At 48.1% G+C, this 58,410-nt stretch overlaps 4 protein-coding genes across 4 annotated transcripts; 2 read left to right on the forward strand and 2 right to left on the reverse strand.

The window, feature by feature from the left end:
- Nucleotides 1-419: 419 nt before the first annotated feature.
- Nucleotides 420-6,701, reverse strand: LOC308483627 (chymotrypsin B-like). Its single transcript, XM_081017682.1, has 7 exons — nt 6,613-6,701; nt 5,127-5,230; nt 4,865-4,944; nt 3,809-3,887; nt 2,605-2,785; nt 1,550-1,683; nt 420-935 (listed from the first exon to the last, which is right to left on the reverse strand). Exons 1-7 carry the CDS (start codon nt 6,662-6,664, stop codon nt 774-776), a joined length of 792 nt encoding a protein of 263 aa, XP_080873808.1. The 5' UTR covers nt 6,665-6,701; the 3' UTR covers nt 420-773.
- Nucleotides 6,702-9,312: 2,611 nt separating this feature from the next.
- Nucleotides 9,313-16,727, forward strand: LOC308482968 (chymotrypsinogen 2-like). The gene is made up of 7 exons (XM_081016494.1): nt 9,313-9,366; nt 9,916-10,019; nt 11,360-11,439; nt 12,286-12,364; nt 12,757-12,937; nt 15,593-15,726; nt 16,522-16,727. Exons 1-7 carry the CDS (start codon nt 9,315-9,317, stop codon nt 16,681-16,683), a joined length of 792 nt encoding a protein of 263 aa, XP_080872620.1. The 5' UTR covers nt 9,313-9,314; the 3' UTR covers nt 16,684-16,727.
- A 1,339-nt stretch (nt 16,728-18,066) lies between these two features.
- LDHD (lactate dehydrogenase D) lies at nt 18,067-27,816 on the forward strand. The gene is made up of 11 exons (XM_081016393.1): nt 18,067-18,246; nt 19,995-20,107; nt 21,136-21,277; nt 21,976-22,117; nt 22,310-22,469; nt 23,174-23,373; nt 24,564-24,692; nt 25,425-25,552; nt 26,085-26,175; nt 26,451-26,562; nt 27,254-27,816. The coding sequence occupies exons 1-11, from the start codon at nt 18,187-18,189 to the stop codon at nt 27,417-27,419; spliced, it is 1,443 nt and encodes a 480-aa protein (XP_080872519.1). The 5' UTR covers nt 18,067-18,186; the 3' UTR covers nt 27,420-27,816.
- A 3,976-nt stretch (nt 27,817-31,792) lies between these two features.
- On the reverse strand, nt 31,793-56,400 carry ZNRF1 (zinc and ring finger 1). The gene is made up of 5 exons (XM_081016394.1): nt 55,827-56,400; nt 38,097-38,192; nt 34,565-34,670; nt 34,199-34,286; nt 31,793-32,960 (listed from the first exon to the last, which is right to left on the reverse strand). Exons 1-4 carry the CDS (start codon nt 56,320-56,322, stop codon nt 34,229-34,231), a joined length of 756 nt encoding a protein of 251 aa, XP_080872520.1. The 5' UTR covers nt 56,323-56,400; the 3' UTR covers nt 31,793-32,960; nt 34,199-34,228.
- Nucleotides 56,401-58,410: the final 2,010 nt, after the last annotated feature.

The raw sequence follows: 58,410 nt of genomic DNA on the forward strand, positions 1-58,410 counted from the left end.
CCTGTCTGCAACACTGGAGACCCACAACCAGAGATAGAGGGGAGCCCCCAATGGTCTTAAGTCCATGTAAGACAGCTTTCTATGTTTCTGAATAGACTTGAGAGGGTGGTAGAACACCTGCACTGGACTGCGCTTCCCCTATATTTTAAGGCCACCCAAGTTGGTGGCCATCACTGCCTCCTGTGTAGAGGAGTTCCACAGTTTAACAATACACTGCATGAAGAAGGACTTCCTTTCATCTGTCCTGAATTTTCCAACATTCAGCTTCATTCAGCATGAGACCTCTTCCTAAACGAGGCTCCACGCATAGCCTTGTATAGCCTTTTCTGGCTTGTCCAAACTCTTGATGGAGCTTTTCTGAGGCAGCTACAGGGCATTTGTAAGGCACGCAGATGGCAAAGCTTTTTCAGCTTGAGGGCCAGACTGAAGATTCGCCACCTCTGTGAGGGCCACATGCCAGCGTGTGCACATTCGCCCAGATAGACCCATCACAGAGCCTGCACGCTTATGCACACGCACAAACACATCAATTTTTCTCTCTGGGGCAACACTGGCATAGGAAGGTCTTGGCATCATATTCCACGGGGGAAGCCATGCTGTTGAGCCACTGCTTGGGGCAGTGTGTGGATGCTGGCATGTGCAAATGGTGTGGCCGTGCCGGCCTGAGATTAGAATGTATTCTGTGCCAGGAGCAATGGAAGAACAGAACATGAGATGAGTCTCAAAGGAGGAACAGCCTTTATTGATCCCCCTCATCCCGTGACACTGGAAGCTCAGTTATTAGCCATGGTTTCGTCAGCCCAGGCACGGAGGCGGCTGACGCGGGCATACACAGCAGGGGTGGTGGTTGAGCAGCGGCTGCTGCCCCAAGACACAATGCCCACCAACTTCCAGACATTGCCTTCCTGGCACACAAGGGGTCCGCCAGAATCACCCTGCAAACAGAAGACAGGCAGTTTAGACTTTGGGCAGGTGGGATGGGGTGGGGAGGGTATCCTAGGCCTTCTGACATAATTCTCCCTCTAACTCTTTTTTAAGGAACCAGGCAATCTTTTGGGGTGTTCACCCCCCACATTCTCTAAACATCGGTTTTGCAGTTTTGTGTTCTCCCACACCCACCTATCACATGCCTTGGAGAAACTACAGATGAGTTGGCAAATATTCTTTTTCCTACCATGTATCCCTTCAGTTTGAGGGAATCTCTGGAATCACAATCCCCTGGGCACTCCCTTTGTTGATTTTCAGTATTTTCTGTGTCTTCCTCCTGCGGGTTCCTCCCCACACCCTGATTTCTGGCTATTCTTGTTTTTGCAATAAAAATAAATTGCCATGCCAACCAGTCCAATGTGAACCGGCAACGTGGTCCTGAAGCTTTTATAAGAGCTACTGTAATTTTAATTATCACATCCCTCCTTGCTACTTCTGCTCCTGCTCCCCGTTCAGTGGAGCTGAGAGATGAGTGACCATTTGCTCCTTAATTAATCGGCTTCCCCTCCCTGTGGTGCTTGGGGGTTTTGTGGGAGTGGGGAGAGGGTCAAGCAGCACTCACCATGCAGGAAGAAGATCCGGCTGCACCAGCGCAGATCATCAGGTCAGAGATGTTGCTGCCCCAGGACTTCTTGCACTCCTCATTGGACAGGAGGGGCAGGGCTGTTTGTTGCAGCTTGTTGGGGGTGGTGAAAGCTGCAGGAAAGAGGCTCAAGTCAGCAATTGCCACTGCTTTGCTGCACCCTGGTAGCTAAGACACCGTTTGCTTATTTATTTAGATGCCAAAGTGGCTTCTAAGCACTTTAAAACTATAAAATCACTGAAAAACCCAAGTCCATGTTACCACACGTCGATAATCAAAACTAACTGGGTTCCATTAGCTGAGCACAGTGAAGAAGAAGATGGTTTTTCGGGTAACCTGGTCCAGAGTTATTTAGAGCTCTGTTTGTAAGCAGCTGCCTTGTCACTAACAGGGAAGCACACATTGGCAAGGAGCACTTTGTCAGTGAGGTACCCCCACAGAGGGATCATCCTTGCATGGCCTAAAACATCCAGCTCCCAACTGCCTCAGAAGTCTTTCTCCCTTCTAACAAGATAGAAAGGCAGGTTTGAAGTAAGCTTGGGTCAAGAACTGGATTTCCCACTGACGTTTGAAATGGCTGCTCACCTCATGGGCAGAGAACTGGCTGCCTTGGGGAGCTGCGCTCAAGCAGGTGTGGTGAGCTTTTGTCAGACAGATAGGGCCACGTTCCCTTCTGGGGGCCACATGATAGTGAAGGGGAGGGCCAAAGGCAAATGTGGAAAAATCAAAGATATAACTTTGGTACAGTGGGCTAATTTACACACACACCTCTGCACTCTATCCAGGCAAGCAGGAGGCCCCCTATATACAGTGGCGTAGCGTGGGTTGTCAGCACCCGGGGCAAGGCAAGTAATTTGTGCCCCCTAACCCGTGGATTTTAGCAGGGGGCAGAGAGCTGCGAGTGCGAGCGCGCCCCCCCAGATGTTGCGCCCGGTGCGGCCGGCCCCCCCTGCACCCCCCACGCTACGCCACTGCCTATATATCCCTCCCTATGCCCTCAAGCACTTCCCCTGTGAGACCCCTGACAGACCCACCATTGTAGCGTGTCTTTCCCCAGCCAGAGGTGGCACAAAGGTCTCCGCTCTTGAAGTGGTCAGCAGTGTCTGTCAGGCACACGGGGGACACAGTGTCGGTCATCTCAGCAGGGGTGGCCAGCTTGATGAGGGCAATGTCGTTGTTGATGGCAACGGGGTCCCACTCTGGGTGGGTGAAGACCTGGGGGGCGAGAGAGGCATTGTGGGTGCTGCAAGCAGGATACAGTGATGCATCTGACCAGAGACTAACAAACATATTGTGGTGTGTGCCTTTGTTGACTACAAGGCTAAACACACACATGGTTTGGGGAGAGGAGTTGTAAACAGTGAGGTCAGTGGAGGGTGACAGGCTGATAACGGCTGGCAGTGATAATTGTGTTAATTAATAAAAACAGTCGATGACACAGACATCCTGGAACTGGCAAGCCAGTTAACACACACAAAGTGCTCAAATCCTTTCACTCTATTTAGAGTGATAGCATTGAACCTCCTGATGTATTGTAACTGATTCTTTACGAACACCCAACCTCCAAGATGGGTAAGGAAAGAAGACAGACATGTCCACAGATTACTGCTTATGTCTTTCTAGCAGGGAGATGCGGAAATCTGGTAGTAACCATTTCCCCACTCCCCAAAAGGTGTCATTTTCCCTCTACCTGACAAACGTGGCTTCTGATTGGCAGGAGTCTGCCTGTTGAACCAATGAATAAGAAGCCCTTGAAGATGGGCTGCGGCCTTCAGGTTTGTTCCCTTTGAAACACACACACACACACACACACACACACACACACACACACCCGCCACCAACCTGCAGCAGATGCCAGAAGGTTCCTCCTCCACTGGTGACCACAGAGTGCCAATTTTCATTGTTAGTATTGGATTAAGTGGAGGATTAGTTGGACCAAGAATCTAGTATGGTGTTTTACTTCAAGTTTGAACTGCATTCTTGCTATTGTTCTCTCTCCCCTGCCACCCTCCTTCTTTCTTACAAGTAACTCCTTTTTCAATAAACTGCTTAACTGGATTTTTGGGCTGTACTGGTTTCTGAACACCCTCAAGGGCTGGTTAACATTTAATTAAGTGCCTGAAAGACTGAACAAAGCCCGACCTCTGTCTAAACCTTGCACAAGTAAATCTGGATGAATACCCAGTAAACATGCTATCTGGAGGAGCCTTGAAGAGGCCTTCCAGCTGCTTCACCCACCTTCTCGACAGCCAACTTCTGTATTTTCTCCGCAGAGGAGCTGCGGTCATGTTCCCCAAGCACCACGACGTTGGAGGTCCTGAGGAAAGCAAGCAAAAGCTGTCAGTTGGCCCCAGCTGAAGGAACAGAGGTTGCATGGCCATCTTGTCAGGGATTCTTGAGCTGCGTTTCCTGCATTGCAGGGGGTTGAACTAGATGACCCTTGGGGGTCCCTTCCAACTCTACAATTCTATAGTTCTATGATTCTGTTGTAAACAAAATCTGCCCTTCTTCCCTTATGGGGTATCCAAGAGCCTGTATAGAGTCCTTAAGTGGGTTCCCTATCGGTAGGGGAAAATAACAGAGGCCAACCAGAGAATATTGAGAAGCAAAGCAGCGAATAAGCCTGATCTTTATTAAAGCTGTTGCAACAGGGTGCTCCCCTCACACGCAGGAGGACAGAGGAGGACCCAGAGCAAAGGTGTGCCTGACCTTATTTTAGACATTTTAAATCCCATCCCTGGAGCTCAAGACCACCCCTGCATACATCATACATACATCACAGATAGGGTGTAACCCAAGACCACCCCCCACAAACATCATACCTACGTCACAGAAAAGGTGGTCTACAACAGAAATTTGAATGATGTTGTTTTTCCTGTCTGCCAGTTTATTTGATAATGCCTTATCTGATTGCCTTTCCTGGTAGTCTGGCCATTCCTTTGAAATTGTGATTACCCAATTCCTGAGACAACAGGAAGGTTCCCTCACCCCCTCCCTCCTTGCAGAGAAAACATTTGGTCAGTTTGGGAGTCAAAATGGTTTCAGGACAGTTTTCCTGTGCTGCTCCAGACATGTGGTCCACATATCTATGTACGTGCTTGGTTGGTACATTTATTATATATATAAGACCTTAAATTACAATTCTCACATATATTTCAGCCCCTTGCTCTGACCACAGGTAGCTAACACATCTGCTAGCCTTTGCTGTGCATATCCTGACCCTGCAACCTCCAAGATTCCTGTTCATCTATTAAAAAAAATATCCCCACATGAAAAGGGAGGCAGGGTACTCACGTCACCCCACAGTGGGCAGCAGTCACCACCCAGCGCTCACTGACGAGGGACCCACCGCAGAAATGCCACCCGCTCTTCTCCTGCAAGGCAAGCCAAGGAAAGCAGGTGGTGAGAGACCCAACAGGAACAGAGCCAGGCAGCAGCGGCAATAGAAAGGGCCTTTGACCATTTTATTCCCAGTTCCAGTTAAGCACTGGTAGGGGAAGTGCAAACCAACAGAGGAAACGAACCAGACTCCCAAGACCTTCCCAAGCATTCTTACCTGCAGGGAGACCTGCCAGGGCCATGATCCGGGCACTGCCTCCTCCCCGTTGACAATGCGGGAGTAGCCAGTGAGGACGGGCTGGATTGAAGGGACGCCGCAACCTGGAAGCAAGGAAAGAGGTGAAGTGAGAGCTTTTCCATGTTCTGTGCTTTGCGCTCAGGACTTCAGGTAAGGACTTCTGGCAAGGAGGCTGAGGGACAGGGAATTGTTAAGGCAGAGACCGCCCAGAGGTCCATCTGTGCACATAACGTAGCGGAGACAAGCTCCTATGTGGTTGGTGTGCCGGTCCTTTGCTTGTCTGTATGTGTGCGGTGATGAGAGCCATCCAAAAGGGCCTACTCGGTGACTTCTCCTAAATGGGAGATGATGCTACATTGGGATTGACCAAGTCCCTGGCCTCCTTCATGGTTCTTTATCTTTAAGCTGGACTTGGACCAGACCATCCTTCAGATATGCTGGACTGTCCCCTGATAGCCCTTCAAACAGAGGACTGTCCTCTATAAACGAGGGGACCAGACCACCTGGTACATCTCCCTGGGCCTGTATCACTTCAAAAGGCACCTGAGGATGGCATCATCTAATGCTTCTTGTAGTAGCCTGTGTGGTGCACTGGTTAGAGTGTTAGACTAGGACCTGGGAAATGAAGGTTTGAATCCCTGCTCAGCTGTAAAGCTTACTTCAGCCAGTCACCTACTCTCAGCCTAACCTACCTCACAGGTCTGCTCTGAGGAGAAAATAGGGAGAAAGGTGTAGGTTATAAATGCAGTAAAAAAATGAGTAATTATTAAAAATGAATTCATCCCTACCTATAGAGAGTTAGCAGGTTAGGAAGACATGTCAGGGACAGAGATCTGAACCCTCACCTTATCCTTGGTGTTTGTTTTTAAGTGTAGGGAGTTTTAATGTGGCATTCAAGCATTTTGTTCATCTACCTATATTCTGGAACAGTATAGTTTCAGGAGGGCTGTGCAATGTGCTGATTCCCCCATGACAGTCTAGCAGCCTTTCTCAACCTGTGGGTCCCCAGATGTTGTTGAACTACAACTCCCATCACCCCTAGCTAGCAAGGCCAGAGCTCAGGGATGATGGGAGTTGTAGTCCAACAACATCTGGGGACCCACTGGTTGAGAACCGCTGGTAGATGAAGACGATAACTTAACACTTTTAAAGTGCCTTAAACTTTATAAGTGCTATACATATATTTTAAAAAACAAGGCTGTCCCTGACTGCATGCTTACAATCTAACAGCCATGATAGAAAAGGAAAAAGGAAGGAGGAGGGCAGAGGAAAGCAAACACCAAAGCAAGTGCTCCTTCGCTGGCCTATGGATGGGGCCAGGTTGGGCTACCCCCTGAATCAGCTCTATTTTCTAGAGAGAAAAGAAAGATGATGATCTAAGCCTGGGTGACACAGAAATAGTTTGCTTCCCCACCCCCACCCCACCCCAAGCGAGGCCCAAGACCACAAGCAGGTGGGTACTTACTCTGTGCGGCACTGACAAGTGCCAGGCAGGACAAAAACCACAAGGCTGCCATAATAAGCTGGTTCTGAGGACAATGGGAACAGCATGTAGCAGCTCAGCCATTTTTATACTGAACGCTCAGACCGAAGGTGGCTGGGAGCCAGCGGCTACGTGTGAACGAGCAAACCTGTCCGTTGATAACACAGTTGATGACTGGCAGGTGAAAGCACGCACTTTGGAAACAGTGGGTATTTTTAGGATATGGCAGCTGGAAGGTTTCTGGGGTGCTCTGTGGAAGGAAGAAGGCCCAGGTGGTATCTTCTATTTTGCCCTGAGGCCTTGCTTCAAGGAGCAATTCTGTGTACAAGAAGCTGGCATAAAGCAAACTGGTGTAATTTAAGCTGGCACGAAATTACACCGGCTCAAACTCCATTCAGGAGTGGAACTCCTGCTGTCTGAGCTGAGCTAAGCCTGGCAGAGCAAAAACAAGCCTTTAAATAGTGTTTGAGTTACCGTACACCTTTCTGCCGGCTGAATTTACACTGGGTTGCTAAATCGTTAGACTGAACTTGACAGGCTTAGGATTTGGCCAAAGTCCCCCTGATTCCAGCCATGGAACACAGCTTCCTGGGGGCTTATGATAACCTGAAATCTACCAGGTTTGGCTCAGCTGCAGTGGAGGGGATATGGTGGTATATCTCTGGCTGAGCCAAAGATGAGGGCATTAATCCATCATAACCTGACTGTGCCAGGAAACAGCTAGAGGGCTTCTGGATTCTAAGCCAATCACCCCAGTTTATGATTTATGTAAAAAATAATAATGCTTGATACTTGGTGTTGAGTTCTGTATATTGTTTTTTCTTTGTTTGTATTTAAAGCTTTAATAAATCTCTCTCTTTATACACACACACACAGATAGAGAGAGAGAGGGGGGGGGGCAACTGCTTTACCTGTTGGCAGAACACAGGTATGGAACCTGCTGGATAGAGTTAGTTGAGGGCCTGTAACCCCACACAGCTGTGCCTCCTCCTCCTCAATGTCATCCCTGCGACACACCTGGCTTCTGTCAGCTTTCCCAGGGAACACCTGGTGCCTGACGCAACTAGTTCTCCTGGCTATCAGACAAACCTGGCTGGAAACCTGGAGGGGCAGCAGCATGGAAACCCTCAGGCACATAGCCCGTCAGAGTGATGCTCAGACAGTGTTTGGGTGGGCACTCCAGCATTACTAAAAATTGCACAGGTTAATTTAGACACATAGAAATAATTACTATCATTTAAACCAATATACAATAGTGGGGAAGACTTTGATCAGTCTGCTGTCCAGGTGCTGGCAGGCAACTTCCAAGACTCCTCCTTAGGCTTCTTTTTCTTAAACTAGCCTTCAGCCAGATTGTGCTTCAAAGAGAGGACTGTCCTCTGACAGCTCTTCAGATAGAGGGAAGGCTGCCCTCTGTAAAACATGATACCCTAAAGCTCTGCTCCAAGGACCTTGGGATTCCTTGGAAGTGGACCAGAGTTTATCAGAAAAACAGTTATTCAGGGCTGTACCTGCAATGGGGCCTGGCCCCATACAGACATTTTACTCCCTGCCAAAATGCCATCCTTAAACCCCCCCCCCCACTAAATTCAATCTCTTGACCTGTTGCTTGCTGAGATACAAAGAAAAACATTCAGGAAGAGATCTATCTAGTGGTTCACGATAATAAATACTTTTCTGCTGTCTTCTACTGTTTTGGCCAACAATTGCAAAGATGTTGAGATAACTGGCAGAGGCAGTCCTCTTTATTTTTCAAATAAATTATTTTTTAATGGGATTTCACGCAATTGCATATGTTTAGGTATATTAGGCTGCATGTCTTTATGTTTGGGGCTGTCCTGCAGTGGTTTCTTGCTCCCATCACCCCTTCACTGCAGCATTGCTGACTAACGTCCTGCATGAATAACAACCTTCATATCAATTTTCTTCCAGTGTGCTGGGAATGTTGGGTATGTTCTGTGACACCCACCTCTCTGTGTTTGTACTGGATACCCAGTTGGACTGACTTCTCTTGTGTGTCAGGCTCTAGAATTATCTGCTGCAGCACCCACCAGAGGTTCCTCAGCAAATAAGAACATGAGAGCCCTCCTGGATCTGGCCAGAGGCCCATCTAGTCCAGCACCCTGCTCTCACGGTGGCCAACCAGGTTCCTGTGGGAAACTAGCAATGCTGAACTGAGCACAAGTACACCCTCCCCTCCTGTGGCTTCCAGCAACTGATAATCAAAAGCATTGCTACCTCCAGTGGTGGAGGCAGAGCATAGCCATTGTGGATAGTAGCTGTTGACAGCCTTCTCCTCCATGCAATTTGTCTAATCCTCTTTTAAAGCTGTCCAAGTTGGTGGCCATCATTGCCTCCTGTAGGAGTGAGTTCCACAGGTTAACCATGCACTGCAGGAAGACGACCAATCATGAGGTCTCCAATCTCGGAGGAACTGCCTTCCCCTCAAACCCTTTTTACTCCACCTCCTCCTTGCCTCAGAGACCAGCTGGCACCTGTCGCTGCCCTTGAGCCAGGTCACCTGGGCCTTTGCCCACAGCCTCCACCAGGCTTATCTTCAAGGTCCTACGATAACAGGAGGCTGGAAAACCAGCTTGGCTTGGCTTTCACCTGTGCCAGCTACCTCACAACTTATATAAGGATTTGCAGCCCTTGCTTCATTCCCAACTCTTTCAAGAAGCAAGATGGCTTCCGTCTGGTTCCTGTTCTGCCTGGCCTTCCTTGGTGCTGCCCATGGTGAGTGCCTTGTAAGAGGCCAAGGAGGAGGAGGAGGCAACTCCAACCCCCCTCCTTTGACATGTTGATAGATCTGCTCCACAGCGCCCCTTTCCATACCTCTACAGGAAGTGCTGCCCGTGTGGCTCACTGCTTCAGGTCAGGGTTCGGCGTCTGTGGGAGGGTCAAGGGATGCAGTTCATCATCCACAGGTCAACTTCACCACTTCCCCAGCACCCATGGGAATGGATGCTGCACCTCCATCTCCAACCACAGAACCACGACTGAAGTTTCTAAAATGCTCAAGTCCTACCTGCCCATCATACACTCTAACTTGGCTGAAGTCCCCTGCCAATATTCTGTGGCAAGCAAGGACCACTCTCTCCTTGTCTTTTGTTACTTCACATGTTGCAGGACTGAGCTGTGGTATTGAAAACACAGTGCAGGGGGCCAGTCCCTGGTGAAACCGGAACTCAGATGAAGCTGTGCACAGATTTAGTTTACATCTAGGGATAGGGAGTCTCTCCTGGGTTAAAAACAAACAAACAAACAAACCTGATTTCTTGCCAGGTTGTGGCACTCCAGCCATCCATCCGGTCTTGAGCGGCTATTCCCGAATTGTCAATGGAGAGGAGGCAGTGCCTGGATCATGGCCCTGGCAGGTATCCTTGCAGGTAAGAAGAGCCCAGCACACTTTGCTTTGGCTGGAGACATGGAATAATAATAATAATAATAATAATAATAATAATAATAATAATAATATTTATACCCTGCCCATCTGTCTGGGTTTCTCCAGCCACTCTGTGTGAACTGAATGAGAAAGGTGGGGGCAACATAAAGTGCTTCTTCATGCAATGCACAATTAATTTGTGGCACTTTCTGCCACAATATGTGGGGATAGCCACTGGCTTAGTCCATGGGTGGGCTCCTCCAGATACAAGTCCAACACCTGCTCTCTCCTTGTGGTACACTGGGGTGGTCAGCAACCTTTTTGGGGCTGAGGGCCACATTGACCCATGGTCAGCCCTCCAGGGGCTGCAAGTCAAAGTGGACATGACAAGCACTCTGGTCCTCAGGGTTACTTTCGAAAAGGCTTCCCCATCAGCTGTTCTGCACAATTTAAAATCAATTTTGAGGCAAAATGCATCTGATCATTACAGTAGGGAACACCTATAGGAGTAGTCAGTATGCTTAATTTTTGTAGAAAATAATAATTATTTTTTTATGGACAGTTTGGGGGAGGGAGTGGGGACCCACCAAAAGCTTTTTGGCATTACAGCAATGAGCAGTTGGTAAAATAATTGAGACAACCCTGGTTAGTGGAACAGGGACAGAGAGAGTATGTGTTCACATCAAGGGAAGTAAGAGTACTGCTCTATTCTGCCTTGGTGAGCCCCCTCACCTGTGGATCTGTGTCTAGTTTAAGAAGGATATTGACAAGCTGTAACATGTATAGAGGAGGGCGACCAGGATTATCAAGGGCCTGGAAACCAAGCCTTTGAGGGGACGGAGTATGTTTAGTTTGGAGAAGAAAAGACTGAGAGGTCATATTGTAACCACCTTCAAATATCTGTCACATGGAAAATGCAGCAAGCTTGCTTCCTGTTTCTCTGGAGCAGGCTTCCTCAAACTCGGCCCTCCAGATGTTTTGAGACTACAATTCCCATCATCCCTGACCGCTGGTCCTGCTAGCTAGGGATCATGGGAGTTGTAGGCCAAAAACATCTGGAGGGCCGAGGTTGGGGAAGCCTGCTCTGGAGGGTAGAACCAATGGCTTCAAGTTACAAGAAAGGAGATTCCAACTAAACATTAGGAAGAACTTTCTGAGAGTAAGAGCCGTTTGACAGTGAAACGGACTACCTTGGAAGATGGGAGACTCCCCTTACTTGGAGGATTTTAAGCAGAGGTTGGGTTGCCATCTGTCAGGGATTACTGAGCTGTGATTCCTGCACTGCATGTCCAAGCACTCGCTGGGTCCTTTCTATCTGCTCACATGTTCCCCTCAATCCCTCAGGACAACACTGGCTTCCATTTCTGTGGAGGTTCTCTGATCAGTGAGAACTGGGTGGTCACCGCAGCCCACTGCAACGTCAGGTAAGGAAGACTGTGTGTACAACCCACTTCTAAGAAGAAATGCTCTGGGGCTCAGGATAAAACCAGGAAGCCAGACTTGCTGAAGCTCTAGCCCTGTAATCCTAGAGGGATGTGTGCATGCCGGTGGTGAGCGAAGTGTACTCTGCACACACTCAGAGGCACACTTTACTTTTCGTAGTGTTTCTCAGAGATTCCGAAGTCAAAATCTATTTCTAAATGCATTCCACCACAATTTTGTTCCGGTGCTCAAAGTGGGAGAAATAAAGAAAGCGGGATTGTCACATTTCCCAGGCAGGATTGCCAATTGACCGGCAGAGGTGGGCACAGACACCAACGCAGAATGCTGCTGTGTCCACAACAGCAGATGGATGTCCAGGAATCAGAAATGGAGGCTTTTCAAAGGAAGCCCATGATAGCAGCTGCTGTCCCTTGACATTGTGTGGCTCAGGTGTATTGCGGGATGTTTAAGTGGCAGCTAGACCCAGCCAGTTATGAAAAAATATATATGAAAGGAGGGTCCAGGGAAGGCATCAGCAAGAGTGCTGGGCTCTGGTAGCTGTCCAAGGATGCCAAGTTCTGACACCGATTCCTAGCCTCAGCTGAGAACTATGAAGGTGCTGGTACAAATCTTACCTTTCCCAAAGGTAAGGGTCGCCTTAGGCAAGCAGTTCTCTCCCTGCTGCTGCTCACCCCGCCCTCCACACACCAGCAACCTGGGGATAACAGTACCTGCCTACCCCACAGGGCTGTTGTAGTGGTTGTTGAGATCGTGTATATGAAGCACTTTGGCTGTATTTCTCAGCATGGTTGACTAACAAATACTATCAACTGCTGCCCCTGCTGCAGGACAAGCCACCTGGTGGTTTTGGGTGAATTTGACCAACGCAATCCTGCTGAAGACGTTCAAGTCATCAAGATTGCCCAGGTAGGTAGCACAGAATTGACCTTCCCAGACCTCAGGTGCTCCTTGCTCTGTGTGTGTGTATCAAAATACCAGGCCACCAGGCCAAAGTGCTGCTAAAATGCGAGTGGATAGCAGTGGAGGTGTACACACAATAATCAGTCTTTAAAGTGGGCATCATTGGCTCAATTAAACTAAACAGTTTTAATTGGATTTTGAATAAACGTGCCATTAACCATTGCTGTTTTTGATTTTAATGTATTATCTTCCTTATTATCTTCCTCTGCAAACCACTATTCTTTTTACAGGGTGGCATGGGGGACACTGGATATGAGTCTATGAAACCAAGGGAGCAGTGCCCCCCCCTAAAATTTGGGAACCACTGGCTTAAACTAAACTGCCTCCTTCTTTGACAGGTTTTCAAGAACCCCAAGTTCAACCTTTTCACAGTGAAGAATGACATCACTTTGTTGAAGCTGGCCACCCCAGCCCAGCTGACAGCTCGCATATCTCCCGTGTGTCTGCCTCAGGCCACAGATGACTTCCCCGGGGGCATGACCTGCGTCACCACTGGATGGGGCCTTACCAAACACACGAGTAATTTTTATTTTTATTTATTTATTGTGGCATTTATATCCCACCTTTCCTTCAAGGATCTCAAGGTGGCATACATACTTCTCCCTCTCTCCATTTTATCCTCACAACAACCCTGTGAGGTAGGTTAGGCTGAGAGAGTCAGCGACTGGTCCAAAGTCACCCAGTGGGCTAAATAGCTGAGAGGAGATTTGAACTGTGGTCTCCCAGGTCCTTGTCCACTACTCCACACTGGTAATATCTGGGCACTGCCTTTACAGTGGTACCTTGGTTCTCATACTTAATCCGTTCCGGAAGTCCGTTCCAAAACCAAAGCATTCCAAAACCAAGGTGTGCTTTCCCATAGAAAGTAATGCAAAATGGATTAATCTGTTCCTGGCTTTAAAAAAACAACCCCTAAAACAGCAATTTAACATGAATTTTACTATCTAATGAGATCATTGATCCATAAAATGAAAGCAGTAAACCATATACTGCAGTCACATAATCAATCATTCAATCAATCAATCAATCAATCAATCAATAAGTAGCTGAACTGGGTTCCACACAGTCACAAAAACAAAAAAAAGAGCTGCAAAAAGGCAAAATAAATAGCAAAAACAGACAGACTTCAGCGTAACACTCAAAGCGGAAGTGTGGCACTCAAATTGGAAGTGTAACTCTCAAAACGGAAGTGTGGCACTCAAATCGGAAGCGTAACATTGAAATCAGAAGGGTAACACTCAAAACGGAGCACGTTCAGCTTCCGAAAAAAGTTCGCAAACTGGAACAATTGCTTCCAGGTTTGCAATGTTTGGGTTCCAAGTTGTTTGAGTACCAAGGCATATATATATATATATATATATATATATATATATATAAAATTGTCCAGTAGCACTTTAGAGACCAACTAAGTTTGTTCTTGGTATGAGCTTTTGTTTGCATGCACACAAAAGCTCATACCAAGAACAAACCTAGTTGGTCTCTTAAGGTGCTACTGGACAATTTTTTTTTTATTTTTATATATATTTCTACTGTGTCAGACCAACACGGCTACCTACCTGAATTGAGTACCAAGGCTTTTGAGAACCAAGTTACCACTGTACTTGAAAATAAGCCATGATGGTCTTGAACCCAGGTTTTTATCAGCCTGCCACATATCCCTTTTGTGGGAACTGGGTGATACAGAGCAGAGGGTGGCTAATTTGTGGTCCTTCAGATGCAACTGGACTACTTCCATCACTCCCGGCCACTGGCCATGCCAGACAGGCATACCCTCCAATGAAAACAGGGACGTCTAGTGCTATGTTTCTAGAAAAAGTGGTTCCGGAACTCACCATGAACACCTCCCTCATTCTCTTAGAATGGCAATGGTGCCCACCTGAGAGGTGCCAGAACTAATTTCAGGTGAGTTTTGCCTGAAAGAAAGCCCTGGGGACGCCTATTCCATACTCTCCAACATTTCTCCGATTAAAAATAGGGATGTCCTAAGGAAACGTGAGACACTGCAGGATCAAATCAGAAACTGGGATGGCTTCTGTAAATCTGGGACTGTCCCTGGAAAATAGGGAAACTTGGAGGGTCTGGGCAGGGCTGAACATATTTTATTTACTTACTTCCTTACAGTATTTATAGCCTGCAATTCATTGAATATTTTCAATCTTGGAGTGAAAACAAACAGAAAGAAACAACAATATGCCAAAACTACAAAACTATTTTTATAATAGGTCCAATAACAACCAATTACGCATTCTATCATAAGGCAAATAAGCAGAACAGCAATGAGGACAAAAACCCTGACATTTCCAATTTAACCAAATTCTGAAGTAAAAGGAAACACAGAACGGTCAAATACATTATTATTATTTTGTTATTTATTTACCGTAATTTCTATACCACCCTATACCTGAACGTCTCAGGGCGGTTCACATAAAATATAAAATACATAAAATCAAAACAAAATCAACAACCCAATAAAAAAGACCCCCAAAGGAATTAGCACATTAACCAGCCTTAGCAACAGTTCCCACCCTATTTTTCACTTGCTTACTCACCCCACCCCATTTCACATACAAAAAGGGCTCCCCTCTGTGCCAACAGACTCTCGCTTTTGAGCAACCTAGCACCTCCCCCCCCCAGCCATTTCATGTGCCCAGTTCTGTGGAATACTCTGTTGACAAGAGATTCGGCAGGCGCCTTCTGTGCCAACTTTTAAACGCCTACTGAAAACTGTTCTATTCCGCACAGCCTACACAGGCATTTGAGTAACATCCTTGCACTGTGGTTAACCAGTGTCTGCTTTTTAACCTTTTTAATGTTTCTTATTGTACGGTTTTATTTATAATTGTTTTAAACCACTCTTGGTATTTTTTAAATGAATATCAGCATATAGATATTTGTATAAATAAACATGTAGGTATGTATATGAAAACTAGGGTTGCCATATTTCAAAATGTAAAAACAAGGACACCCTGAAAGTTGTTGAACTTTTTTTTTTTACAAAAACGCCCCCCAAACCGCAACTTTTCGATTGACATGCCTAAGATCCAGGACAAAGTGCCGCCTTTGGGAAATTCCCCCGGATGTCAATTCCATCTTTCAAATCCCGGCAATGTCCAGGAAAATCTGGACATATGGCAGCCCTAATGAAAACTTCTCCTCTCGTTTGTTCTTTCCTAGACAAGGACACTCCGGATAAACTGCAGCAGGTGGCCCTCCCTCTGCTGACCAATGAGCAGTGCAAGAAATATTGGGGGGCTCGCATCGCTGATGTCATGATCTGTGCTGGTGCCGCAGGGGCTTCCTCTTGTATGGTACGTCCTCCCCTACTACCTGAGCTCCCCTCCCACCTCAAGGTACCCCCTCCCCAAAGCCCACCCACCTTCTCTCAGCCACCACAGCAGTTCCTGTCTGAAATGAGGCACCTGCTATCTCCCCCTTGCATCTTGCTGGCCTCCTATTTCTGTTTTTTCCTGGCCATGGAAGACTGCTTCCTCTTGCCCTGCCTGTCCGACACTTGATTTCTGAGAGGCAAGAATGACCAGAGGTCATTGTCATCTGCCCTGGAAATCCTGAATCCTGGGGCCCAAGTGGTGGCAGTTTCAGTGGCAAGGGGAAGGTGAGCATTAAACTAGTATTCCTATTAAAAGGCAAACCCACCTAATTTCAGAAGCGATTTGTGTACCAAAAACACAGCCGTCCTCCACAGCCATTTGAGAACCAAAACACACTCATCCAAATTTTGCTGCGCCAAGTCAGGTGTACAAAAATGCATGTACTAAAAAGCGAAGTGTGCCTCAGAATGCACATATTAGTGAAAACAGCATACACACCAAACCATTAGATCTGGGAAAATATAAACAGTAGGGGGCACAGGTTTTGCAAAAAAAAAATAAAAAAAAATGTGTATATGAGGAGAAATCCCAACAAAAATGCTGGTGGGGAATGTTCACGAGGACTTTAAAACAATTGCAAACGGATGTGGAAAGGTGGAGAACTGAACTTAAGATTGGAAAACGTGAGAAACCAAAATGGACACATCTGCCAGCTTCTGCCTTCCTTTCCTACAGAACCTCCTTTGACACCCTGCTTTGGTTGTTTCCCTACAGGGTGACTCTGGTGGCCCCCTGGTGTGCCAGAAGGATGGCGCCTGGACCCTCGTCGGGATTGTCTCCTGGGGCAGCGGCACTTGCTCCCCATCCAGCCCAGGGGTCTACGCCCGAGTGACTGAGCTCCTTCCCTTTATTGAGGAAACGCTAGCTAAGAACTAACTTAACTCTCTTTGACTTCAGAACAATAAAACCAGCGTCTGCCACCATTGTTTGTATTTCTTCTATGCTGTTGCGCTCAGGTCCTGGTTGCAGGCTTCGCACAGACACCTGGTTGGCCACTGTGAGAATGGGATGCTGGACTAGATGGGCCTTTGGCCTGACCCAGCAGGAAGGCTCTTACATGCTTGAGCTTCAATGCCACACATAGCATGAGGTGGTAGAATTCTGGCCTGTATCACATTAGCTGCAGGTGTGGCGTGACTCATACACTGAATGCAAACCCATGCCAACAAACAAACCTCTTTGCATGTACAGTGGTACCTTGGGTTACAGACGCTTCAGGTTACAGACTCTGCTAACCCAGAAATAGTACCTGGGGTTAAGAACTTTGCTTCAGGATGAGAACAGAAATTGTGCTCCGGTGGTGCGGCGGCAGCAGGAGGCCCCATTAGCTAAAGTGGTGCTTCAGGTTAAGAACAGTTTCAGGTTAAGAACGAACCTCCAGAACGAATTAAGTTCTTAACCCGAGGTACCACTGTAATCAGTTCTAGGCAGGGGCAGACTTTAGTAATACAACGCCCTGTGCAAGGACAGTATTTGGTGCGCCCCCCCCCCGAAAAATATTTCTTATTTTTACAACAATTCCTTATTTATTATTTTGCACTCCCTCTACCTTGGAAGGTGGTGGACTGTCCTTCACTGGAGGTTTTTAAACGGATGTCAGAGGGCCCCCTTCTCAGGGATTCTTGAGCTGCGATTCCGGCATTGCAGGGGTTTGAACTATTTGATCCTTGAGGGTCACTTCAAGCCTCACAATTCTATGATTCTACAGAGAATTCCACCATCTTATTTCACATAATGTGTAAACTAGTGGTTATAATTTATTTTATGGCAAGTGTGACACTGGGTAGTTAACTGAGTTGTGCATCCCTCTTGCAGAGTATTGTGGCTCTGGTCACACCAATTAATTGATTAATTAATTAGTAAATGCTGTGCTTTACTTGCCCTTGGTTGTGTAACTCTTAATGATAACTGAAGTGAACTGGAGTGGCCGTTTCATCTGTTGACAACACACTCATAAGTGACTACTCAAAATCCAAGATTTCTACTCAATTTTACTTAAGCCTCAATCCTACACACGCTTACAACCCCAATGAGCTTAGTGGGGCTTATTTCTCCCCCTCCCCGCCTACGGGCAGCCCAGAAGGTAAAAAAGACTCCAGTATAAACCTCTCCATGAACCGTTTCGTTTCGCTGAAATGCGTAAAAGTGGTCTAGGGTAGGTGCGAGGAGAAAAAGGGGCGTGCCGTTGAGCACGTGCAGAGTGCTCGCCTCCCATCCCGGGGGCGGAGGCGGCCTTGAGGCATCGCAGGCTGCGCCGCGGCACCTCTCCTGAGAGCAGCGAAGTGGGCTAAGGAGGCGCGCTCCGGATCCGCCGCCGGTCCACCTTAAACCGCACCGAGGCTGCTCCGCCTCCCCAGCCTCCTTCGCCCGTCCTTCGCCATGGCTGCGCGGCGGACGCTGGGCTTCGCGGTCCGGAACTACTCGCAAGCAGCAGCCAAGGTAACCCGCCGACCTTTCGCCTTCGAGCCGCCCCGGAGCTCCCCTGGAAGTGCGCGCGCCCGTGGAACCCGGTGGCTTGCAAAGCCTTGCCTGGACTGTACCACTTCGGGCTGCGGGAGAGGAGAATTGGGGGTCTGGGGACTTCTCCTATGGGACGGAGATTAATTTCCTCCTTCCTACTTAATAGGGGGCCTATACGTATTTCAATAAAATAAAATGCCGGGGTGGTGGTGGAAATAGCAAGACAGGGAGATAGTTGGCTGAACCATGATAATATTTTTTTTTTGGCGGGGGTAAAGCTTAAAAAAAAAATTCATAATGTATATAAAACAGAACAGTTATGACAGCTGGTGGAAATTAAACGATGAAAAACAAAACTATAAAATAGGCACGGAGTACAGTTGCACGTAGGTTAAAAGAACGAAGTCCAAGTAAAGAACACTTAGCGTTATTTGCTCATCAGGTCCAGTTCCTGATCCGCCAAGCTTGTGAGGAGGGTTGTCTTACAAATGCCAATTCATATAAAAGGTGTCCGAAGGTTCTAGTGCTGAACCGGGATAAGAAGCTACCCATATAGGTCTTCTCCCCGGGGGTGGGGCAGGGGGAAGCTTGTCGAGTGGAGTGGCCAAAGTCCAGCTGATTCTGCAGCTGCACGTGTGAAATGGGTTTGTCTCCGTGAAAATTGCTGGTGGGTGAGATCAGGCTCAGCTCTCCAACACCTGGAGCCTCAAAACAAGCTCAGGTTTGCTCCCCCCCCTCCCTCTGAATCTTTCACAGTTGCCACAAGAGGCAGAAATTCAGCCAGTGAAAACTCTTTCTTGGCACAGAGAGGCAGTGGATGGGAGAGGAGGTTCACCTGTTGAATTTCTGCCCATTGTGCAACTGTTTCAACCTATTAATATTTGAGATAATGGTACAGAACTAGAATAGCCATTAAGGTGTAGAGCAAGACAATCCCATGCACATATACTCAGAAGCAAATATGTGTTCAGTGGGTCTTAATCCCAAATAAGGTCACATCCACACCACACATTTAAAGCACATGGCTTCGCCCAAAGTATTCTGAGAACTGTAATATGTTAAGCATGCTGATCATTGTAGCTTCAGGATTCTTTGAGTGAAGACCTGTGCTTTGACTGTGTGGGCAATCACCAACCTGTTGCCCTTGAGATGTTGGATTACAACACCCATGAGTGCTGAGGCTGATGGGAGTAGTAATCCAAAAACATCTGGAGGGCAAAGGCTAATCTACAGTGGTACCTCGGGTTACATACGCTTCAGGTTACATACACTTCAGGTTACAGACTCCGCTAACCCAGAAATAGTATCTTGGGTTAAGAAATTTGCTTCAGGATGAGAACAGAAATCTTGCTCCAGTGGCGCGGCGGCAGCAGGAGGCCCCATTAGCTAAAGTGGTGCTTCAGGTTAAGAACAGTTTCAGGTTAAGAACGGACCTCCAGAACAAATTAAGTACTTAACCTGAGGTACCACTGTATATGGATTGGGGCATGTGGGAAGGAACCTATGGAAGCAGGCGGAGAGTCTATAAGGTTTTATTATGAAATCCTTGTGTCTCTCTTGTTTCTTTATTCCTTGAGCACCCCAAGTCTGCACCCCTTGTTCACTCAGTACCAGTAACGGCTGCGTAGACATCCACTTGCACCCTCTGCACTTCTGGCTGCCCATCTGTCTCCAGCTGTGCTTCCTTGTTTGTCTTGTCAATCCCCAGCCTTATATCTTTCCTGCAGGGCTGGCTGACAGAGGACTTCCTAGATTCCCTGAGAGCAGTGGTGGGGAGCAGCAATGTGTCCACAGCCACCCCAGTTTGTGAGCAACATGGCCATGACGAGTCCATGCACAGGTATGCAGTGGGACTTCCCAGAATTCCTCTTCTGCACATTGACCTTGATTGACTGATGCATGGCCTTGGGCTTCTCAGGTATAAATGATGACTCTGCACATACAGTACGCTGTGACGGAGAATGGACCGTTTCTGGGGAAGGGCTATAGAGCAGTCCCCAGTATCTCTAGGCTTGGTGAGCCTGTCGGTCAGTGCAGACAATACTGCGCTAGATGGACCAATTTTCTGACTCAGCTTCCTGTGTTCCTACTAGCACTATATGCTTGCATGAGATGGCTGTCCTTGGCTCCTGGGTATTGACCAGAGAGCGGAAGAACAAGAGGAGGAAAGTCGACTGGTTGTGCTCAGGCAGAGGGAGAATGCAGGGCCTCCTAGACAGGCTGCTGCTGTGCTCACTAAAGCAGCTGTACCCCCAAGAGGTGTACCCCAACATCCTCCGAGAGATTGCAAAAGAGATTCCTGAGCAGAGTGTCTCCTCTAGCACTTCCACCACCTGAGGTGGGCGCTTCACTTTCTCTGCCTCATGGGCAGCTCTGTTTCAGGAGACAGCCAAAACCTTCATTTCTAATCAGGCCTTTGGCTTTTAATTATCTGTGGCCTTTTAGAGTGGGTGGGATGTTTCAATGTATCTTCTCTTCCTGGTTTTAATGCAGGTTTTTTTTTCTAGGTTCCTTTGAGTTGCCATGGCAAATAAAGCGACAAATAAATTTAATAAATCATCAACAACACCATCATAGTTCTGACGCATAACTGGAAGGAGGAAACAGTGACATTTCCTCACAAAACCAATGAGGAGAATAGTGCTTACACATTTTACCTCATTTCTCTCTACAAATACTAGAAATTGATTCTCATTTTTTTTAAGGAGAACATTTTATTGTTTTTAGGGTTTGTTGAAATGGCTTTAACTTTTCTTTCCCCCACATCTTATTGTACTATGCAGTGCACTCACAGCTTCGGCCAGTGAGGCATTTATACATGTGCAAAATTGATGGATAAATTATGTTGTCCCACCGCCGTCTCTTTAGGTGCCGCCCGCCAGATGCGGTGGTCTGGCCCCAGAACGTGGAGCAGGTCAGCTTGCTGGCGAAGGCCTGTTACAGCCGTGGGGCACCCATCATCCCTTTCGGGACAGGAACGGGCCTAGAAGGGGGCGTGAGTGCCGTGAAGGTAAGGAGGGGAATGGCAAGCGAAATGGGAACGGGGATTGGGGGCAGGGGAAAGGTTGCCGGAGCAGTGAGTGGGGGTGCAGGGTATGGTTTTGGGGGAGGACAGAGTGCCAAGTGAGGCCAGGCCTGAACAGAGGCCACATCCACACTGTACATTTAAAGCACTCTACTCTTGTGCCACTTTAAAGTGTCATCGCTTCCTCAAAGGATCTTGGGAACTGTAGTTTGTTAAGGGTGCTGAGACCCCATTCTGCTCCCAGAGCTACAGTGCTCAGTGGTTTTATGATCAATCCCTCTTCCCAGGGAACTCTAGGAACTGCGGCTCCAGGAGGGGAATAGAGGTCTCCTTGTAACTCTCAGCACTCTTAGGAATTTATATGTTCCAGGATTCTTTTGTGGGTGTCGTGACTGCTTAAAGTGGTATGATACTGCTTTAAACAGATGGTGTGGATGGGGCCTTAGCTTTTGTGTGTGGCAATCGCTCCTTTTCTCCTGCCTGTTTTTGACTATTGTTCGATAAGCCATCACACCAGTAAATGAACAAATTGGCTGCTCTCCAGAGGCAAGGAGATGGATTTTAAAGGCTGGGGAATAGGTGGGACTCCTGCTCCTCCCTGCCCCCCATGCCAGACTCCTCCTCTTTGGGTTCCCTGTGTTCCCCTTTTGGTAACCCTGTGCTTGTCTCTTTCCATGGGACAGGGTGGTGTGTGCTTTAACCTGACCCAAATGAACCAGATCTCTGAGCTGAACGCAGAGGACTTCACTGTGGCTGTAGAACCAGGTGTGACCCGAAAGGCACTAAACAGCTACCTACGGGGCAGTGGACTCTGGTTTCCTGTAGGTACGCTTGCCTTAAGTACAATTCTGGGAGGGGTGCAGTGGAGTTGCATTCTGGGAAATAAAGGAATGTGGTAGCGGACCTGCCTAGTGGCTGGCAAGCCATTGCTGCTTTGATCTTACCTGCATTAGGAGGGGGGTGGCCTGGTTTGCCATTACCTAATTGCTCCCCCGGCTGTGCCTTTTCCTTCTTCAGACCCTGGGGCTGATGCTTCTCTCTGCGGCATGGCGGCCACAAGTGCCTCAGGCACCAATGCTGTGCGCTATGGCACCATGCGCCAAAACGTGCTCAACCTGCAGGTGGTGCTTCCTGACGGGAGGGTCCTCCACACAGCCGGCCAGAGCCGGAGGCCCAGGTACCCAGCTAAGTCACTCTTGCTGTCCTGAAGCTCCTTCTGCGCCTTTCCTCAAATCTTGGTTTTGGCCGCTTCCAGGCTGCTGCTCTTTTGGGATGGGGTTCAGTCATATGCCAGCAAGTTCAGCTTGCTCAGTTAAAATGCATTTGGTTAATTTTCCAAAAGATGAGGCGTTTTGCAGGAAGGGAAGTGAGGGGGAACACACCAGTAAGTATGGGATAATGTTGGTTTGATGCAACGTCATCTAACTCCCGCAGGAGTGAGATGGGCTTTAAAAGAGGATTAGACAAATCCATGGAGGAAATGGCAATCGATGGCTGTCAGCCATGATGGCTAATTTCTGCCTCCACTGTTGCTTCTGAGTCCCATTTGCTGTGTACCACAGGAGCAGAGAGTGCTGTTGTGCTCGGATCCTGCTTGTGGGTTTCCCACAGGCATTTGGTTGGCCAATGTGAGAAGAGGATGCTGGACTACGTGGGCTATTGGCCTGATCCAGCAGGCTCTGCCTATGTTCTTATATTCTTAAGCTGCTAGCCCAACAGAAAAGCGACCATCCTGATGGTTGTGTGACCTTATACAGCATTGAATACATTGCATGTGCTCATTGGGAGGAGGAAGCTGACTGCTTACACCAGGGGAAGAGGCTGATCAGTGCAGGGCCCAGCCTGGTCCCTTGAAACTCACGGACTGCTTTTTGCTTGCAGGAAAAGCGCTGCTGGCTACCACCTAACAGGACTCTTTGTCGGCTCCGAGGGGACGCTGGGCCTCATCACGCAGGCCACACTGCGCCTGCATGGCACCCCAGAGGCCACCGTGGCAGCCGTCTGCGCCTTTCCCAGCGTGCAAGCGGCTGTGGACAGCACTGTGCAGGTTCTTCAAACTGGGATCCCCATCGCCCGTATTGGTAAGCAGGACTACAGGGCACCCCAGGCGGTGGCGGACAAGGCAGAAGAACAGGGTGGGCCAAAAGGCTTCCTTCCAGAGCCTGCAAGATCAGGCCTCGTAATGGTCTCGTCAGCCTGAATCTTCTCTGTGCAGTATATATAGGACTCCTCTCTACCACTGGCTGAGTTGGGATGGCATGGAATGTTCACAAATGGTCTAACTGCTGGGGTGGGTGGGAAGGGGTTAGACATGGAATGCAAAGGTCAGTGCAGGTGCTGTGTAAGGGAAGGAATGGGACAGCTGGGTGGAAGAACCAGGACATAAGAGCAGGAAGAACGGGGAGTGAGGGCAGTTAGAGGGGAATTGGGAAGTAGAGGGGCTAATGGCTGGCATATGTGTGTGTTTGTGCGGGGGGTGGAAGTGAGATAAAGGAGCCTCATGCCATCTAGGAGCAAAAAGGCCTGAAGGCCAGAAGTAAAAGATTTGATGTCCATTTAATTGATTGATTGCATTTATACCCCACCCTTTTCTCCAAGCATCTCAAGGTGAACTACATGGTTCTCCCCCTCCTCATTTAATCCCCACAAGAGGCCTGTGAGTTAGGTTAGGCTGAGAGGAAGTGACCTCATGGCTGAGCAGGGATTTGAACTGTGGTCTCTCTCAGGTCCTAGTCTGACAGTCTAACCATTACACCACCACTGGCTATCAAAATAAACAGTCAAGTCTGTGACCACAAGTGTTACCTTAAAAATTGGATCTCTTCTCCCACAAGGCGAGCCTTGCCTTTGAAACAAATAAATACATTCCATAAACAAATTTATTCAAGTAAGTTTGCGTTCACCTCCTTGCATTGTCCAATACGCACACACACTTTTTCCTTCCTTCGCCTCAAAACTGCTCTGGTGTGGAGGTGGTTTTTTGATGCTGCAGGAAGGCTGCTCCCATTGATTCATACACTAAGTATCCCACGTGAGTCTACTCTGAAGTAAGCTCCATGGTGTTCCAAGAGGCTTCCTCCCAGGTGTGTGTTGCATTGCCCTCTAACTGTGCAGTCCTAACCATGTCAGCTCAGAAGTAAATCCTATTGGTTTCAATGGGGTGTAAGCTGGATGAGGATTGCAGCTGAAGTGGCCTTGCTTGTTCTGGGTTTTCCCTTCTGCTCCTGTGATGTCCCCCTATGGCGAGTGCCCCTCTTCTCTTTGCCACCAGAGTTCCTGGATGATGTCATGGTGGCCGCCTGCAACCGCCACAGTGGCCTGAGCTACGCAGAGCTGCCCACCCTCTTCCTGGAGTTCCACGGCACTGAAAACAGCGTGGAGGAGCAGGTCCAAGCAACAGGTAGGTTCTGCAGAAGCTGGGCCAAGCCTGGCAGCCAGACAAGCCTGGGAATAAGGCTGAGTCGGGATATGTTTGGCACAGCAGCCTGGCACCAGGCTTTGGTGGTGGTAGTGCATAGTTAAACTATGGAGCTCTCTCCCACTGAAGGCAGTGATGGCCACCAACTTGGATGGCTTTAAAAAAGGATGGATTCATGGAGGAGAAGGCGATCAACAGCTACTAGCTTTGATGGCTATGCTCTGCCTCCACCATTGGAGACAGCAGTGCTTCTGAGCACCAGTTGCTGGAAACCACAGGAGGCGAGAGGGCTCTTGGCCTCTGCTCCTGCTCATGGGTTTCCCCACAGGCATCTGGTTGGCCGCTGTGAGAACAGGATGCTGGACTAGATAGGCTATTGGCCTGATGCAGAAGGCTCTTCTTATGGTTGGCAGCAGAGAAGAAGAAGAGGAGTTTGGATTTGATATCCCGCTTTATCACTACCCGAAGGAGTCTCAAAGCGGCTAACATTCTCCTTTCCCTTCCTCCCCCACAACAAACACTCTGTGATGTGAGTGAGGCTGAGAGACTTCAAAGAAGTGTGACTAGCCCAAGGTCACCCAGCAGCTGTATGTGGAGGAGCGGAGACGCGAACCCGGTTCCCCAGATTACGAGTCTACCGCTCTTAACCACTACACCACGCTGGCTCACCAGAGGTGGTAGTGGTGGGGCTCTGACACAAGGCTATTTTCGCAGGGGAGATTGTGCAGTCGAATGGGGGCTCGGACTTTGTGTGGGCACGGGAGCAGGAGGCTCGCAGTCAGCTGTGGGCCGCACGCCACAATGCCTGGTATGCTGCGCTGGCCCTTCGCCCAGGCCGGAAGGTGAGTCAAGAGGGGAGAGGAGCAAGCTCTGGTGGGTGGCTTAGCACTTTAAAAAGAAAGAAAGAAATCTGATCTGCCTTGCAATTTGGCTCCTTTGCTTGAGTTATGAAGAACACTCTCCATTATGCTTCATTTCACCTCTCGCTTACCCTGTTCCGAACGCCACCTCCGTTCACGAGGATCGCTAGGTTGAGTTACAAGCAGGTTCCTGAGTTTGGCTGTCTGGCTACCTTCTTTTCAAGGTTGCTTCTGAGAATGAGTTGTTGATGAAAGAACTCTGCTGCATGTGTAGTGAAACTAGGGTTTGGTGCAACGTGACTAGGCTGCTGTGGAGCCACACAAGGGTAGTAGCCTGGAGGGTTGCAGAGACTGATTAATGTGGGGTGGTATTGATGGGCTGAAGGCTAGGCAAGGGCATTTTGAGGCCTGGTGGTTCTCAAAAAGATGTCAAAAGGCTAGGAAGGGGAGAAAGTTAAGCCTCCTCAAAAGCATTGCCCCACCCTTTCCCTCCTCCCATCTGCATCATCTGCAGGGATACTCGACTGACGTCTGTGTTCCAATCTCCCGCCTCCCTGCAATCCTGCTGGAAACAAAGAAAGATCTACTGGAGTCCAAGCTCACAGGTGGGCAGAATATTGTTTGAGGAGCATTCCAGAAATGGGGGGGCCACCACTGAAAAGGCCTGATTTTGTACTGCCACTTCTGAACCTCTAGTGGAAGGGAGCTAACGAAGGAAGCCTTGGATGATGATGAGCATGTGGGGAGAGGTGGTCCTTGAGCTACTGGGGTCCTGAGCTGTTTTCGTCCAGTTGAAGGGCACCAGATTGAGGGAGGCTGGCCTCATCTTCATCCTGCATCATGGCAAACAATGATCTCTTTACCGCTGCTGGTTTTTCAGGCCCTATTGTTGGCCATGTTGGTGATGGGAATTTCCACTGCCTCTTGATTTTTGATCCGGAAGACGCCGAAGAAAGCAGGAGGGTGGCAGAGTTTTCCCAACGGCTGGTCAGGTAAGGATCTGACTGGAGATCAAGAGTCTGGAAACCAAGCCTTATGAGGAATGGTTGAGGGTTGTTCCAGAGAGAGGGGATATGAGAGCCATCTTCAAACATCTAAAAGGCTATCACATGGAAGATGGAGCAAACTTGTTTGCTACTACTTCAGAGGGGAGGGCCTGAACCTGTGGGTTCTAATGACAAGAAAGGAGATTCCGACGAAACATTTGATAAAAACTTTCTGGCGGTAAGAGCTGTTTGACAGGGTAGTGGACTACCTTGGAAGATAGTCCACCACTCTCCTTCACTGGAGGTTTTTAAGCAGAGGTTGGATGGGCGTCTGTCAGAGATTCTGGAGCTGTCATTCCTTTAAACTAATGATGCTTGGGGTCCCTTCCAACTCGTACCCTGTGATTCTATATTTTGTGGTATGCAGGAATCACTGCTGCTTAAGAGCCTCCAATGAATGAGATGATGGTGATAATAGAAGAGTCTTTCCGCTTCGTAAGTTAACCTTTCAATATGTGGGGGGCTGTCTAAGCCAAGGGGTGAGGCAAAACTCACAGCCCCTTTGTATCCTTGCTGCCCCTTGTTTTAACAAGAGGACCAGAGGCAAATGCTGGCTGGCAAACACTGGGAACTACATACCAGCACAGATGTTCTTATGTTTTGATCCAATGTTTGTGCTTTTATTATTTTCCTCCAGGCGTGCATTGGCGATGGACGGCACCTGCACAGGGGAACATGGCATAGGCCTGGGCAAACGCCAGTTTTTGCGTGAGGAAGTAGACGAGGTGGCGCTGTCCACCATGCAGCAGATCAAGGTGGCGCTGGACCCTAAAAACCTCATGAACCCTGGAAAGGTGCTGTGAGCCTGAGATTGTCTGCGCAGATGTAATAACAGTGCTTTGTAGTGGATTTACATGGAACCGTCCACACACATCAGTCCACTTTATGAATTGTTCTGTGATGGTTCCCCAGTGTTAATTGCATCACTGCCATCTGGAGGGGCACAGTATTGAAAGTGGGATTGTGTATATACTTTCCGCTACCATCATGAGCGCAAACCGTTACGGACACACGATAAGGATGCTTGGAGTGTCCTCCCATGAGGCCCAGCATTTTTTCCCATACAGGGCGAAAGCTCCATCTTTGACTGAAAGCATCTGTTGCGGAGGCTGCACCACATACGCCCTTCCAAAGGGGGCTTGCCTACCATCTCTGGCTCATTTGCACTGCAATCTTAAAAATTAAACAAGTTCAGTTCAACCAGAGCTTTCCATTCTCTCAAGGGATGCAAAGTACTGTAGTTACCCAAAGGGGAATCGGTATAGCGGAGAACTCCTGCTTCACCCAGTGTGCCACTGCTAAGGTTCCTTGATGGAAGCTTTGATTTTGAAGATGCTTTAAATGTGGCAACCTTTTGTTAGGTAGGCATGACCTTGGCTGGAGAGGCAAGCTCAGGTGACTCCACAGCCACCTGTGTTTTAATACGTATTACATACCTGTTTTGCCAAGCGGAGCTGAAATGAGCCACAAATGTGCATTTGTGGAGCAGATGGAGCTGCAGGTGTTTATGCAGGTGTTACAAAAACACATGGGTAGAAGCTGGGATGGGATGTGGGCTCTGAAGAAATGCTTTTCCAGTGGAGAAAATCCTAAAGTTTTGTCCTTTGCCAAAGACCAGGCTTGATGAATCTGCTTTGGGTTTTTTTTACTAGAGCCCCAAGATCTACCAACCAGAGCCAGCTGCAAAGGCACCCAGTTAAAATGAAAGAACAGGGTGGCTTCTAATCACATAAAATCATTTTCAGTACCTGTACTTGTTCTGTCTTTTCCCCACCAAGGCCCACTGCTGATCAGCTTTCTTCGTTTCAGCAGCCTAATCTAGATGGGGGAAAAGTCATTTTGTTATGACATTTCTGAGAGTCAGAAACCCTTGCTGATGTACTTCAAATCAAAGAGGTATCTACCTCTCTTACTCATCCTTCACTCTATAGTTCCAGGAAGCAAAGTTGCAGTTGCATGCTGCCTTCTCAATCCATTTTCCTACCTACACAGGTTGACAGCTGTATGCGTGTCTCTTTTGACTCCTCTCCTCTGCAAATCCTCTGGCATCTGCTTTTTCATTTCTTACTTTCCAATTCACTGGCAGAACTCATGATCAAGGACATGGGTCGGCAAACTAAGGCCTGGGGGCTGGATCTGGCCCAACTGCCTTCTGGATCCGGCCCACGGACGGTCCAGGAATCGCCGTGTGGATCAGTGTGGATCTGATCCTGATCGTTCGGGCTGTGCCATTTCCCCCCCCCACACACACCATGGTGGCGCCTCCTCCCTCCCTTTTCCTGGCTTCTCCCTGCCTTGCGGAAGAAGGGGGCTGGGCTTTGATTGATGCCAGCAGCAGCAGCGTGATCACTTGAGCAGCCGCCATTTAAAGCAGCCCCTCTCTGGAGCCCTTTTGCGTGCTGCTCATCGTCCCACCACTGCCACCGTCTGGCCCCCCACAAGGCCTGAGGGACAGAGGTCCGGCCCCCTGCTGAAAATTTTTGCTGACCCTTGATCAAGGACTTCAAGCTGCCCCCATTACCACCACTATTTAACCAAGATGAAGCAATAGTAAATTGCCTTCACAACAGGTAGGGAAAGTGTGTGTAGGCTTGCCAGTTGCATTAAACAGCTTTTTCCAGCCTATGGACCACCAGCTGTTGGGACTCCCACCTCCCATCAGCTCCTGCCAGCATGGCAAATGCTCAGGGCTGATGGGAGTTGGAATCTGGCAGCAACAGCAGGAGGGCACTGGTTGGGGAATGCTGGCACAGGGGTATTTTACACTACAGGAGAAGCAGTGAGGGTGCAGGATCTGAACGTCACACACGTGACAGATTTCATCTGCATGAGCCAACCCTGGAAATGGGAATTGGGCCTCCTAGCACCAAGGTCAGATTTTGCCTTTCCTGCAAGTGTCTCACAAAATGAAAAACATTACCCCCAATTAATAAGCTGGCAGAGAGGATGCCCAGCCAGAGACCTGATAGGATTGGAGGGTAGCCTTTCCTCCACCTTCTCTGGAGCTATGCAAAACCTGTGTGCTCTTAAGAGAAGACAAAAGCCATTAGAGAAGAGCTTGTACCATCGCTTGGCCTAATAGAACTCTTGTCACTGCATCTTATACCATTTGTTTCAGGGTTTCAAAACACTAATACAAATACAGATGCCTTGGCAGAAAGGTGGCATACAAAGGCAGTCAAATTAATGGCAGTGATTCATCAGTACCGGGGAAAGTGGAGGGGCGCGTCCAACACATCACTTTTGAAATTGAGGCTAGTGCTGTCATCTTTCTGGTCCTCCACTGTTTTATAGAAGGCGGAGGGGGGAGGAAGTATTGCTCCTGCTCTCAACCATGTCACAAGATGCAGCTCCTTTCTTTAATTCCATGGACCAAGAATGGGTGAACCTGCGGCTCTACCTGTGCTATGTTGCTGGACTGCAGTTCCCATCATCCCTGACCACTGGTCAGGCAAGCTAGGGCTGCTGGGAGCTGGAGTCCAACAACTGCTAAAGGGCCACAGGTTCCCCATTCCTGCTATCCAGAGAACCCAGCAGTAGATGGCACCAGAGCCAATGAGTTCTGGTTTTGCCCCCATCCTCCTACCTGTTGAGCTCTACAAGGGACAACACTGAGACAAGCAAGAGGGAGGCTTGGACTGCCTGTTACCTGCAATTCATTTTTATCTGAAGATGCAGCCATTTCTTAAAAAAAGGACCTTAGCATTCAGCCTTTTTACTTGATACGTGATACCACAGCCCCAAGCAAAGATGTGCGTCAGTTGCAATTCTGTGCAGAAAACCTCAAGATTGTGGTTGCAGCAGCACAGCTCAGCTTCCCGAGATCCTCAGCTGTAGCTTAAAAGGAAACGTAACGTGGGTGCAAATGCCAGCGTGAAGATCTGCAGGTAACACCTAGTGAGTCGTCAAAAGCCAGAGGGACGGGGATTCATTGCCCCACATGCCCTTTTACCACCCCCAGCAGTATACACATCACGTGGGAGAATTCTTAACCAGTGTAAATATATGCAGGCTGTGGCAGCCAGGCTTTCCTAAAAATGAGAGAGGAGTCCCAGTTAGGGGAATTGCAGGCCTGAGGCATTCAGCCACCCCAGCAGCTCCACCAATTGGCTACTGAAGCAGCACCAGTGGACATTACAAGACTGCAACCAAAGAACTGGCTTAAAAAAAAACCTTAGCCCCTCCTGCACAGCTTCTTGGCCCTTGTTGCCTTCTCCAGCTTGCCAGCCCACTATGCGGCAGCGACAGGTTTCTTATGCCCTTGGGCTCTTTTCCACCAACAATGAACAGCTCCTCCTGTTCCTGGGCCCTCAGCACAATCTCAGATTTGCAGGTAATGGTCAAAGATCTTTGCTCTGATTCTTCTAGTAGCCTTGCCCCTTGACAGGCTCCCCTGGCACTTTCTACCACTTCCATTCCCTGGCCTGCTGCTCCTCCAGCTCCTAAGCATTCTGACATGTTTTTTTCAGAGCCTTCTCTGTACGTATTCCCAGTTTCCTTCTATTCTGTCTCCTCTTCCTTCATCCACAAATTTCTTCTGTGCCTCGTTTACCCGTGCCCTTCTTTTGGTTTTCTTGCTCCGAGCATCTTTTTTTTAGTTTCTCTTAAATAAGGGCAACCTCTTTCCAGCCCTCAGGCACCCCGGGTGAAGTTTTAATCCCAGCCAAACTTTACAACTTTTTCATCCCTCATGGAACTTGGACAGCAAACTGCCTTGCTCTCTGGACTTCATAGTCCATACCATCAGAGCAATTTAGCCAATCAGTGACAGAAGCTTCCATGTCACACATTTACATACTGCAATACAACTCACACTGACCCCATTTTACAGGTACTGCTAGGCCGATAGTTTAGCAGCAACAAGCAATGAAACAATGGCTTAGCCCCACGTCACACAGCAGCAATGGCAGAAGAATACAGCAGCCACAATCTTTGTTCCGGGATCCCACATGTTGGCTTGTTCACACTAAGCCATGGTTTGGACCACTCGTTTCCATGAAGCCCCTTCCGATATTCTCACTCCAAGCGATCACTTTGCCATTTGGGGATTTCTTACCTTGTAGCAACATTTCTAGCTGAAACAAATGACCAAAAAGAGCTGCGGACTCAAAAGAATTGATAAAAGTGCACACCTACCATATCCCAAGCCCTTACACAACTAAGAATACAACTGAAATAAAATAACAGTGACTATTTTATTGAACATTATTTAATACCATATCAAAACACCTTGACTAATAGGGGAAGCTTCCCTTCCCAAGCTTTGAATATTTTTTTTATTTTTTTATTTTTTTAAATTTTTTACTATATAAATACAGATACCTTTTCCTGCTTGGATGGAGGTCACCGGGGCAGGGGCTTTTTTCCCATGGCTGAGGCGGTCTCCGCTTCGTGCTCAAATGTGGATCAGGGAGGAGTGTGTGTGTGTGTGTCTGTGTGCGCGCATTTGTGTGTGTGTGTGTGTTTTAATAAAAATCGGTTGTTTTTGTTTTCCACACAGGGCTGAGAAAGGTTCAGGCATCTTAGCAGGACACTTGTGAGTGGCAAACAGCCCTTCAGAATATGCCCCTGAAGGTGCCCCAGAGTCAGGAGTTCAAACCAAGACTTACTGAGAGGAGGGAGGGGAGGGAGGAAGGGGAAACCAGGGGACTTTTGGCAATGAAGGTGGGGGGTGTCCCTAGGTGAGGCAGGAGGGAGAAGAGAAGGGTCTCGGGAAATTTGGCTCCTCAACTGCCGGAGCAGCTCGAGTCAGGAGGCCAAGAGGACGCAGTCTTGTAAACATCACCAGGAACACACATCAGTTGACACGAAATGGCTGTTTTGTAAACACTTGAAAGACAAACCTACGACGCCTTCAAAAACGTGACAGAAAATGCCCTTTCCTCCGCAGGATGAGGGTAGGGGGCAGGCGTGGGGGGGGGGTCTGTTGTTTCCTCTTCCTTTTCCAAGGGATGGAGGTGAAAAGGAGAAGGGGAGTGGGGCTGGGAAATCACCTTTTCAGTGCAAAAGTGTGACCCGCGTATGGCAGGAAGGGCCGAGTCCTTGTCAAATGGTGGGTGACTCTCTCATGCTCCGTTTGGCTAGCAACCAGGTCTGGCCCAAACATCATGGCGCCGCTGGGCGACGGCCGCCGGCTCTGGCACCGGGCACTCCTCTCGACCCAGGCTGGCGGCTGCCAAGGTGTAGCCCTGCAAGGGCAGCAGCTTCTCTTGGGGTGGGTTCTTGTCTGCCCTTTTAAGTTGAGAAGTTAACACAAGCCCCTCGTCCCCACTGTCGTCTCAGTGGGGTCCAGAGCCTGCTCAGAGGAGGTTGGGTGGGGGAGGGGAGATGGATGGCGGGACGACCTGTTGAGAGAAATGACAGGATCAATGATTGCCATGTGCACAGAGAAGTGAGCCCAAGTCGAGGAAAGCAAGTTCTTGACAAGACCAACCCAGAGGAAAAACACATTTAACCCCCACAAAATAAGGGAAGTTTAAACTTAACACAAAACCAGAGTATTCTTCCATGTGAGATAAGAAATCCATTATGGGTATTCTTACAAATGTACCCCATGTTCTGAAATGGGTAAAATACCCTTTCAGTGAAAGAAAGAAAAAAGGAAACTTCCATACAGGAGCTTAATATCACAAATAGGTTGTTAGTCAAAAATTATTATTTTTTTGCTTTATGGGATTTTTCCTGGAAATGGAAAATCTGGATTGAATTGAGGTTGCAGGGGATATAGGAGAAGCATCATGTAGATGCTATAAAAATATGCATGCAGAAGATGTGTTTTTAAACACAAAAGTAGTCTAGGAAAATTTGAGAGAACTGTTTCTGTGTGGCAAGGCTTTTTGTAAAATGTGGTTTGTCAACCCACCGAAGAGTGTCACCTTAACTGGTAGACAGTACATCAACATGATACCCTGAGAACATCAAAGGCCCCTCCTCATTGCAAAGAAACGCAACACATACTTGCTTGGGCTTTTTTTCCACATTAATGAAAGTCTGGCTTATTGCAGAAGACCCAATGCTACTTTTAGAAATAATTCTGAAAAGTATACAGTCGACTACAGGTGTCTTGCTTTTTGTTAACAGCACCATAGGCTGACTTAACTAGTAAACAGCTTGCTGATGACATCCCTGAAAGGCTCAGTAGTTTGTAGAAATGTGTTCCATGTTTAAGTAGAGAAATTGACAGAGATTAACACATACAAGCAAATAAAAATCAGGGCATTTATGAGGGCTTGCAGCTTGTGCAGACAAGTCATATTCATCCACTGCAAAACTATTTCTGAATATCCTTTTTACTCATCAATCAGATTTATATTGTTGTTGGGCTGACACCTCTTTTAAGTTCTGTCAGCTTAATATGTTTTGGTTGTTTTAAAATTTCATCTATTGGGTAAAGAATGACTCAGGGATTAGTTCTTATCTTTAAAATATAGTGATGGATAAACTGATAGCGTTTGTTGATTGGTTGCACTCTGCTTGTTTTTTTGTAAACACTGCATGCTAAAACTTGGTAATAAATAGAAGTGTGGGTGGTGTTTTAAGGCCTCCAGATGTTTCAAGAGAAGCTTTCTAAGCAAAGCCTCACCTTGGGAGAGGTCAGCAAGCGTTGCCAGGGTCAATCCGAAGGGTGTTCTGGGCAGGATCTGTTCACTTCAAACCAGGAATCTATACAACTGAAGAAGAAAAGGTGGTTATTAGACTCCACAACAGGGGAATCCTTGAGGCCAAGTACCTGCCCTAACTCCACAAGGGGGGGGGGGGCGTGGATGAGGAGCAGCATGGCCACATGTGCCCAGCAGAAGGGGCTTGAGGAGGAAGAAGTATCCAAGGAATTCTGCGGCCCATATGAAGGTGCCATGGGGCAGGTTTGGCCATTTGCGGGAGCCCTGCTGTCCCACAATGGAACTGTATGGGGAGAGATTGCTGAACCCAGGTCTTCTTCATACTCTACCTCTTATGGTAAATGCACAGGCAGGGCAGCCGGGCTATCGTGTCCCCCTGCAGGAGTTCCTCCAGGCAGATGACACACTCGCCTGCATCCTTTGTTAGGACATCATCTGCAGGGGGGAATGAAGGTCAGAGAAGGCGGATGAGCAATGAGGACCAGGCAGAAATGGGTTTCTACCCTCCTGTGCCACCTTGACAACCAGCCTCAAGAAGGAGATTGTAAGGGCTCATAACAGAGACATAATTTCTCACTCCTGGATTTGTCCATGGGCTAATGCTACAAAGTCCCTCTTCTCATGCAACCTTGGTCTTGCAGAGAGCATGCCTTCCCCTACACTGCAGTTCCACAGGTAGTCATCTTGAGCCCAACAGTGGCCATATTGTAAACAGTCACTTACATTTGTGCAGATAAGAATCGTCTCCAAGCCACCAAGCAGGAGAGATCCCCTCTCTCTTTTAGGGCACCAAATGATTACCACCAGCACATCTAGATAGGTGAGCTGGGGACACGGGCTGGCTTCTTTGTACAGATCTTGAATGTGAGAGCCAACTAATTTGTTCCTGACCGCTCTCGGAGGGAGGACCTTACGAAAAGGCAATGGGATATCTGTCTAGAGACTTGGGACCTAGTCCTCATAGTGATGGTAAGCCTGTGTCTAGGTTCAGACTACAGGTAGAGCTCATGTGGTGGACCATAAACACTTCCTTGAGAAAAGGCATTCCTACCCACAGAGAGTTAGCATGTCAGGGTGGCTTGCTTCTATTCTAGTTTTTATTACTACGTTGCTAGTCTCACAGACCAATCTTGCTCACGCTACAAGAAGCATCCTGCTGAAAGGGAAAGGAAAGCAAAACAGAACTCAGAGGGACCAAAGACGGTGGTGTGTGTCTCCAGACACATCTCTGGAAATTGCTGAGGTTAACAGAAGGTTTGTTTATGATCACGAAATGAGAAAAGGGAATAACCCAACTGCTACCTACAAAACAAACAATGATTGTGCTGTATGCTTTAGGAATAAGACATCCAAGCCAAAGGAAGTCACAGGCAAGTGCTAAGAGAAAAGCCAAAGCAATATTTTCACACTGATTATCATTTCAGCTTATTAGTCACTTTACCCATGTCTTAAAACATCTTGGAAATAGTAGTAAACAAAATAATTAAAAGCAAAACAAGATTATTGTACTATGAAAAACAATCCCTCTGTCCAACCAACCACACAGAGCACCCCCAAGGGGAGGAGACACCCATCAACTGCTGTCAAATGAAAAAAAATAGCACTCAAATGCCTGGGAAATGTCTTTGCCTAGTGCTAAAAAGATACCAGTGTTGATGGCAGGAAAGTTTTCCAGGGAGAACATTCCATATACCCTGGTGGTGGGCGCTATTAAAAAGGCCCATTCCCTCCTCATCACACTCTGGACAGCTTATTATATAGAGAAGTTGCACTGTCTTGAAAATCTGATTAAATGCAATTCAGATATCATGACAAACCATTGTTATGGAAGACTAAGCACAGTTTAGTGTGATGTCTGAATTGGATATCACACTCCTACTGCAATCAGAACATAACATTACAAAGGAGTGTTTATTTTGCAGAACGCATTTTGATTATTCACTCCTCTTTTCAGGAACACTCACTCTGGGAGGCTGCTGCTATTGTGCTCTCCAACCAGATAAGCTGACAAAAACTAAGAGGATCCAGAGCAAAAGCGGTAAAAATCACTGTCTGAAACATTAAGCGGTAACATTTCTCTCTCTTCTTATATGCAGAGTCTGCATGCTAAAATAGAAATTGCCACCTGCGCTTGCCATGCTAAAAGCACCTTTTGTGCCACTGCACTAGTTAAGTGTGCATAAATCTAATCATGTAATTCTTTAGTTCCTTGGAAGCCGGTGAAGATCATTACTCGGTTGACAGCCCTAACAAATAGTGCAATATTCTTCTCCTCTGGAAGCCTCTGAACTAAATGCAGGCCAAAGAGGCTGTTAGGTTGACACTGAGAGGCATCAAAGGAAACCAGCATCCCACTGTCTGATGCCTGGAGGCAGTTCTGTGAAAGCCCTCCTTTGCTTCACAGCTCCAAAAATAGGCAACAAAGGTGAGGACAAGGGGGGAGCACTGGATGAGTTGCTAAGCACTGCAGTTCTGCTGTTTCCACAAATCCCCTGCCAATTTCCCCACCCTCACCCCGCTGCCTGACCTGACACAACCCTGCGTAAGAGCAGTCTGAATGCATGGTAAGGGCTTATTGGGGTAGTGGGGTGGGGTGCTGAAGAACAGGGATCCTCATGGTGGGGAGGGCAGCAGAGAAGGCAGCTCGGATTTAATCTTCCAGCACCACTGCGTAAGGTGCACCATCTCTGGCTATGCTCAATTTGGCAGGCTGAGAAATTTCTGCGTGGGGAGGGAGTGATGGAGCTGCCTTCCCTATCGCAGGCTGCTGTCAGGCAGGCTGGGGAAGGCCCAGCTGTGATGCAGAGCGACCAGCTCCTCCTCCTGACCTGATTTCTAGCTTGCAGCCTCAGGAGCTGCCTGGCGCCGTCTCTGCCAGCACAGCCTGGGCGGATCCTGTGTAGCGTCAGGGACACTGGGGGACTAATGCAGCCTGGCACCGACAGCTTGGAGCAGGTGCCGGTCAAGCCATTGCCCCCCCCCGGTTGCTGGGCAGGCCGGCTCATCACTCCTGGGGGGCGGGAGAGAGCAGCCAGCCCCCTTGCCATGCTGAGAGCCAGCTGAGCTGCAAAGCAGTGACTGCAGCAGCCCTGAGCAAAACCTGCACTGATCTCTGTGTGAGAAGCAGAAAGCAAGGGAGTGCCCTGAGCGAGGGAAGCGGGTCACTGGCTCTGCAAAGGAGGCTGAAGAAATCACCTGGGGTTCTTGGTCTATACCAACCATGCATGCATGCGCACTCACCCACCCACCCACCCAAGCGCTAGACTACTGCCTTTGCTCCAGCAGCAAAAGGAGGGCAGTGCATGCCCACCCCCCACAATGAGCTCGCAATCAACACTATCTAAGAACAGGATTTGATACCCAGTACATAAAAGCCTTCTATTGTAGAGTTTCTAGTCCTTATGGCTGCAGAGTTAATTCAGAAGAATTTAAGCAGGTGTGGGGGAAATCCCAGAAACTCAGTTTGCATCTTTTGAGAGTGCATTGCATAAAAAATGGCTTAGTACTTATTTTTCCAGGCAGCAGTTTTTAATACTTCTCTCTGTATTTTTTAGCACATAAGCCGACACAGTTCTGAGGAGCACAGGTGACGTCACCAAAAGCCCAGGCTGGAAGAACGCGACATGGTGTATCAACGCTTGCTGCTGGACAGCTGACCTCAGGTCTGGGGAATCTGGTGCCTCCAGCTGCTGCTTGCCTGACCATTGGACCATGCTGGCTCGGGTTGGTGGGAGCTGGAGTCCCAACCAAGTCTGGTTGTTCACCCTTGGGCTTGCATGAAAGATGCTGAGAAAGGTGAGCTGGTTAAGAACACAAGGTGGCAACAGGCTAGTCAGATGGGGCTCAAAAGCCCCCACTTACCATTGTAGGAGAGGCGGGGCTTGCTCAGACACATGATAAAGTGCATTTCCATTTCGTCGGAAGCCACGGATTTGGAACAAATGGGGCACTTGAAACCTACAAAGGAGCAAAAGAGAAGGACATGTGGATTAGAGAGGGATGCTGACTCTGACACCATCTTAGGAACACAGGAAGCTGCCTCCTGCCAAGTCAGACCTGACATGAAGTTAAAATCTCACTGAGGTCACATGTACTAAATGTCAGGCACCCCTGTAAGGGAAGGTGCAGCTGAAAGAGTGCCAGATTTGATTTCCATAACCAAACCCTTTCTCAGCCCTATCTGGACACGTCAAGAGTGACCCTGGGACCTTCTGCATACAAGCAACTGCTCTGTAATCATTTTCTTTGTGGATGACTTTGTAACTGTATTCCTAACATGCTCAAAAACGTCTCATGGGCCAGGCCCTCTCCAGCCTGGCATCTTTCTACCACAGAGGGAAAGAACGTGCACCTCCCAAGAAATGCCTCTGCGCTGCCCTTCGGCCGTGTGAGACAGACAGCTGCAGTCAGAGAGGGCACAGGAAGGAAGGACAGGACACGGAAGGAGAGAACTCTGGAATATGCCACAAGGCTTTCCTGAAAAACAAGAAGCAAGCAAGCGCAATCTTTTCATGCTCACGTATGAGCAAAGGCAGCACCTGATCCTGGATGCCCCCTATGAATGTTTCCGGAGAATTAGCCTAAACTAAGGGGTTGCAGCAAAACTAGAGTCTTGAAGCATTTTAAAGACAAACAAGTTTATTGCAGCATTGTATTTAAGGGGTGACAAGATGCTCTGTTGTTTTCTCCCTGAAGAACCAGGACATATGGCTGGCCTTTGCCCATGAAAGAAGTTTAGTGCTCTTAGGAGGAATATTAGCAAGACAGGTAGAAAATAAAGTCACATTACGAGTCTTACAAATATCTCTATTTCTTACCATGAACGTATATACCATAAATCTATATCAGGCCTACACAATTGGTGACGCACCAAGCAATTCCCAGCTTATCAGGGGACCTACAAATCTCCAGTGTTTGCTGTTTTCCTGGACTAGGATCACAGGATAGTTGCCAAATACCTGGTGGGCCACAATACATGACTGATAGGTTGTGTCTGTCTTTATGGGTCATGCAAACTGTGGAGGCGTATTTTTCCCTTTAAGTTTCCCTTAATAAAAATATTTTTGAAAACTCAAATTCATTTCATATAAACCTACAAAAGAGACATGAACTAGAAACACACAAAATAAAACAAAAAGTAAACCTGTAGTGCAGTACTCATTTTTATTGTGAATGCCTCACTTGAGCTGGGTCTAGAGATGAACATTCTTAGTCCAGTCAGAAGCAAAATTAAATGTGCGCTTCCAGGAAAACAACAGCAACCCCCTGCATTCAGTTGGCTACAGAAATTTTATGCTTTTCTATCAAACATGGAACATAGTAGTTCAATGGGTCCAAAAGTTTGCCCCTTGGACACACATCTCTCTCCAAGTGAAAAAAAAAAAAGCTTCAGCCTGTCAAGTCCCCAGGCTAAGAAAGAAATTGCTGGACAGGCTCCCAAATGGGAACTTACTCCTAGTACGGGACCAGAGGAACAAGAGTAGAAAGAGCCAGGGCAGGTTAAGGTTAACACCAAGGACTGTCAATCAACGCAGTACAGTGGTACCTTGGGTTACATACACTTCAGGTTACATACGCTTCAGGTTACAGACGCCGCTAACCCAGAAATAGTACCTCAGGTTAAGAACTTTGCTTCAGGATGAGAACAGAAATTGTGCTTTGGCGGCGCAGCGGCAGCAGGAGGCCCCATTAGCTAAAGTGGTGCTTCAGGTTAAGAACAGTTTCAGGTTAAGAACAGACCTCCGGAACGAATTAAGTACTTAACCCGAGGTACCACTGTACGAATAATGGTTTCTGATGCCAGGTGCCCTGAGTGAGCACAGCAGGAACTGCTCACCTTTATGCCATCTTATGCCTGTCACAAACTGCCAAGGAAACAACTCCCTGCTTCCTTCACCCATGCCCCCCAAGGAAGTGTTCTGCATGGCATACGCCTTTGGAGGCAATGGCTAATGTCACCTGGGAACCTTCAGAGATAACACCCAGCCTCAGCTGAATACCCTCAAGAGCCTTAGAGCTGCAACTCCCATCATGGCCTCAACTGGAGGGCACCAGGTTGGGGAAGGCCACTCTAAATAATGCTAATCCATAAAGCTACCCCTTTCTGCAGCTATGTAGCAAACATGGACCCTCCCCATCAGGAACTTCAGTTTTCAGGAACTCAGAGATGTGGGGCAAGAAAGTGGGGATTTCTATAAACTGAGCCATGGGAGGCTGTTTAAATATATTTGTTACAATTTTGCAAGATCAATAGTTCCTCTAGCTGTGGGATAATGAGGAAGGTCTGTTCCCGTTTTAAAAGCCCTCATTAGGATGTGTGGAAATAAGGGCTGCTAGCCAATTAAAGACTTTTCAGAAGATTAAATGCTCTGTTAAAAAGCAGACAATAACTTTGATTAGAATAATTCTGCATATCATAAAAGCTTTTGCATATTACAAAAGACTATGTTTATAACAGTTGAAAGTGTTTTAAGCTGTAAAAAAACCTTTTAAAGCTTTCAGTTTCTGTACACTTCTCGCAATATCTTTCCCTCTCTTTTTCATTTCACTAATACAGCAAGTTTAAAGTGGTTCCAACAAATAAGCAAACTAGTTGCTTGCAGCTCTATTTATTACAATCTGCACTCCCCAATCAATTAAATCTCTAGTAACTTATCAATTAAAGGGATATGAAAATGAGCCTGATCTAGAATTTTCCATATCATAGTTCCAAGCCCGGTGTGTGTGTGTGTGCGTGTGTGTGTGTGTGTGTGTGTGTGTAAATGCAGTGTTCCCTGCACCCCTTAAAATCCACATTTCAGGATATGAATCTTGCAACAACTGTATGGTATACAGCTGTGGTTGGCAGACCTGCAGCATCAACTGTACTGCACTGTGCTTGATGCGGTATGATTTTTTATGGTATATTTGCAGACATGATAGGGATCACCTGAGCAAAGTTCATGGATCACTCGCAGACCACAGATGCACAAAAAAAGAGGTGAGCTCAAAAGGTGGTGAAGCTGAAGCTACACAGTTTTAATTCTTGAAGAAGCATTATTGGTGAAATACAGCTAACCCAGAAGTTACAACATGGACACCTAAGAGATGCTGAACACTTTCATGGCTGACATTCTAGACACCTAAGTGTCACACTGTACAGACCATTTTGACATGTTAGTGTTGCTGTTGGGGAGATCATTTTCAGGGATGCCACAGCATCACTTGCAGCTACTCTAAAGGAGGCAAACATTTTGTTCCCGGTTCTCACACAGACTTGGAACATCAACAAGCCGGTGTGCCTCGAGACACAAAGTATTTCCATACCCTTTTAGAAGCAGGTTGCAGTCCAGGCTGATGCACACATTATGCCAGCCACGTAGCAACGAAAATGCCATTGAAAACAAACCCAAGCTGACGAGGAAGAGACAACTGACACGTGATATTGGCTTTCACCTGGGCAACCAGGAGCGGCTCGTTTCTGTCACCCAGCAACCATCCCCTATTTTTATAGCTCTGAAGCCTACCTTTTTCCTCCCAGATCCAAATGCAGATGTACACAGCCCTGAAAGCAACACACTTGCCTCAGTCCTTTTATTAATCAAGAAATCAACCAGTATGCAGACACGCAATCTTTTGGCACAAAGGTGGCTGGAGACAGATGCTGGCTGCCTCTGCCCTCAATGTCCTTGCTGCCCAGGCCCGCCAACTCTATGGTGCTGAGGCCTCTATAGCTCCCCCCCCCCCCAATGTCTGCTGGGATGGGACTCAGCCCCCCCGCCCCCAATCTTAGAGGCCAGAGGAGGCTTGGCGGGATGTCACCCCCAATGTTGGGTGCAACTTGGTGCCTGTGCTGCTGCCATCTTGCTTAAAGTTCTGGTAAGGATGGCACTAGCAGCATAGACTTGGGAAGGCAAAATACTTGCTTTGACTTGATGGGCCTACTGGCGAGTCTAATTGCTGACTCAGCCTTATGCTACACTTGTATTATTAGGGCTTGCCAATAGGCGGCCGTGCATACCATACCACTCTTGACATCCTCAAGGCCTCTGAGTCCCTACAAACTCACTGCCCCCTGAGTCATGAGGTGTGTAAGAATGGCTACCCCTTTGTCCCCTGAGAAGTACAAAGATGCTGAAGGAGCAACTTGGAAGACTGACCCTCTTTCCCACTTCAGCTCTATCTGCTTTTCAAGAAACAGATTAATTCTTCTGGTTCCAACTTTTATCCAGATCAATTGGAAAAGTAAAGTCTGTCTCTCGGTGGTGGGCTGATCTGGGATTTTATTTTGATTTTTGGGCGGGGCAGGGAGGGAGAGACATGATCAGAGGGTGGTAGCCACAGCACCTGCAACAAAATCCAAATTTATATTATCCAACTCCTGGTGTACATGCATATTTTGCTAACTGTGCGTTAATTGTGCCCTCAAGCCCTCAACATCCTCAAACGCAGTCTCCAGCCCCTTTTTTGTCTCAGGATTGTTGCTGGACTAATTGCAGAAGTGAAACAGCCGTTGCCAACAAGGTCTGTGAGTTTCAGTTCCCACAGCATAACCAAGTGCAGCTGGAGCATCGGATCTGTGAGAGTGATTTTGGGGTAAGCATGCAGAGTGCATGGCTAACTACCCACCACCACCATTTACCTGTACATTTTACTTCAGGATAAGCTACCTTGACTTGACTCCCACCTCCTGCTTCCTTGGAACACGCAAAGAGGTGTGAGCAGTCCAAGAGCAGGAAAGGAGATTCCCCTCAAAATGGGAGGGAAAGAGCATCCAAGAGGGGAAAGCTCAGCGCTGCTTTCGCCTGAAGTGCAAGTTCAAACAAAGGCTGCTCATTCTGCCACAAACTGGGATCGGGACACAGGATAAAAATAAGGATGCACATACTCTTTTTAAAAAAGCCAACAGCCCATGTCAACAGCATGCTATATTCCCCTAAGGGCAGGGCTAGGACGCTGTTTTGACTGACACCCCCAGGTGATGAGCACAGGCTGGAATGCTGGCCAGTAGCCCAGGGACAAGGTCTTGGCATGCCCAGGCAGAGTTTATTTAGGTTTTGCACAGTGGTGCCATCACAGCCACCACCACGTGCATACAGCCCACAGCAATGCTGACCTTTCTTTGGCCTCTGAGCAGGAAAAAGCCATGGTGCCATGATATGATGGTAAAGGAGTCATCTGCTAAAGGAGTCATCTGGCGATCTCCATGATGGTCTGCACACCATACATTTCTTAAGGGATAATTTAAAAAGCCCCCCTGGATCAGACCAATGGCTTGGCGAGTCCAGCATCCGGTTTCCTACAACGGCCAACCAGATGCCTATGGGAAACCCACAAGCAGGATTAATCATGCTTGTTGACAACCAGATGCACAACACTGGATGGCAGACTTACATTCCAACAAATCATCCCTTTGGCAGTACGTCCCTTGTCACGCTTAGGGACACTTCTGATCATCCTATCTGTTGTCAGCCCTTTACAGCAGAAATACACACACAACCCAGTAGGTACCTTTCTGACTTAGGTAAACAACTACAGGCGAGACCCTGTGTCACAGCTCAGTGTCAAGAGCATACTGTTGTGTCGCAGGAGTGGGTAGAAGATAGATTTGGTTCTGCTATATATTTAATAGATTTATTTCCTGCTTCTCAGCTACAGCCCTCAAAGCAGCTACCAGTATTTACAACTGGCCCACTCCGTGTTGAACTTTCGGTGTCTTACTGATTTTTTATTATTATTATTCCAGCAGGCATTTTAACTGAAGTCTGATTTTAAAGTTTTAACTGATTTTTACCTTTTCCATACTGTATTCGTTGTACGCTGCTTAGAGACGATTGCAGTTAAGCAATATAAAAATCGCTTAAACAAATTAAGGAAAAATCCTTATCCAATATACCAAGAACCACATGCTCATCACTGAAGCAGAAGCCGGCCTCTGACATTCTTTCCCACAAAACTCACAGGGAAGTCATTCTTTCTCAGCCTAACCTAATTCATAGGGTTGTTGTGAGGCTAAAACGGAGAGAGGGAGAACTATGCATGCCACTCTGAATGCCTTGGAAGAAACATGAGATATTATAATAATCATAAATAATCGTGATGATCTGCCCTCCCCTGCTCTATAGCAGACACAACAAATGGATGCAAATGTCAGTGATTGTTGCTGTATTTTTATTGTTTTTATGTAAATGGCTTAGAGTTTTATCATGTATAAAACACTCATTTTAAAGTTATAATTGTATAAAGTGACCTCCAACTAAATAATGATAATTATATGTACTGTATATATCTTCCTATATACATAAAAATGTAAGGTGCTGTCACATTCCATCAATAGGTGGTTATTTTAACTGCAGCATGAAGATTATTATTAAAATGTGTATACTGCCCTGGACCCGCAGGTCTCATGGCGGTTCCCAGGATAATAACACAATATGAAAACACAAAATTAATAATCAAAATAAAAACAAAAACAACCCAATAACACACACACCCTATGCTGAATGTGTGCAGCAACAATACAGCATCACCCATAAGAATTGCAGGCTCAGGCTAACCAGATGCCTGTGTGACAGGGGCTGTGCGCAGACAGGTAATCTGTGATGCAATAAGTGATCAGCTTGTTGGGAAAGAGCAGGCAAAAGAAAGCCTTTTCCAAAGATGTGATGGTGATTAAAGCGGGCCATTTTCTCCACCAACGGGATCTGGTTTATGAGCGAGAGATCTGAGGGAGCTTACGAAGCTCACAATTGTTTTGTTGCTCTGGGACTCCCTGCCTGGGCAGGAGATCTGTGTTGATATTGCAGTGGAAAGCCAGTAAGATCTGTGTGTACTAAAAGGCTTTTGACCTTTTAAAAGCTTGACTGTACTACATAGGCCTTTTTACATCAGTATCACTCCCACAGATCAAATTTACATTTTTTATGCTGGTATTTGGTGGTTTTTAACCTGCTGGCTCCTTATTCTTATTAGTTTTCTTGCATTCTGTGCTTCTCACCTTAACCACCTTGGATTGTAAAAGGAAAAGAACAACAAACAGGGCTGCTGCAACAAGGCACTGAATCTCACCCCATGCCCCTGCTTGCAGTAACTTAAGTCTCATGCCCTTTATGCCCCAGCCCTTCGCCAACACCTTTCTCTCATTCAGTACTAAATCTGGCTGCAAGTCCTTCCAGGTCAGAGATTCATATTGCCTAACAGACCCAGATCTTGTTACAGGCCACTGTCAGCCCATTAGGGACAAAGGTAATTCAGGAAATTATGGACCTGTTCATCTTCTGTAACAAGGAAAATACTAAGCACACAGCAGAGAACAAGTAATTTGTAAACAAGGGGGTTGGGGTATACTGAGCAATCGGCTTCATTTTTTAAAAAATTATGTTTATTTTATAAGAGGTAACTTGATTGACTAAGAAAGGACAAAATATACACAATAATTAACATATTAAAAGAAAGGGGATCTAAGAGGATTGGTGTGGATTTTGTTATTTTTAAGCATAATATTCTGAGTAAGCAATGGGGAGAGGGAGGGCAGAGAAAAGAAGCACCAGCACCCTGTAAAAATAGAATTTATTGATATGCCAGACAGCTCAAGTTCAACTTCAAAGCAAACTGGTTTCCTAGAAGCCTTCATTTCCTGGATTCCCAATTCAAGGCTACAATAACTTTGTCATCAACTTATGGATGTCCCAACACCACCCATCCATCACAATCTTGCCTCCAGATGTTTTGGACTACAACTCCCACTTGTCCCATATGAAGCTTGATCCATACACAGGAAACCTAACCCAATTTCCTGCTGGGGGCTGGCTTTCCTCACCTTCTGCAAGCTCTGTGTAATCCTAGCAAGCTGCTTTTTAAAAGCTGCCGGAGTGTTGGACTAGAACTTGGGAGACCAGGGGACTTCACTGGGTGACCTTGGGCAAGTCACTGCCTCTCAGCCTAACCTGCCTCACAGGGTTGTTGTGGGGATTAAATGAGGAAGGGGAGAACCATGTATGTCACCTTGAGATCCTTGGAGGAAAAGGTGGGATATCTGTGCAGTAAATAAACAGTATGTTAGGATACCTTGCACTCTAAGCACTAAGCAAGGTGGGTCCCCTTGACTCAGGAACACAGCTGTGGTGATGCCCACATCTTTCCCAGAACTTCTCCGCTCCTCCTTACTGCCAAACCAAGCCAAACCTGCACGGACCCCTGCCTCTGTGTGGAGAGGATCACACCTCCAAAAATAGCCAGAACAGCAGGGATCAGCTGTGTTATGCGAGCAGGCATATAATTTACTTCTCCATGGAAATCTTCAGTGCTAAACTGGAATCTTAAGAATGGATTTTTTGTAAAGGCCCTCCTTAGTGTGCAAAAGTGATCCAATGTCATCTGATACATACACACTGGCCATAGCAGATCCATTCATGCACTTTGCATTACCTACACTTGCCCTCAAAACTGCAATGCAAGTTGTGACCACAGTTCAGTGTGGAATTAGGGTTGGCCAACCAGCACATGTGTTTACAACAGCACAGCAATGCAGACAGGAAGTGACCTGTATTTTGTAGGTCCCTAAGTGGCTGACTTCCCAGCCTCCAGGTGCTAAACCAAGCAGCCAAAGCTGTCCATTATAGGCAACCTGACGCCTGCTGCTCTAAACCACTCTAGCAGCACACAGAAACAAGCCAAACATGAAATTGCTTTATCTATTTCAAACTGACAACTTATGGTACTCTTTCTCTATGAGGTAAGCAGCTAGGGAAGCTCACAATAATAAAATTACATTAAAAGAATTTAAAAAGAGGTCTATGCTTTATTTATTATTACATTTTAATCTCACCTTTCCTCCAAGGACCTCAAGGTGGTTGTACATAATTCTCCCCCCTTCCCTTTATCTTCACAACAACCTTGTGAGGAAGGTCAAGCTTAGGGGATAGGGACAGGCGCAAAGTCATGGCTGAGTGGGGATTTGAACTCTGGTCTCCTGGGTCCTAGTCCAACACTCTAACTACTATGCCACACTGGTTCTGCCAGTACAATGTGTTTGCAGGAAGCAGTATCACACCAGGGAAGGGAGGGGAAAGAAAGGTAAGCAAATGAAGGGCATGTCTGGCTGGTGCTCAATAACACTGAGAAATGCACCTGCAAGGTTGTTGGCATTTTGTGGTGGGCGAAGAATGGTTGGTTCAACCTTGTTAAAAGGTTCAAAGCAGTGGCTTGATGACCAAGGAAAAAGAAGATGCAGAATCTTTATCTCCAAAATAAATAAATGCTCCTAGAGAGTCAGGGGATATTTCTCCTCTCATGGAGGAAATGTTCAGCCAGCAGTGATGTGGCAGAAAGGCCACCACTGCCACAAGACAAGGCCACATCCACACCTCTAAACTGCTGAGCCTCTCAGGCTTGCCAATCAGGAGGTCGGCGTTTCGATTCCCCACGACGGGGTGAGCTCCCGTTGCTCGGTCCCTGCTCCTGCCAACCTAGCAGTTCGAAAGCACCCCAAAAAGTGCAAGTAGATAAATAGGTACTGCTTCGGCGGGAAGGTGCGCTGCTCTGGTGTCGGTGTTCCGTTGTGCCAGAAGCGGCTTAGTTATGCTGGCCAGATGACCCGGAACAACTGTCTGTGGAGCGGACAAACGCCAGCTCACTCAGCCTTTAAAGCGAGATGAGCGCCGCAACCCCAGAGTCGTTCGCGACTGGACTTAACTGTCAGGGGTCCTTTACCTTTAATACCACTTTAAACAGTCATGGCTTCCCCCCAAGAATTCTGGGAACTGTAGTTTGTTAAGGGCGCTGAGAGTTGTTAGGAGACCCCATTTGCTGCACAGAACTACAATTCCTGGAGTTCCCTGAAAGAGGGATTGATTGTTAAACTACTCTGCGAATTGTATCTCTGTGAGGGGTCTCCCAATGTGCTCATTTGATTGATGCTGTGCTGTACTCAGCCCATGCAGGGTTCGGGCCTAAATGTTTTACAGCTGTACATTCAAACCGAAAGCTGTACATTTGGATGGAACCAGGCAGCAGTCTTCAATCTTGGTTCAACATTATCTTAGAAAGATGCATCATTTGCAAAGCAGCGGTGCCTGTTTGGAGACACGCATGATGCCGTATTCTGCCCAAATGCAACTTGCCCTCTCCAGGGCAGAAGCTGAACAAACTTCCTGAAGGTTTGCAGCAAAGGTGAGCTGCCGCCAAAACCACTTCAACAGCTACCACTCATGATACCAAGGCCTCTCCGTTGCCAGATATTTGTGTTTAAAAATGAATGTGTACTTCATAAAAGTGGAAAAATACAGCTTTTTGTATGAGCATGTTGCTTTCTGCAAGGCAAGCGGCCCACCTGAAGGTTGGGGAGAAGTGTAGCAAGATTGCCATTAGGCGTGACAAAATGAATGTATTGTCCCACACATAGCAAAGCTGGGCTTTCACTGCAGGAGTCATGTCCCCCTTCCATATTATGTCTACCTTCAGCCTGAAGAGTCCTTGGCCAGAAATGATGTGAGTCGTAGTCCCATCTGGAGGGCCAGAGGTTCCCCAGCCTTGCTTCATAGGAAGAGCCCCGTCTTAAGATGAGGGTTGTGACTCTCTAAATGAGGCAAATTTCAGAAACGGTGGTATCTGGCACACCAGGTGCAGCCAATGAGTTCACAACAAACAGGTAATGATCAGCTTGCAGCTTCTCTTGGCAGGCTGTTCATTTCCTTTCCCATAGGAAGTATTAAGCCGCACACACAAGCCGCTGCTTCCTGCAGAGCACAGATGCTGAAAACAGAAACCCCAGAAACGGCCTTGCTATGTGAAAGTAGATGACTCCTGTCTCCTTTCTTTTTCTGCCAAGGACACTCCTGCTGCCTCCTGCTCCACATGCAACCCCTTCTTCCAAGCAAGGAAATGCACAGCTATGCCAGTGGTATACCCATGTTTCACATCTAGTTCACAAAGCCTTTATATTTATTTATCCATCCATCTGATTTCTATCCCACCTTTCCTCCAAGGAGCTCAAACTGGCATGCCTTCGTTCCCCCACCCCCACCCCACCCCAACAACCCTGGTAGATAGGTTAGGCTATGAGACAGTGACTGGTCCAAGGTCACCCAGTGAGCTTCACGGTTGAATGGGGATTTGAACCCAGGGCCTAGTCAAACACTCCAGCACTATGCTACACCAGCTTAACACTCTTCAGCAAATGTGCTTTTGATGGCTGGCTGCATGTGTGTAGCTGAGAGGTTGGACACCCCATATAAAGTTAGAATTCTGCACGTTATCTTGCTGAAATCTATAACTTGATTACGCACCAGCAACCGAATCCATTCTCTAAATACCTATCAGGAAGGTATTTACCTCCTTCCTTTCTTCTATAGAACTCAAGGCAAACTATCCAAGGGTTTTCTAGCAGAGGGAATTATAGGGTAGAGCACCATGCTGCAGAGGGTGCCAAAACAATGCTGTAGAATGGACCACTAGACGTGGGGGATGCTGAATTTTAGCAGCACCCAGGGTGACACTGGAGTTTGAGAGCCCAAAGTCCACCACTGTTTCCAAGCAATCACCCATCCCAGAAGCTGACCAGACCTGGCCTACAGTTGCTGCATCACGGGTCTTCAGATCATGCCCTGAATTTTTAGGAAGTTGGCACACTGTACATAAACAGTGGTAACTATAAACAACAATAACAGTGCCCTTTTCACACCCAGACCCAGGGCCAACCCTCTCTCCCGAGACCCATATCCATTCACATCTCCAATAACACCACCAGCCTTGGTAGTTACACAATAAGAATACATTTTTAAACAAAGATAACAGCTTGGATCCAAAGGTGCCCTTCCATTTACCAAGAGAGCCTCTTCTACTCACAGAAGGGCTGTTTCCAACTTTGCGAAAGGCTGAGAAGAGCCACTGCAAGTCTAGGGAAGTTATTCTCTACCTGTGCGCTCCAGCCTTTGCTGTGCTGACTGGGGATGATGGGAATTGTGGTGCAGAACAGCTGGATGACGGCGGGTTGGCGAAGGCTGGTGGAAGGTCTTGCTCGAGAGAAGACTCCATACAAGTTCTTTTTTAAAAGACCTATTTATGGCTCACTAGTGTGCATATGCGGTTTCTTGTACTGTAAAGCAATCCCCAGTACACCACAGGGACACACTGCAGAAGGCTAGGTTGGCAAGTGTTTCTTCCACTTGTCCAACAGCTCAGCACAAGGAACCACCAAACGGGACCGCCTCAATGGTGATCACAAGGCACTTGCGGGTCTACGACTGGTTTTGCGCACTCAAACCTCCAATGCAAGGTAAGCAGAGCTTCCATCAGAGCAATGCTAGGATCTGGAGCGACACTGCTCTACACCCATAAGCTTTCAGTTACAATGGAAGTTCAGGCCTTGCTATATCTCTGTGCAATGAACCTGCATGGAAGCAAGGCATCTCTCTTGGAGGTGGTGCTAGCAGCTCCCCACCTCCACTCCTAGATGCAAGAGGTCAAGCTGCGGCTGCTTCATTCCTGCTCTGCAGGGAGTTGGACTAAATGACCCTTGGGTGTCCCTTCCAAATCCACCATTTTATGGTACTTAGTGATGAGGAAAACAAACTCTCCACATGGCTCAAAAGCACCACCTCCTCTATCAATTGTGTGGCTAAGCTCACAGGATGAAGCCCTGAAGGCAAGGTTGACCCAACTTCCGTTGCATACCACGGTAAATGGTATGCCTCAAACACACTGGCTCAACAGGTCAGATAATTAGTGTTTATGTGTGCAGACTGTTCTTTTTCTTAAAAAAAAGAGAGAGAGAGAGAGAGAGAGAGAGAGAGAGACTTCCCTTGTCATACTACTCACTGGGAAGAAATGGCCATAACTGCTTGTCTGACAGCCTTCAAACTCACCCATATGGCTCCACTACAACGCCTACTGTGACTAATTAAAAAACAGGAATGCTGCATTTTTGGAGGTCTGCTGTCTTATTAGCTAGATGTTCACCTCTGCCCCATTTCTGCTGCCACAGACATCTAAAGAAAAGGTTAGTTGGCTCTGAGCAAACAGATGTTGACCCAGCTCTAACTGCTGCTCAAGGAAGCCCCACCTAGAGACAGTCAACAATTGTCAAGTGACTTTTCTCATAAGAGAAGTGCTAGATTGAGGACTTAGCCCCAAACACTGAGGCTAAGCCCTTGCAAAAGGCAAGCCAAAAGCCGAGATGGGCTATGCTGTGCCTACCCAGCAGGAGGCAGCAATGCTTCTGAATACCAGATGCTGGAAACTGAAAGAGAGGGGCTCTTGTACTGGGGTCCTGCTTATGGGTTTTCTATAGGCGTCTTGCTGACCACAGCACAAACAGGATGCAAAACCACATGGGCCCCCTTTGGTCTGATCCAGCAGGCTCTTCTTATGTTCTTATGTTTAGGGAGGGCAATTGAGCAAGAGAAACCACCCTTGAAAAGTTGCTTGAACCCAGCTCTCTGCAAGGTCCATTTTAGCAATGAAGCCTCCTTTCAGGGAGGGGCTACCAGCTGTTTGGCTTATAAATAGCCACTTGCCTGGAAACCTGTAGTAAGCAACACACTTCCCTGGAAACGCCGGGCCCTCCACCTGTCTTTTAGGTCACAAGTGACTAAACTTGGGCATGTGCAGGCAGGTGAACTACTAGTTTGCAGGCTGTTCTCTTTTGTCAATTTATTGACAAGGCTGAGTTTGGGGAGTCCACCAAAGTGACTGATAAAGATGCTTGAAATGGGGGACTGGGAGTTAGTCTCCCAGGAAAAGAATCAAGGAGTAGTAACTAACTCAGGCTTTCAGGAGCTTGATGCAGCAGCCTTGCTGAAGCCAAACTGGTCTGGGGCTGGTCAGCACCTAGATGGGAAACCCTGGGGAACCCAGGCATGCCACTTTCAGTAAATGGGGAAGAGCTGTAGCTCAGAGGTAGACCATCCTCTTTGCACATGAAAGGTCCCAGCTTCAATCTGTAGCATCAGCAGGTAGGACTGGGAATGCATGTTCCCCATCTGAAACCCTGGAGAGCTGCTGCCGGTCAGTGTCGCCAATACTGATGATCAACAGTCTGTCTGAGCTGATGTAAGGCAGCTTTTCATGAGTTTTCCAGAGTAAATTAATTAATAAAATAAAATAAATACCCAGGGAGGTTATAAGTGAATTCAAGAGCCAGCTTTCTGAATGCTACACAAGGCAGTGCTGCAATTACATCGCAAAGGAACTAAGGTTTTGTGGGAGCTGTCCGCTGCTCTTTATCCAAGAACTTACAGCCATGAACACAGATATCTTCTGTCAGAGATGTAAAGGCAGCCAGTGAAGTGGAGATGAGTCCCGTGCGCTGTGACCTTCACAGTGCTCCCGCTCCCGCTCCCCCCTTGGAAGAAAAGCTTCCCCCTCCAGCAATAGGGTATCAAGAATATTGCAACACAGCTACAGCCAAGCAGAAAAGCCCCCTGCTGTTCAGGGAAATATCAAGGTGATGGAAAGCATTAATTGGAAGATTAACCTAATTATCTGGACACAGAATACATGGGTTTTAAATAATTTCTCTCTGAGCTGCACTCTGTGAAGAAGACATCGTGGCTGTAAACAATCTATGCACTCCACTTGGTCCAGGCAATTATTTTCCAAACAATACATGATTTGTCTGTGCCAGCTGGTCCACAGAAAATTAGCATCAACTAACCACAAATCTGTACTAGCAGTATAATATTTTGGTTCTGTGCATGTCTTGGTAGCCATACTGCTCTTGCAGAGGTGCAAAACACACAGACCAACTGAGACACCACGAATGGAGCAATATTAGAAATGGTAAAGCTTCTCAGTTACATGGAGCTCTTCTTTTGTAAAAACAGAAAGATAGCATTGCTGCTCTTAAACAAGACAGGTCATAAGGTTTGGAGAGGAACTACATTAACTATGAAGGAATTTGATTGGCAAGGGTGACAAAGCAAAACAAAGTAGCAAATATATTTAACAGGGAGGAAGATGAGCTTGGAAAGCACCAGGACTCATCAGATTTGCTTGTATCATTTAGCCTAATTGATATTTTAATCAATTAGGCAGGCAATAGATAGATGACTAAAATATCTCGCAAGATGAAAGGGACTTCCTCCACTTCCTGACAGAACCTGGTTGCAAATTGCCTTGCTAGGAGGCACTGCTTCATCTTTATATCACTTGTTCCCTGCAGCACAGTGGAAGGGAAACTATGAACACACACATCAGAGTTTACCCCATGGAACCTACCAGGACTTGCCTCCAAGTTCACATGTAGAAGACAGGACTGTAAATCTCTGTACTCTCCATCCCAGATAATTTCTTTTCTCAGCTTCCCCTTAAAATGGCCTTTGCTAACCTGGTGCCTCCCCAGTTGTTTGGGGTGCTCACCTATCTAGAATTCTACCAGATGAGTTATCAAATATGTGTTCTACACACCTCTGAGGGCAGTAGGCCCAAATACCACTTTCCAAGGCCCCACAGATCTTATCTTCATTCTCTGTGTCTTGCATACTAACAACAAGTGTCCAGGCTCGGGTAATTTGGTAAGGAACAAAGAGTGAGATTTGAAAACTAAAATCACCCTCAATTACCTACCATAACTTCTTAACAGCCTACAGAGGCCATACATTCCTGCAACTCTGAAATCTGTTCCAATTAAACACAGCCCTAAGTTAACATGCTCCACAAAAAATCTGTTGGATCAGACCAAGGGCCCATTTAAGTCCAGTATCCTGCACATAATGGGTCATCAAGATGCCCGAAGGGAGCCCACAAGCTGCAAATCATTTCTTATATTGGTGAGAAAGCAAGTTACTACATTCCCCTTCTAGCTTTAATCCAAGACAGAGGGAGAGGTGGAGTGGGGGAGAATACAATGAAAGCCTGCTCTTTTCCCAAGAGCAAAAGAAAAATACTGTCCATTAATCAAGAGAACTACCATTTTTATCTTGTGAACTGCCCAGAGATCTTTGAAGGGCAGTATATAAATTTAATAAATAATAACACGGTCTGTTGGGCAGGTTTCTTTTGCATTGATAGGTGATGTGCCAAAGCCTCAGACCATACTTGCAAAACTGCCATAGCCAGCCATCTGTAAGAAAGGACAGGTTGTTACCTTAGTCTCTCCACACCCCAGTAATCACTTCCTCAGCTGCTACACCAGACAAGTCACAGTGTCAATTCAACAATAGCTGGAGTGGAGTTCAACAGTTGAAGCGTTACTGTTATTCTATAGTTGGGGTTAAATTATTGTTTGACAATTCTATTTGTACAGTTTTTATTAGCTTCCCTGGGCTCCTATGGGGGGAAAGGAAAGAAACACCACTTAAATAGTGGTGCATCTCCTTGTATGTCTAAAGCAGGCCCCACCCCAACCCTAAACAGAAACAAACAAGCAAGCAAGCAAGCAAACAAACAAACAAACAAACAAACAAACAGGTGGGCACTCCAAAGTGCTGCCTGGGCACAAACTGACCCCAAATCACTGCTGCTCCTGTCAAAAGGCTTATTTGCTGGTATGAACTTTTCAAAGATGAGCCAGTCATTTTATGAACCTATAGCGTGTCAAGGGAAGTACTGTAATAGTACGGCTCTATTCTGCCTTGGTTACACCTCACCTGGAATTCTGTCTCCAGTTCTGGGCACCACAGTTTAAGAAGAATATTGCCAAGCTAGAACATGTACAGAGTAGGGTGACCAGGATTTTTAATGGCCTGGAAACCGAGCCTTATGAGTGGTTGTGAGGGAGTTGAGGGAGTTGGGCATGTTTAGTCTGGAGAAGAGAAGACCGGAGAGGTGATCTGAAAGCCATCTTCAAATATCTGAAAAGCTGTCACGTGGAAGACAAAGCAAGCTTGTTTTCTGCTGCTTCAGAAAGCAGGGACCCAAACCAACTGATTTAAATAACCAGGAAGGAGAGTCTGACTAAACATTAGAAATAACTTTCTCATGATCAACAATGGAACAGACTCCCTTGGAAGCTGATGGGAGTCTCCTTCATTGAAGGTATTTAAAGATAGGTTCAATGGCTATCTGTCAGGGATTCTTGAGCTGTGATTCCTGCATTGCAGGAGATTGGACTGGATGACCCTTTGGATCCCTTACCATTCTATGATTGTATATTGTATTTAATGCTTTTTGGGACTTGTAAATGTGGTTGTATGCTGCATTGATATTCTACATACCATTTATAAGTACTTCCATAAATTATATAAACAAATGAAACCTACTTGCCAGGCCTTGAGCACAGGAATGCTTCTAAACATGCTCACAGTAAACCTTTCCCTCACCACCACCAAGCAAGGACAACAGCCACCCTCACCTTCTTTAAAACAAAGGACTCTGAATCTCCAGTCAAGGGCTTCAAGTGTCAGCAAACTTAACCCCCAGAACCTCCAAGCGCAAGACAAGTTCACCACAGATAAGCCTGCATCTTTGCTGCCTACCTAATGGGACCCAGCCTTGTGTTTGGGGCAAGAGGGAAGAAGGATGCATCTGGGTCCCCCTCAAAAAATAAATAAATGATGCTATAGATATGTTGCAGGATTGTATTTCTTGCACAGTTTCCCCTTCTCGTTTTCTCGGTTCCCCATGACTGTCTGAAAGGAGGCCCGGAAACAAGGCCGCGGAGACGAGCACACTCACCGCTGTGCGAGCTGAACCACCGGGGTCCGATGTGCAGAGGCAGCGCATCAGCCAGCGAGGCCCTGGACCCCAGGTAGAGCATCCCGTCTCTGTGGTGACCGCCTCCCGTCTCCTGGAAACCGTTGCCATGGGCGTAAGGGGTAGAGTCCGCGCCCGACCCACCGCCGGGACCCCGCTCCGAGTCTGCTCCCGCCGCGGCTGCCGTTGTGGTGGTGGCCCCCGCTGCAGCCGCCGCCGTGTAGAGGCCGAAGGGGACGCTGCCGGCGGCGGCGGGCTCCATGCCCAGCCCTACGCCCACGCCGGCCACGGAGCTGACGGAGCGGCTGCGCAAGCCCATGGCGGGCCCTCCGCCGCCGCCCGCGCCCCGGTAGTGCCCGAAGTGGGGGGCTCCCCCGGGCGGCGGCACCGCGCTGTCGTCGCTCGACACGCCGGCCAAGGGCCCGCCCCGGGAGCGCCCCGTGGCCGTTGCGCCCGCCGTGCTCTGCTTGCCGCCCATGCCGCTGGCGGCGGCGGCGGCAGCGCCGTGGACGGGGAGGTCGAGCAGGGGCACCCGCGCCGGGGACTAGGAGCTAAAGCGGCCCCCGGAGCCGGGCATCCTCTCCCGGCCGTCGTCGCCGCTCCGGCCGCCGCCGCTCCTCCTTCGCTCCGAGCGCAAGCAGCAACAGCCCCAGCCGCCGTCCGACGCCGCGCCCCACCGGGCGGCCCGCTGCTCCTCCCGGGCTCATCCACGGCGACAAGGCAGCAGGGCCAGCGCTGCCCCGCCTCCGGGGCCCGCCCTACGGAAGAAAGACGCCGCCGCTGGGGCCCCGGCCTCTGTGCGCGGGTCCTCTGGCGCTGCCGCTCCGCATCCAGGCGAAGCGCGGGGAAGGCGAGGCCGGCCTCTCGCAGGAGGAACAGCAGCCCCAGCTGCTGCGGGCTCCGTCAAGGCGCGCCCCGGCCAGCCATGGAGCGAGCGAGCGCAGGCCCTCCCTTGGCTCTCCTTGCCGCCCTGCCCGCCCGAGGGCTGCCTCGGCGCGGCCTTGCCGGCGTCCCCGTCGCTCCTCGGCCAGGCGCCACTTTCCGTCGGGGGCGGGGGTGTCCTCGCTGGCGGGCTCCCTCCCGCCTGTTCCTCCGTCCGTCCGCCTAGCCAGCCCTCCTGACGGCTGCCGGAGGAGAGACAATAGAGGCGCGCAGGACGCCTGCGCCGGAGCTTCTCTCCGCCCCCGCCACGGGGTTGCGTCAAGGGCTGGGCGGGCGAGCGGTGGGCGCGTGGACGGGGCGGGCCGCCAGGATTCCTTCCCCACCTCGCGTGAAACTGTCGGGGGAGTCGGGCCCCGTGAAAAGCAGCGGGGAGGGATGCCCCGGTAAACGCGCGCTGCACAGCTGCCATCGTCCTAGTGGGCGCACTTACTTTCCTGGGGCTTGCTGCTGGGAAAACTGTGCGCAAGGTCGGACTGCTGCCCAACCGCCACCCCCCCTCCCCGCACGTTTACTCGGGAGTAATTAGCACAAAGGCCACTGGGACTAGCTCCTAGGTAAGTGGGGTTTCTGGGAACCATAGGAGAAGAGAATGCTCTCGTGCACCGTTCCTGCTTACTGGTTTCCCCCAGGCATCTGTTTGGCCAGTGTGAGAATAGGATGCTGGTCTAGATGCTCCTCCAATTCCAGTGGTGTTGGGCATGGGGAGCCACTGTTTGGGTGAGGTGCAGGGTGCTGACCACTATGGGGGGTGGCATCTCTATTCCTTGTTCTGGCCTCTCTCCCTTGCATTACAGAGACTTGAGTGAGTGAGCTGGATGGACCTGACCTGACCTACGTATACCCACCTGGGTTTTTGGTACTGCACCAGGTTAGACTAAGGGGTCAAGGCAAGGATGTTGCTATTGGCTATAGGAGCACCATCTCCTTCACCAGGAAGTCTCTTGACCTTGGGATGCGCTTACATTGTCTGCACCTGGTGTTGGGCCAGAAAGACGGATCAGGGATGCTGCTGGTTTACTGACTGCCCTGTTACCCAGCAGCAACCCTGATCTAGCTGGCTGAGGTGTTGCTGGAGGATGCTACAACGTCCATATCCACACACAGGCTGCTGCTGGACAAGCCTGAGACCCATGACAACTGTGGGTCTCTCTCAAAGGGTCAACAGTCTAACACACCAGGCAGGACTCACCTTGATGTGATCTTTGCCCTTAGTAATATGTGGGATGGACTGAAGATAAGAGAAATGCAATGTACACCTTTGGCATGGTCAGCCCATTATCTGGTTATGCTTGGACTGACAACAGCAATTCCTCCCTGTAAGTGTGGTGGGCCCATTAGGACAGCCCACCCTCAGAGACTGGTGGAACCTGATGTGTTCCTGAATGCTCTGGGGGATTTTCCAGCGGATAAAGCTGGAGGTCCTGGTGAAACCCTGGTCTTGCGATGGAATAGCGAGCTGAAATGGGTGGCAGACACAATCGTTCTTGAGCATCCTCTCTGGCATTTTGGAGTCTGAGCAACTAGCTCCTTGTTATTCAGAGGAGCTCTGGACTTTGAAACAGGCCAGATGAAGACTGGAACACAAGTGGTGCAAGTCTCGCTTGTGCCTAACCATGTGCCCACA

The sequence above is a fragment of the Podarcis pityusensis genome (assembly GCF_964106645.2).
Source record: "Podarcis pityusensis genome assembly, chromosome: 8".
Taxonomy (NCBI): Eukaryota; Metazoa; Chordata; class Lepidosauria; order Squamata; family Lacertidae; genus Podarcis; species Podarcis pityusensis.

Excerpts from the sequence above, each read along its gene's own strand:
- LOC308483627 (XM_081017682.1), bottom strand. The coding sequence starts at position 6,664 with ATGGCAGCCTTGTGGTTTTTGTCCTGCCTGGCACTTGTCAGTGCCGCA. Across the intron at positions 4,945-5,126 it reads CCTGGCAGGTCTCCCTGCAG|GAGAAGAGCGGGTGGCATTT; the intron begins GTAAGAATGCTT and ends CTTGCCTTGCAG. Across the intron at positions 1,684-2,604 it reads GGGAAAGACACGCTACAATG|CTTTCACCACCCCCAACAAG; the intron begins GTGGGTCTGTCA and ends TCTTTCCTGCAG.
- LOC308482968 (XM_081016494.1), top strand. The coding sequence starts at position 9,315 with ATGGCTTCCGTCTGGTTCCTGTTCTGCCTGGCCTTCCTTGGTGCTGCC. Across the intron at positions 12,365-12,756 it reads AAGTCATCAAGATTGCCCAG|GTTTTCAAGAACCCCAAGTT; the intron begins GTAGGTAGCACA and ends CTTCTTTGACAG. Across the intron at positions 15,727-16,521 it reads CAGGGGCTTCCTCTTGTATG|GGTGACTCTGGTGGCCCCCT; the intron begins GTACGTCCTCCC and ends GTTTCCCTACAG.
- LDHD (XM_081016393.1), top strand. The coding sequence starts at position 18,187 with ATGGCTGCGCGGCGGACGCTGGGCTTCGCGGTCCGGAACTACTCGCAA. Across the intron at positions 21,278-21,975 it reads GGGGCGTGAGTGCCGTGAAG|GGTGGTGTGTGCTTTAACCT; the intron begins GTAAGGAGGGGA and ends TCCATGGGACAG. Across the intron at positions 25,553-26,084 it reads CCCTTCGCCCAGGCCGGAAG|GGATACTCGACTGACGTCTG; the intron begins GTGAGTCAAGAG and ends CATCATCTGCAG.
- ZNRF1 (XM_081016394.1), bottom strand. The coding sequence starts at position 56,322 with ATGGGCGGCAAGCAGAGCACGGCGGGCGCAACGGCCACGGGGCGCTCC. Across the intron at positions 34,671-38,096 it reads GCCCCGCCTCTCCTACAATG|ATGATGTCCTAACAAAGGAT; the intron begins GTAAGTGGGGGC and ends TCCCCCCTGCAG. Across the intron at positions 34,287-34,564 it reads CTGTGCATTTACCATAAGAG|TTGTATAGATTCCTGGTTTG; the intron begins GTAGAGTATGAA and ends TTTCTTCTTCAG.